This window comes from Podarcis erhardii (assembly GCF_964252035.2).
Source record: "Podarcis erhardii genome assembly, chromosome: 7".
In the NCBI taxonomy this organism is placed as follows: Eukaryota; Metazoa; Chordata; class Lepidosauria; order Squamata; family Lacertidae; genus Podarcis; species Podarcis erhardii.
The window spans coordinates 37,650,525-37,722,613 of NC_138511.1; the positions used below are offsets into that span (position 1 = coordinate 37,650,525).

The 72,089-nt window shown below is 43.9% G+C and overlaps 2 protein-coding genes and 1 long non-coding RNA gene across 4 annotated transcripts in view; 2 read left to right on the top strand and 1 right to left on the bottom strand.

The window, feature by feature from the left end:
* Nucleotides 1-23,083: 23,083 nt before the first annotated feature.
* Nucleotides 23,084-26,934, bottom strand: LOC309346513. The gene is made up of 2 exons (XR_014158654.1): nucleotides 26,794-26,934; nucleotides 23,084-23,216 (listed from the first exon to the last, which is right to left on the bottom strand). It is a non-coding gene; the product is annotated as an uncharacterized lncRNA (long non-coding RNA).
* KCNG4 (potassium voltage-gated channel modifier subfamily G member 4) lies at nucleotides 23,230-41,683 on the top strand. Of its 2 annotated transcripts, none has more exons than XM_081870253.1 (3): nucleotides 23,230-23,616; nucleotides 26,532-27,330; nucleotides 39,591-41,683. In XM_081870253.1, exons 2-3 carry the CDS (start codon nucleotides 26,587-26,589, stop codon nucleotides 40,371-40,373), a joined length of 1,527 nt encoding a protein of 508 aa, XP_081726379.1. In that variant the 5' UTR covers nucleotides 23,230-23,616; nucleotides 26,532-26,586; the 3' UTR covers nucleotides 40,374-41,683. The 2 variants fall into 2 exon arrangements, with proteins under 2 accessions (XP_081726379.1, XP_081726380.1); XM_081870254.1 differs by having other exon boundaries at nucleotides 26,536-27,330.
* A 28,373-nt stretch (nucleotides 41,684-70,056) lies between these two features.
* The window catches only part of HSBP1 (heat shock factor binding protein 1), a 4,983-nt gene continuing 2,950 nt past the window's right edge, over nucleotides 70,057-72,089 (top strand). Inside the window, exons 1-2 of the mRNA XM_081870337.1 lie at nucleotides 70,057-70,213; nucleotides 71,480-71,546. Coding sequence (XP_081726463.1) covers nucleotides 70,169-70,213; nucleotides 71,480-71,546 — 112 coding nt within the window. The 5' untranslated portion in view covers nucleotides 70,057-70,168. The remainder of the gene's footprint in view (nucleotides 70,214-71,479; nucleotides 71,547-72,089) is intronic.

A 72,089-nucleotide genomic window follows, 5' to 3' on the forward strand; every position in this document is an offset into this window, starting at 1 on the left:
ACCCCTGACCATTAGGTCCAGTCGTGGCCGACTCTGGGGTTGTGGTGCTCATCTCGCTTTATTGGCCAAGGGAGCCGGCGTACAGCTTCCAGGTTATGTGGCCAGCATGACTAAGCTGCTTCTGGTGAACCAGAGGAGCGCACAGAAACGCCGTTTACCTTCCTGCTGGAGGGGTACCTATTTATCTACTTGCACTTTGATGTGCTTTTGAACTGCTAGGTGGGGAGGAGCAGGGACCGAGCAACGGGAGCTCACCCCGTCACAGGGATTCGAACTGCTGACCTTCTGATTGGCAAGTCCTAGGCTCTGTGTGGGACACGGGTGGCGCTGTGGGTTAAACCACAGACTTTTAGACCACCCTTCAATTCCCAGAGTTCATTAAGAAGAGGCACTGGTTGTTGAGCCACACTGGGAATTGTAGCCTTATGACATGAACAGTGGTCTCCTAACAACTGATCATCCTTAAACTGCACTTCCCAGAATTCTACAAGGGAAGCCAAGGCAGTTCAAAGTGGTATGATCATGCTTTAGATGTATAGTGCAGATAGGATCTCTGAGGCATACTGCTCCAGGATGCCCTATCTTTGATCAAAGAGTTTCATATCAGGAATACAAATGTTATTAGAGCAATAGAGGAGAAAGCCCGAGGCCGCAAAGCAAAGCCTGGCTTACAAATCATGTTATGTAACAAAAGAAATTCCTCTAGACTGCAAGCTCCCTAAATGAAGATTGCCCCAGATTTACAGCAGTGACGTTGCTGCCTTCAGATCTATGACTGGTATCTTCTTATTGGCAGGAGAGGGGATTGCCAACTGACCAGAAAACGTTCGGCCAGGCCTGCTCTGCCTTTCACAGCAGTTGGCCCTGCAGAAATGAGCAAGCAAAGTTTTCCATGGCAAAGAGAAAGAAGCATTCACCACCTGTTAACTTCTACAGATCAAGGTGATTTCAGAGACGTAGGAGCGGGGAAAAGTAAAATAGTAAAAATGTTGGCAACTGTTAAGAGTAGTTCTCAGTGAGATTGTTTCTGAACAAGCAGGTGTGATGTAGCAGAACTGCCATCTCAAATGGCGACACCTAGTTAATTTGGGGGCATTCAGTGGACCAGAGTGTGGTCTAACCCCCCCTTTAAATCCATATCAATGAAAAGGAAAGAACTCACTTGGAAACTCACCTACAGGTAATACCTAACACGAAGGAAATTAGCGCTAATATGCCCGGAACCTCACCAAAATGCTGGAGAGGGTGCACCTCCACAGGCACATACCTCCACATGTGGTGGAAATGCCCCCAAATTCAACTGTTCTGGACAACTGCCATATGAGAAATATGTAAAATAACTAAGCAAATATTAGAAATAACCCAGTATTGGCCCTACTAAACATCTTCCAAGACAATAATGCCCACTCACATCACAAAGAACTCATAGCCCACCTACTCTCAGCAACCAGAAACATCATAACCAGACACTGAAGAGACCTGTCAGGAGTAAGCATGGACCAATGGTACCAAATAGTATGGGAAACAGCACTACTAGAAAAATTAACCAATAAACTGAAACTGTTGTTGTTGTTTAGTCGTTTAGTCATGTCTGACTCTTCCTGACCCCCATGGGCCAGAGCACGCCAAGCACTCCTGTCTTCCACTACCTCCTGCAGTTTGGTCAAACTCATGGGAACAAATAGAAGAAGATGCCTTCACCCTGGTATGGCTCCCCTTTATCACATACGCAGTCCAACAAGACAGTGACAAGGATCTACCAACAGCATACAAATCAATATGGCTAACCTGATCCAAAACCACCCACCCACCCCACTCACACACGAAAACAAAGTTCGCCACAGCCAATCACAAACAAGCAACCAAACCCTAGGCCAACCCCAACTTCTCTCACCACCAAAAGAACACAAGTGAATAGTAAAGAGAACCCACACAAGCGACACTAACACAAAACCCCACACCTACATTAAGTAAAATAGAAACATCGCCTCCCGACCCCACCTCCACCCACCATGGCTCCCTCCGCCTCCCCCCCCCTTTTTCCTCCTAATGTAATCCTAATGTCTCAAGAAATGAAACTGACCTCTGGAAAATGTAAGTTGAAAAAAGAGACATTGCGCATACCTTTGTAAACCAAGAAAACTTTAATAAGGAAGGAAGGAAGACAGATAGACAGACTAGCAATAATTAAGGGGTCAGCCAAGGCAGGATTGGCAGTCCTGTGGAAGGGAATATATGCCTAGCGCAAAACGACAGAGATTTTCTTCTTCGTCTGTGTGGGTGGGAACTTGTGACATCACTCCAGACAGATGGGTGTGTGGGCTGCTGCCCTCCATCCTGGTGGGTGTGTAGTAATTTGGAAAAGCCACCCCAGCTGGTGCTGCAACAGCTGTTTGCAACCTTTTCCCTAATCTCCCCTCTCTGAAAGAAAGAAAAAAAAGCAGATTACCTAGCAATGGAATGAACTGGTCCATTAGGGATGGATGCTCTTGCCAAGAATCTCATGTTCAGACCGCACCACCACAACAACAGGTGTTGTAGCGTCTGCTGTCCACACTTCCCAAGCCAGCTTCAGTAAGCCAGGGCTGTAATCTCTCACTGTGTTTCATAATTGTTTATTCTGACAGTTATTCACGTGGGATTAATACAATCCAGAACAGGCACCAACCCAACATGGGAAAGCATGGAGTTCTGTATCTTTGACAAAAAAATTCAATAAAAAGGTTTTAAAAAAAATAAAAATAAAAAAGTCATTCAGATTAATGAGTAGCTGGGGTGGGGTTTATTAGTTGTCCTTTTTGTGAACCTGCTGTGATTGTACTATTTATTATTATTATTTTAGACTGTCCTTTCAAATCAGGGGTGGGGAACATGTAGCCCTCCATGCTGCTAGACTCCAGCTCATGTTGGTCCCAATTTGCATGGCTAGTCATCTGAGAATAGGGGAGCTGTAGTCCAACAATTTCTGCCCAGAAAAATATGAATATACGGGAAGACACCCGAATATATGAATATACGGGATATATTCATATATGAAATATGAAATATGAATATACGGGAATATGAAATATGAAATATGAAATATGAATATACGGGAAGACACCCCAACTTTTACACGGGAAGACACCCGAGGACACCAAAACCTGCATTCCTGTACCCGTGAAAATCTACGAAAGCATATATATATATATATATATATATATATATATATATATATATTTGCTTTCGTAGATTTTCACGGGTACAGGAATGCAGGTTTTGGTGTCCTCGGGTGTCTTCCCGTGTAAAAGTTGGGGTGTCTAGGCGACGTTTCGACGAGGTCTCACTCGTCATCTTCAGGCTGGTGCTTTCGGCTTCTTGTTACTGGAACAGAGCAGGATCTCAGTGTTTGAGTTCCTATAAATACTGTAGAGGGGGTGTGGTGTATAGCCTCCAATGTTCTGGGCAGAGAGGAAGTTCCCAGGCTAGTGTGCCTTTTCTTCTTTTGTTCCTTAATTACTTGAGAGATATCTTAATTACTTGAGAGATATCTTGAGTGATTTCTTGAGTGATATCCACAATATCAAAACAGCCTTTTGCACCAACCAAAAAATAGCCAATATCCTCAGAAACCCCAAGGATAAAATCCAGTTGGAAAACCAAGGGATCTATGAAATACCCTGCAAAGTCTGCCCAGCCACGTACATTGGACAAACAAACAGACGAATAAATGCACGTATCGCAGAACACAAGAATGCCGTCAAAAAAGAAGAAAAAACTTCCTCTCTTTTCCAACACATGAAAGAAACAGGACACGAAATTAATTTTGCAGATTCCAAATTGCTCTTTAACACGGAACATCACCACAAGAGAATAATCATGGAAGCCATCGAGATAGAGAAACACCCTCACAACATGAACAAGCGTGACGACACATCCCGCTTGCCAGACATCTGGAAATTAGCCCTCCCCACAAAAACTGACACCAGATCCAGAGGCACACAGAACGCCAACACCAATCAACCACACCAGACCCAAACCCAGACCCTCTCCACAGATGAATTACAGACACCATCCAGTAGCCAATCCATGGTGGCACCTCCGGATGCTGCACCCCCCTGCAATCCCTACACAGATCTGGCTGACACAAGCCACAAAACCACAGCTCGCCCCTATACACGAAGCCAAGCCAGAGCACAACTAAGTACAGTACAGCCATCTTCTCAGGAAAACTCTTCACAAAGTTCAAGAGGTCAAGACACAAAGACTTTAACAACTAATCCACACCTAATGACCCACCTAAGTGGTACTCAGGATATCACTCAAGAAATCACTCAAGATATCTCTCAAGTAATTAAGGAACAAAAGAAGAAAAGGCACACTAGCCTGGGAACTTCCTCTCTGCCCAGAACATTGGAGGCTATACACCACACCCCCTCTACAGTATTTATAGGAACTCAAACACTGAGATCCTGCTCTGTTCCAGTAACAAGAAGCCGAAAGCACCAGCCTGAAGATGACGAGTGAGACCTCGTCGAAACGTCGCCTAGACACCCCAACTTTTACACGGGAAGACACCCGAGGACACCAAAACCTGCATATATATATATATATATATATAAAATCTCTCTTTCATACTAGTGGGTTCTAAGCAACCTTGGAGTACATTCCTGTGCATGTCTCCTCAGAAGTAAATCCCATTAAGTTGAATGTGGATTATTATTCCCAAAGAAGTATAGGATTCCAACCTTTACCTATAAATAGCAGAAATGGTGTGGTCTCAGTTGAAACAATAAATCTCACGGTTCAGTTCAAAGGTGTGGAAGAAAATCCCTCCCAATAAAATTTGAGAATATATCTCTCAGAGAATATATTTCCAAAACAGCTCAAAGCTGCCTTGATTTCAACAGTATATTTTCTGAGGTTAGGGATCATCTCACAACTGAGCTATTCATCTAATGTGAAATAAAGATGGGAATAACTCTGAGCATGCGGAGAGTGTGTTTGCTGCCACTGGGTAACCACAGCAGGATGCCAACACACTAAGCAGTTATGATGCAAGGCTCACAGCTCAAGATAGAGGTGCTTTTCGGACAAGATTCAGCCCCACAAATCTTTTAGAAAGTTTGAATAAATGTTGATGATTGGGAAAACAGCGGTTTTCTTTGCCGGATGTGGTGCAAAGTGGCCAAAGGAGGTTGCTCCGCTTTCATTTATGTAATAATGAGAGGGAACTATATCGTGCCTAGATCTGGATTATAAAACCTTCCTGGAAGTGCTGTATTAGCCAATAGCTTCACATCTGGAGTCAGAGATCAGGTGGCTAGGGCAGCTGGGAGGAGTGGGGGCTCATTTAAAATAGATCTGCTGAACAGCTAAGAAGATTATTGGGTTTGATTTGCAAGATTAGAGGCTAGAACATTTTGCTTACCCTGTTTTTCTTCCCCTGGAGACTTTTTAAGGTTGTCACCTTTCCCTCTCTTTCCCCCTCCCCTCCCCCAACCTGCTAGGCTTCATGCTTTTAATTACTGTGATGGAGATTTATTTACCTTGCACTGTCTGTGTGACCATACATACCTGTTGAATTTATGGGAGTTGTTGAGCAGGATTTTAATGATTTACGGACTCTCCAGGCTGCTGAGGTTTTTTGTGGGGAGGGGTGTATATTCTGCAACATGTCATTGATGCAATAATAAAGCATCAGTGGTAGAGCTATACTGGACAATCAATACATCATTCCACTTTATTAGTAGTTCTGCAATGCTTCCCCAACATTATAGCATTTTTGCTGCCTAGAAGGGCCCTTGTGCCACATGGCACAACCAAAACAGAACAAGCGCGCACAAACACATCAGAACATTTGGGGTATGAAAAGTGGCAAAACTTCTGCAGGAAGCTATGGCATGAGCACTGATCAGAAACGAAGGCACAAAACCTTTGCACGCACAAACAGTATTGAACGCAGGATCACAAATAAATGCCCTGATACCACCGCGAGCACAAATCCACAGGAACACGCAATTACAAGGACATCTGGAGAGGCTGTTTGCGAAGAGTGTTATAAGCCGCCAGCCATAAGGGCCCTGTTGGGTCTAAAAGGGAAGGGGTATGAACCGAGAAAACACACCAGCAAATAAATAATGTTTCACAGATGCATTTTGCAGTATTGCGTGGCTGAGTCTGTTCCAGAGGATGGGTTGAGATTTCTCAGCACTTCTTAGCCTCAAGAAGACCCAAGAGCCTTGAGGTGCTAAAGTTGTAAGGCTGAAAATCTTTTCCTTCACTGCAGAAGCATATTGGGTGTATGTGTACACACACACACACACACACACACACACGTGTGTGTGGAATTTCCCCATTGGGGTCTCTCTCTCTCTCTCTCTCTCTCTCTCACACACACACACACACACAAACGGAGTGTAAGAGGATTACAGCAAAGCATAGCAACAGCTTCACATTTCATCATGACAAATGAAAGCAGAGTTGGGGCGGTAGGGCGGGAGCAGAAAAATTAATGGCAATGTGGCGGCTCTGCTAAGAGCCATCTAAAAAAGCAAAGTGTTGACCATAAATGTTTTATGCTACTGCTAATATGTGGATGCAAAGCATTGCCAGGGGCAGCCATGTGTCCCCATAACATATGCTCTGCTCACCACTGAGAAAAAGTTGCATAAGAGAGAGAGAGAGAGAGAGAGAGAGAGAGAGAGAGAGAGAGACCTGAGCACAGGACAGCAGCAAAAACTTCTTGTGTGTATCAAACATACAGACATTGGAGCTTTGGCATGGATGGTGGTGCCTGTTAATTGCACTTTTGACCCGCACTAAAAGAACCACATGCCTTATACCAAGTTAGACCCCTTGATCCACCAGGCTCAGCACTGTGGATCTCCAGGGTTTCACAGGGGAGATTCCAAGCCCTACCTGGAGATGCCAAGAATTGAACCCAAGACCTTCTGCATGCCAAGCAGATGCTCTGCCACTGAGCACTTCCCTTCACTCTAGAAGCAGGCAGATGTATTTCTCAAGTAAGAGCCTTGGGAAATTCCATCAGAACACGTGTATCACTTTGGGTATGCTTTAAATGGCTCTTTGGATCTCAGAGTTAACTGGTTGGGATCCCACTCACGGTGACCCCACTCCAGGGAGCAAAGCCCACTGTGGCAGTTTTTAAGGGCTGGGAGCAGACTACAGCAAAGTGCCAGTCCACTCCCAGGCCCCGCCCCCTAGGACTGCCTGGGAGTGGCCAGAATTCAAATTGCTGACCAGCAGGAACTTCCAATGCGCCATGTGGCTGGCCCAGGGATTTCCCCAACCACCAGCTGCCTGAATAAACGTTGCTCCCAGGGTCTTGGAGCCTCATGTGATAGACCACAAGTGTTGCCCACCCCTGATTGGGTCAGTGGACATTGTCATGTCATGTGGGGAGCCAGTGGCCCTCCAAATGTTGTTGAACTCCAAATCCCATCATCCCCATCCAACTTAGCCAATGGTCAGGAATGATGGGAGTTGTAGTTCAAGCAATCTGGAAGGCACCAGGTTCCCCATTCCTGCTTTATAGCTAATAGCAGAAGGTGGCGAACCTGTGGTGCTCCAGACATTTTTGGACCTTCAGCTCCCATCAGCCCCAGCCAGCATGGCAATTGGTCAAGGGTGATGGAAGTTGTAGTCTTGTCTGCCAAATGCTTGACGGCTTCAGAACAGTGTTCCTGGCAACCCTGAGATCACGGGATGAGAGAATGTTTTTCACTGTTTTCAGAATGTTTTAACTAAAATTGCTTTTAGAATGCTTTGAAAAAGATTGTATTGTATTTCTTACCTTGGACTCATTTGGGAGGGCAGGGTATTCATTCAATACTACAACAACAACAACAACAACAACAACAACAACAACTCTGGTTTCTTTTCAAATCTAATAATAATAATGATGATGATGCTGATGCTAGTAGCAGCAGTAATAGCAACAAAGCAATCATATTAAGCAGCAGTAATCATCAACATTGTCAGAGAGCAATAAAAGAGAGCAACAATATGATACATCAGTGTATCACAAACCACCTGAGTGATTCAAGCATTCTACCTAGTCCCTTCTCTTTACTCAGCCCCATCTCTTATTGATGAGCTACTTGTTCCACGTCTTCCTTAAGCAAAGTTGGCTTAGGTTCCAAATCACCACTGCTGTGTACAGGGAACAGATGGCCATTCCTAATGCTCCTGCTATATATCTCCTTTAGGTCTACAATAGAAAGTGCCAGTGGTAGGACCCCTGGGGCCTATTAGCCTGATAGGGCAACTGGCATTTCATTGGAAAGGAGGTCAGGCTATTCCAGTGCTGCTGTTTGTCACCTCTATTGGAAGGGAGAAAATGGCCAAGAAATAAAAGTCACTGCCAGCCAGGACAGCAGGAAGGTCTCTGAACTGAAGTTTCAAGTGGAACTTGGGAAAGTTGGGGGAAATGATGCCACCCATGAAAAGGATCTGTGACTTTGATCAGAGGAGAGGAAGTGCTATTGCAAAGGCCATAGGTACGATTTGCTTTGCTCCTCTCTCCTATAAAACAGACAGGTAACACCAAGTATTTTGCAATGAACAACCATTAGCAGACCATACTCTAAGGAAGTGTATGAAAAATCAGGTTGGCAGATGAAATCAGGCACAATATGGGATTTACCTGTGATTCTTAGATACTGTCTGTCTGTCTGTCTATCTATCTGTATCTATCTCTATCTATCTATCTCTATCTATCTATCTATCCAGTGGCGTAGCGTGGGGGGCGCAGGGGGGACCGGCCGCACCGGGCACAACATCTGGGGGTTAGGGTTAGGGATAGGGTTAGGGGGCGCAAATCCAGGGTTAGGGGGCGCAAATTACTTGCCTTGCCCCGGGTGCTGACAACCCACGCTACGCCACTGTATCTATCTATCTATCTATCTATCTATCTATCTATCTATCTATCTTTCTATCTTTCTATCTATCTTTCTATCTTTCTATCTTTCTATCTTTCTATCTTTCTATCTTTCTATCTTTCTATCTATATCTATGCCACCCCATAACATAGTTTTCCAGGTGGCTTACAATAAGAAAAACAAAAACAAAATAAGTCATATAACCATGAGACCAAAAACTATGTAAAGTCAACAGCAACACAACAACACATAACACTCCACAAAGTATCCTTCCTTCCTTCCTTCCTTCCTTCCTTCCTTCCTTCCTTCCTTCCTTTTGATTATTGATTACCTTTTTAGTTACCTAACACAGATCAGTCTCCCAAGTCCTTGTCCTACACTCTAACCACTACAATACACCACACTGGCTTTCTTTAAAACCAGTGCTGTAAATTGGGCCCAGTAACAGCCAAGAAACCAATGCTGTCTACTCAAGACTTTGGACTGATTACATTACAGGCAAGTACAAAGGCATTCTGTGTCTCTTTCCTACCTATTAATGAAAGGAAGGCTAATGCATTTTAATTATGGATGGCAGAGAATCGTGAGATGCCTGTACTGGAAATGAAGATGAGTTAGGAAAGGTTAGTTTCCTTCATTTTATCAAATGGAACAGTGATCTGTCCAGCATAGTATGTCTAGAAAGCTAACTTCAATAAGTAATGGAGGTTATAATTCAGAGTACTAGAAGTCTGCAGGGGGAGGAAGTACTGTTTTATATTTGTATTTTCATATATTTATATCCTACCTTTCTTGTGTCGTGGAATCTGAGACATGGTTTATTTTATGATCATTTCTTAATTTACATACCACCTAATGCCAATATAGGCTTCTAAGTGGTTTACAAAGTATAGAAACCAATTATGAAGCATTACAAGATATAAACATACATGATTAAACTATACAGTAAAACAATCCCATTAGGGCAGCACAGCAGCTAAAACAGGAGACTCAGGTTGAGGAAGGGCCAATGAAAACAGTTGAATCATCGAAAGCCAACGGCATGCCAACATAGATGAAGCCTCTCATATTTCAGCACGGAGCGTATTCCATAACACTGGTGTCACCAGTGGAAAAAACCACTTCCACATCACCACAAGCTGATAATCATTGGGCTGTGGTAAGACTAACCAGATTCCATTTGTTGATTTCAGTGCCCTTACCAGGAAATGGAGGGGAAAATGGTCTTTCAGGTAACCTGGTTGAGAGTTCTTTCCATGCCATTTCCTGTCCAGGCTTGACCAGATGAACCAGTGATCCCTCTCAGTATAAGGCTACTTTCTATGGCAGTGTTGAGCAATCTGTCTTTCAGGGGAATTTGTTTGCCGTTCTGAATTCCTTATGCTGGAACTCCTGATGAAACTACAAGGAGTTTCAGTATCTAGACTTCTAAAACCACTGGTCTTAAGTGTCAACTGAAACATGTATGAAAAGCAAAGTTCTTTTAATTTCACTATTAAAAAAACATGCCCTCCATCAACACAAATGATTTTCTCAAGTAATCTGTTATCGTGGAATCCTAATGCCTCCACAGTTTAAGGGGTGGCAGCAAAAAAACAGATGACTTCTTTTTTTAGCCATCTTAAATTCAGGGGTAATCTTCCAAGTATTAAATATTCATGGTATAAAATATTTAGATGTCCTGCACCGCTCTGCTCTGGAGAGCTTTACTCTTGTTAGTGAAGAAAGAGATTTTCCTTACATGTGGGGCCAATTGCATTTTTTATAAACAACAACCCATAGCTGCAACCTCACTTCAGTCTTTGCCACGTACAAAGCTGCAATGGGCATCATTTCGAATCGGGCTCCTAGAATGAATGCAAAATCTGCATCGATGAGGGTTCTCCCTTCTGAAAGCTCATTTTCAGATTAACAAACTTTAGTTTGCTAAGGGTGCTGGGAGTTGTTAGGAGGCCCCTCTTCTCCTGCCAGAGCCATAAATCTCTGAGTTTCCTGTAAAAAGGGATTGGTTTTTAAACTACTCTGCAAATTGTAGGGAAATAGGCCTCCTAACAACTCTCAGCACAACACAAACTACAGCTCCCAGAATTCTTTGGGGGGAAGCCATGACTGTTTAAAGTGGTGTGATACTGTTTTAAATGTATGACGTGAATGTGGCCCTAGTGCTTCTATCCCATTTCCTTATGTTCCTTCCACACTGCACTACCTGCTGTGTTATGCAGCTGTGGGTTTTTGACCAATATACAGTGGTACCTCAGGTTAACTACTTAATTCATTCCGGAGGTCTGTTCTTAACCTGAAACTGTTCTTAACCTGAAGCACCACTTTAGCTAATGGGGCCTCCTGCTGCTGCTGCACGATTTCTGTTCTCATCCTGAAGCAAAGTTCTTAACCTGAAGCACTATTTCTGGGTTAGTGGAGTCTGTAACCTGAAGCATATGTAACCTGAAGCATATGTAACCTGAGGTACCACTGTACTGGCATGTCATGTGCAATTTCATTTACAACAGTGGGTGTGGTGTGACACAACAAATGTCATTGGACAATTCCCCCACCCTTTCTTTACATGTGTGCCTCTGTTTCCCCCTAACAACTACATGAAGAACTGTATGCTGGTATATCACCCCAATTTTCTTCACTTCAATCCTCCAATTTTCCAGGTTAAGAGGGCTGCGAAAAGATTTTTTTCTGGAATCAAATGACATGGAAATGAGCACTAAACATGAACTATGTTTCATTAGTTATCCAGAAGTGGCCTTTACATCATGTGAAAGCCCAGATATACTGTGGAAATTAACGGTTAGAGAAATGTCAGGGAAATTGAATAAATTGCCATGTTAATGCAGCCTAACTTGTGATTCGCTATAACTTTCTATCAATAGATATAATTATAGCAGAATTGGTTTTGATTTCCCACTCCTCTTAAGCGGATATTTCCCCCCTTGGTTCTCCTGGTTTTTTATTTTATTCTCCATATTTCTTTTGTTCTGTTTGTTTTGATCCTTTGGCATTTTAACCCCCGAGTTTCTGTATTGCTTTTCTTTCCTGCCCCTTCCCCAACTAGTCATCTGTTCTTCTTTTCCAGTTCATTTAATTTTCAATTATCGTTTTCATTTTTTTCCTCATTTGAGCTGATGTGCGTCTTTCCCCTTCTCATTTATCTTCAAAGTTTACAGAACTGTGAACTCGGTAGAATTACAGTGATCCGAAAAACATTTCAAGAGCATACACCATATCTGTTGTGGTGAAGTATTTGAGGCTTAGCCTTCTTCAGATCTCTAACACATGGATTTCTTGTTGGTTAATGGCAGTAGTGTAGTGGTAAATTCAGTAGTGCAGGGTGCCTTCATGGTAAGCACAGCTATGCCCCCTCACAGCCACACACCCTTCAAAGAGCATATAATAATCTTATAATTACACAATAATAATAATTAGGGATGCCTTGCAATGATCAGTGCCGATCTCCATGTTCTGCCTTCCAACCAGATCTTCTGTTTTCTGTTCACATACACGGGCAAATGATTTGGAGTGCTCCAATATATTCCTTTCGGAGTGACTTAATTTGTGTTTCCTTGAAGCTGCATTGTACATAACAAAACTTGTGCACCATTCTCTTGAAACTGAAGCACCAAGTGTTTCGGGTGCTCCTAAATGTTTAGCTTTGGAGAACAGAGAACAACTCCTTCTCATTGTTGCTCTCATGCACCTTCTCCAGAGTGACGCTAGGAGTCTATCCTCAGTGGTTGACTCACCTCCTTTCACCCTGACTAGTTCCATTCAGCACAAAGGGTGAGAATGGCTGAAAAGCTCCCCTTTCATGCTGATTGGAAAGCTCTGGGCCATGCTGTAGAAGGAGTAATGAGTCTTCAACTCCCTCACAAACCTGGCCCACTACACCTCTGATTTACAGTGCAATATTTTGGGTGACTGTGCTTTCTACTCCCTTGGGACTTCCTGCCAGATAAGTGTACTGTATATCCAAGCAGGAACCTGCTGTTGGACTTCAACTCCCATCATCCCTAACCAACATGGCCAGTAGTCAGGGGTGGTGGGAACTGGAGTCCAGCAACATTTGGAAGGCCACAGGTTCCTCATCCCTTGTATACAGGATTGCAGCCCATGTAACTCACACCTTGAAGTGCATGGTATTTGCAGGAAGTCTTAAGAACATGCAAGCACAAGGAGAACCTGCTATATCAGGCCAATGGCCCATCTAGTCTTGCAGCCTATTCCCACATCGGCCAACCAGATGCCCATGGGAACCCTGCAAGCAGGAACCTGAGTGCAACAGTAATCTCCCCTCCTGTGGTTTCCAGTAAATTTAGATATAATTGCTATAAATTTAAATGCAATACATCTCACTACATTAGGGAACCTCTAAGCAGGTGGCTTGTCTGCCTGCACAATCTGCTGTGCAGGTGCCAATTGTGGATGGGCAGCTTTGAGGTTCTCCTTAGGGTTCTTGGCCTTTAAACTGGATTTGAACCAGTCAACCCTTCAGACAGAGGATACCTTGAAACAGAGGACTGCACTGTGCAAAGCAGGAGATATGGCCACATTAATAATAATACCCTGCCCACCTGGCTGGGTTTCCCCAGCCACTCTGGGCGGCTTTCAACAGAACATTTAAAACAGAATAAAACTTCAAACATTAAAAACTTCCCTAAACAGGGCTGCCTTCACATGTCTTCTAAAAGTCCACATTCATTCAACAAGGCTCCCAATTCCGAATTTTGCCACTGCTGCTTTCTGATTTGCATTGCTGAGTGTCTCATGAGTCTGGGCACAAAGGCTGGGGGCAATGAGAGGCAAGCAGGAAAGCCAGATTTTGTCAAAGGGCAGATTTATGTTTGAAAAAGCTGACAAGGATTAGCTCAACTACCCATTCTTCAAACCTTGGCATGCCACCTTGTTTTCAACTCTCTGAACTTGATTAAAACATCAACAGCAGCGCTCCAGAGCAAGTGAGGTGAAGAACACATTTTTTTTTTTTGCTCCAAAGCCTCAGAGCTATTAGAAAGATCTTAATTATTAGCCCTGCAGATCTTGACTTTCTCCCTGAAGAAAAACAAATTGGACTTTTACATTCTTTGTGTGCTTTACCCATTTTGTTGCATATATACCTAATCTCTTAGCAAAAGTGCAGACAACAACAAATTCCTTGTACATCAACTTTCAGAGTCAGCTTATCAAAACTCACCACATTCCAGGTCCACGTATTAGGAGGTTGGGAATGAAAGACAAGCAACTGGGAAGATAAGATGGGGAAGCTGGCTTTTCCTTTCCTATGGATGGCTTTATAGCAGTGTGTACAATGGACTCAGGCACCATGAAGACTAGAACCAAGAAACCTTAAGAATGACAAAAGAGATGTTATGTACACCACTAGGACAGCTGTTCAGAAAGAAATACATTATCTTCTGGTCAAAAGTTATATTTGGCAAAATTGGGGACATTTTTAACATGAAAAAAAAAATAAAAATCATCAGCAACTGATGTGGGGATGTTACCTGAAGAGTTTAAAAAATGAGAAATTGAGAAAAAGTGAAATTGACAGATTTGCCTGTTCTGAAGTCTGTGGCAAAAAAGGAGTTAACTCTCCCCTTTGTACCTGCTGTAATCTTGATAATTCTCTCTCTCTCTTTCACACACATGCACACACACACACACACACACACACACACACACACACTGATGCTGTATACATTTTTGCAAAGCAACAATACCTCTGCACTAAATGCCAAGCCTGAGTCTCTTACTTCTCTTTCTGTAAAATGGGTCACATGTCTTGGCCTATTTTTTCCAACCTTGGGTATATATTTTATTTTGCTTTATTGTTGTCAAATCATGAAACTAGGGAGGTCCCCCCTCCCCCCTATGGATAACTCTCTGCAAGAGTCCAATATGTTTGCCTCACTGAGCACAACAAGCAACTGCATCTGTGCGTCCATATGATTGCTTAAGCTTCTAGTTTCGTAAGATAATTATGGGACAGAAAAATGAATATCCACATGTAAATTCAAACCCTAAGCATCTGGGGGTGAGTGCCCAGTAAGCTGGTGATTGAGGGAGAACTCTGCTCTTCTCAGCTGTGAGATGGCCTGAGATGTAACAATCCCATCAGGGCTATCTGTGTTAATCCATTGCACCAAAAACAACAGAGTCTTATTACTCTTTACAGATAAACACGTTTATTGTGACCATAGCTTTCATGGACTGCAGCGCACTTAATCAGATTCACAAAGTTTTATCCTGAGTTGCAGGTCTATGTACACATGGAGCAAGTAGGGGGGTTACAAATAGTGAGGCCCCATCTGTACTATACATTCAAAGCAGTAAAGCAGCTTTCAGCGGGAACTGCAGGCCATTGTGAACTCCTGAGGGTGGATAACAGAATAAGGTAGAGGAGATGAACCACTTAATGGGTGCTAGAACTACAGACAACTTGGCTGCAGGTATCATTAAGGTGGGTTCAGAGTAAGAGAAGTGAATTGGATGTAACTAGAGCCCCTACCAGGCAGATAGAGCCAAGCGGATCGATTTTCAAAACAAACATGATATCCTTGAGGAGAGGGGTTCTTTGAAGACAGGCTTCTAAGGCTCTGCTGTTGGTCTAGCTGCCTTCACAAGCTGCTTGCTACTCATAATGAACTCCTAAAAACAGGCCTCTCAGAAGGGGGTAAAGGGGGAATGCTTTTCAACTGAGCAGGAATGACTGAGCCAGATGAATCATGAAAGGAGAACTCTCTGAGGATGCTTTCAGATCAAGTCATTTTCTAGGTCAGTTGTGAACTGCATGGGTAACTCTGCCCCAGAGAATCAGATGGCTCTGGGGTTGAGGCTCAGCCCTGAAACTCACAGGGCAGCCTTGGGCATAACTTGGAGACTTAAGAAACTGATTCTCTTTCATAGCTAGGAGGAGAAGTTGAGGATCCAGAGTTTAGAGGCCTTAGCTGATGGTGCAAGAGGTTGCAAGAGACTTACCTAGGCTGCGACTTACTGATCTCAGAGACAAATCAGAGAACTTGTGGACTTTGAAATCAGTGGAGGGACCACAAAGGTCGATTTGGCTGGCTGCAGTCCATCCTTGCAGGTGCAATGTTTCCTAAATGTGGAATGAATTGTTTTGATTTCTCAGTTGGGAGGAAAGGGAATTAGCCACATCTGTCACCCCAAAGGAAGCAGCTGTAACAGGAGAGTTATTTTCTATGTTAATAGTGCTTCCCTGAGGATTCTTTGGCCAAGAAGAATCAATGGAGAGGTGCCTTTTACTTCCTGTACATTCAGGCTCTGAATGAAGTTTCTAAAACTTCTGCTGATCTCAGGGACCTTCAGCTCAGTGGCATGATACATCTTTGCTTGCAGAAGGTTCAAAGTTCAGTCCCTGGCACCTCTAGTTTCAAGGAGGAGATAGTAGATAATGAGATAATTCATTGGTCTTATGAAACCCCTCCCTTTAGAGGATAATGTGTATTGCATCACTCCACAATTGCATTTGGAGGCTGTCCTGCTCATTCTAATGAGTGGGCCCTAGGCATCGGCCCCAAATTCCTTCCCTAATAGCACCACAATGGCTGTTAAAATTGTCAAAATATGATGAGATGTACTGATGTGAAACACAAACCATGCACACTTTCTCAGCCTTGAAATTACAGAACCATAAACCCACATTCTCAGGAACGAGCTCAGGACAACTCAGCTGACCAAAACCAACAGAATCATTTATTATCATCAGCATCAGCATCAGCATCTCTGTTCTTAGGGCTTATCCAGACTTGTCATTGCCCTGCTACTTTCCCCCAGGAAAACCCAATCTTTAGCATGAAATATTGAAGCAAACATCAATCAGCTTTTCTCCAGACTGACATTTGCTCCAATTTATCACTAAAGAGTGGATTTTCCAGGGGAAAGCAAATACTGCATGGATACATGTCTAGATAGCAAGTGGAAGTGTGGAGAAGCCCTTATTCTTAAGACCTGGGAATCAGCATCATCACTTGATTTGTTCTGCAGTGGGGTGAAGCAAGGTGTTGAGAGGGTTGGTGCTGGTGCCCCTTGTGACTGATGGAGGCAAAAGGCAGAGAGGATCACAGAAGGAGGAGGCAGAGCCAACAAATTCTAGTTTTGTCCTTATCCTCTTCCCTTATGAGTTCTACAAGGGGCAACACTGAGACTAAGGAGACAAAAGCTTTCTTTATTAATTTTTTTTCAGTGCTCTTTTTTCTAGAAAAATAGGTGCCGGTACTCACCATGAAGTTGTTACAGAAAGTGCCACACTTTTTAACAAAACAACAACAGCACCAAAAACAAAAGAGGTGCCGGTACTGCGTAGCCTTGAGTACCCCCTAGAAAAAAGGCACTGATTATTTTTATTTATTAAATTTGTATACTGTCCTATATCTACAGGTCTCAGAGTGGTTAGTCACTGTCACCCCCTGGACTAGTTGTAAGAAAGAAGGAAGGAAGGAAGGAAGGAAGGAAGGAAGGAAGGAAGGAAGGAAGGAAGGAAGGAAGGAAGGGTGGGTAGAGGTTGACTGAAGGCAGACTGAGTTTGGTGGGGCAGTTCCCCATTCACTTAATGGACCACTAGGCTGAATCCACTTCCCTAAACAAAAACTTTTAAAGGAATACCTTTAGAATTCACACTTCCCTGAATTTTGTGATGCACTTCTTGTTAACCAGGCCTCTCTTTTATTCGTGCTCCTTTTAAACAGATCACCTCTGAATTCTCTAAGGATTAGAATAACTCTTTGCCTGACATTTAATGCATCATAAACACAGAGCTGAATTTGTATAGTAATTGAATTTTACAGTCTAGTATTAGGAGCAAGTAGACAAAAGCAATCAATTTTCCTCCAATAAAAACCTCTAGGAATGTATTCCCCAGGTAGTGTTTCAGAAGATTTCATGATATCAGAAATGTGGGAGGAAATAGATGTATAGATCACCCATGTGGGGTACTTAATAAAAGACTTGGCTGGATCCCTAAATCAGAAGTGCATGGCTAAAGCACACTCTGCGGCAGAGTTTTAAAGTCATAAAAGCAAGCAGCAGTATAGCATGGGAATATAGACTGTTCAACCTTTTAAATATTCCATGTAGTCTGCTAGCAGAGATCCCTCATTTAAAACAAATAAGAAATAAAGCCCCCATCAAAAAAGCAGAAATCCATAAAAGTGTTGACTGAGGTCTGAGCATCCTCAGTAGCTAGGGAATGCTGATGGAATGTTTGGGAAGGGTTAAGAATTGGGGAGAAGGGGAGTTTGAATGGAGTAGCTGGAATCCTGACCAGGCAAGGCTCCACACTGCAACATTTAGTTGCAAATTCCACAAGTTAATCCCTGCAATCACAGGCTGTGCACACACCGTAAATTTGAAGCACGTCAAAAGCATATTTTCCCTACAAAAGAGAATCCTGGAAACTATAGTTTAGCCCACATGAGTTACGATTCCCAGCACCCTTATAACAAGCAGGGGCGCCGACTTATAAAAAATATTGGGGGGGGCGGGGGCCCATACCGACTTATAAAAAATATTGGGGGGGCCCAAGACCTCCAAACCACTGCTGCTGGGGGAACGAAAGGGGCGAGCCCCGGGCTGCCCCGACCTTAAGTGAACCTGTGAGGGCCCGCCCTTTGCGGCAGCCGATTGGCTGCCGCCGTGGGCGGTGAATATTAATGAGCTAGGGGGAATCCCCGCTTCTCGCGGGGCTGACGCCAGCCCCGCGAGATTGTTGATGGGTCGAGAGCCCGCAACCCCACCCCCTCTCTAGATCGGGAGTGGCTTTGTTTTAACTCATTACTGAATGTATTTTAAAAGGTAACTATCGTCAAACAAGGAAAATAAAAAATACCAACATAATTTTGTGATTTTACAAAGCATAATATAACTAATAATTTTCTTAAATTATTGGGGGGCGGAGCCCCCCCAAACGAATTTTTGAGGGGGCTCGGGTCCCCTCAGGCCCCATGGAGTCGGCGCCTATGATAACAAGCTACAGTTCCCAGTATATTCATTCTCTCTCTCTCTCTCTCTCTCTCTCTCTCTCTCTCTCTCTCTGTGTGTGTGTGTGTGTGTAGAGGGAAAATGTGCTTTAAATGTATGGCATGTTGGCAGCCACAGTGTGCTTTACACTTGGTTTGAAAAGAAGGGGGGGGGACCTGTGTCCACGCTAAAGATTTATAGCTCGGAAACATCTCCTGCATCAACGAGCAGGTCAAAGCATATAGAGTGCAAAATCTATACTAATGCTATTAAGAGTAAATGAAAGTTTGGATGTGCATGCTGAGAAGAAGAAAAAGCAGGCAGGCAATGTATACTTGCTATCAACCCTCTTGATGTTTTTCTTATTGACTATGAACAAAACTACTTGGTATTCAAATAGGTGGAGAGGGGAATTTCAAGTGAATGACTTTGGTGATTGTGGTGGCAGTGGGAGGACTGTAGAAAATTAGACACCATCTGCACCATACATTTTTTAAAATGTATTTTTATTAAAGATTTTTACAAAAGTATGTGCGATGTCTCTCTCTCCCCCCACCCTGTAACATTTTTCACAGATCATTTTCATCTGTTGAGACATTAGGAAGAAGAGGGGGAAAGAGGTGGGGGGGAAGGTGAGTGGGGGTGGGGTCGGGTGGCGATGTTTCTATTATGCTTAATATATGTGGGGTTTTATGTCAGCATCACTTGTGCAGGTTCTCTGCTATTCACTTGTGTTCCTTTGGTGGTGAGAGAGGTTGGGGTTGGCCTAGGGTGTGGTTGTTTGTTTGTGATTGGCTGTGGTGATCTTTGTTTTCATGTGTGAGTGGGGTGGGTGGGTGTTTTGTATCAGGATAGCCATATTGATTTGTATGCTGTTGGTAGATTTTTGTCATTATCTTGTTGGGCTGTGTGTGTGATGAAGGGGAGCCATACCAGGGTAAAGGCGTCTTCTTCTGTTTGTCCCCATGTCAGTTTCAGTTTATTGGTTAATTTTTCTAGTAAAGCTGTTTCCCATACTATTTGGTACCAGTGGATTTAAAGCAGTATCATACCATTTTCAATAATCATCACTTTCCCCTGAGAATCCGGGGAACTGTAGCTTGTTAATGGTGCTGAGAGCTGTTAGGAGACCCCATTCTCCTCACAAAGCTACAATTCCCAGAGGTCCCTGGGAAGGGGGACTGTTAAACTGTTCTGGGAATTAAGAAGATAAGAAGAGCCAATGACCCATCTAGCCCAGCATCTGGTTCTCCCAGTGGCCAACCAGATGCCTGTGGGAAACCTGCAAGCAGAATTTGAGCACTTTCCTCTCCTGTGGTTCCTAGTAATGGTATTCAGAAACATTGCTCTTTCCAACTGTGGGGGCAGAATATAGCCATTGTCACTTGCAGCCATTGATAGACTTCTCCTTCGTGAATTTTTCTATTCTTCCATCTAGGTTGATCACCATCACTGCCTCCTATGGGAGCAAGTTTCATAGTTTAGCTATGTAGTGCATGAAGAATTGCTTTCTTTTATCTCCCAACATTTCATTGTTTCATTGGATTTCCATGAGTTCTTGTACTATGAGAGAGGGAGAAAAACTTTTTTCTATTCACTTTTTCCATGCTATGCATAATTTTATAAAGTTCTATCATGCCATCTCTGACTTACATTTTCTCTAAAGTAAAAAGTCCCAAACACTGTTCTGGTATGTGCTTGAAGAATCTCTTCTGCAAAACACTGATGGCCTGGAGGTGACCAAAGAGAAGATTGGATTTGTAACCAAGTCGGGTTTTCTGTCTTGCCTGAGACCATGCCTGCCCCTTAGCCTTCCCAAAATTAATTTCATTCACACTTAGCCTTCTCTGTGATGACACAAGCTTGAAAAATGTCTCTGCTTGCAACGGAGAGTGGGGAAACCAATTACACATGCATTATTGTTAAATCATTTACAAATGTAACTGGTGAGGATGTTGGTTAGGTGGTGGGCATGAGAGAGAGTGTTGTGTTTGATAAATAATGTCTCTTTATGAAATTATGCAACTGTTTTTGCCTAAGGGGTGCAAGCCCCAAAGAATGTTAAGTGTGCAGATTGCACAACATCCCTTTCAGGAGGATTCCTGTTTCAAAGGAAATCAAATTACTATTGAGCCATATCACATAATCAGACAGGCAAATGTAGATATGATACAGTCTATGTGCTGGCTATTTTGAAACATGGTATAATGTAGTGTCTAGAGTCTGGGGATTGCCAACAGGCTGAACTCAAACACACAAATATATATTTTGCTGGAAGCCATCCAGAGTGACTGGGGCAACCCAGTCAGATTGGCATCATCATCATCATCATCATCATCATCATTAATGTCTCCTTTTCTAATTACAATCAAATTGTATCTCTCCAGCCCTCGCCAAATTAGAGTCCTTGTGTGTGTGTTCAATAGTTTGTAGCCACCAGTCATCATTGCTCATAAACCTAACCATCTTCTAGGTATTACTGGCTATTATTGAAAAGAAGGGACAATCTTGCACAATTTAGTCATCTCGGCTGTACACTGATGACGTGAACAACTGCTTGTGTGAACAGTTTTTCCTCTCTAGTTGATTCTGACTAACCATTAGGAAAAAAACTTTCTGATGATAAGAGCTATTTGATAGTGGAATTGACTACCTCAGAAGCTGGTGGGTTCTCCATCACTGGAGGTTTTTAAACAGAAGTTGGATGTCAGGAATTATTTAGCTGTGATTCCTCAATTGTAGGGGTTTGGATCAGATGACCTTTGAGGGTCCCTTCCCATTCTATGATTCTATGTATGCCAGCTTGAATTCCATGGTGAAAGAAAGACAGGATATAAATGTAACTAAATAACTCAAAAGTTCCAGTATGCAAGGAACCTGGATCATACTAGACCAAGGATAGGGAACCATGATCAACCCAAGGGCCTCAAACTCTTCCAGGCAACCTTCCAGGGGCCACATGCCAGTGTTGGGAGAGGCCAGAGACAAAAGTAGGTGGCACAATGGATGAAAAAGTGACCTTTATACTGTAGGCTAGTTTCTGCTTGCGCACTCACACGGACCCCCTCTCTATCCTCCATTCATGCAAACAAGAAACACTATCACAGTTCAAGAACAGTCCAGTCAGGCAAAAACTCTTGAGGTTGAAAGCAGATGCAGTGAGGGAGTGTAGTCTGGGAAGAGTCCTGAGGGCCAGATGGAGCACCCTGGAGGGCCACATGTAATCCCTGAGCCTGAGATTCCCTACCCATGCACTGGAATGTGACAGAAAGCTGGGAGAGTGGGAAGGATTGTTGGCAGCTAGTGTGTGTGTATACACAAAATACACTGTAAGGATATGCCCGGTTGCCATAGGCGACAAGGAATTCCTTAAAGGCAATTGGGCCGACTGTTGCAGGAAGGATGGAGCATTCTGTCCCTCTTCTGCACCTGGCATGGAAACAAAGAAGGCAGCCAGATGGGGGAAGTCCTCTCCACCATATCCAGAACACCAAGCTGTTGCAGAAGCAGCAGATAACGCCATCATTCCTCTGCCAGACTCCAGCAGGCTAGTAATTTTTGTGGGAGATCAAATATATATACAGTATGATCATGTCTTCCACAGGGGTTCTGTTCTGGGGGTGGTGCGAATAGGCAAAAATGTGTTTCTGCACCAGGAAAACCCAACACATTAGAGCTATCCACCTTGCGTACAGTTAATTTGTGAGATTTCAACCAGCCAGCTTTCAACCAAACAAGTTTGAAATTACACAAGTTCATTGCATACATACTATGTGTGATTCATATTAATATTCTAAATCATCCATTGGCTCTGTGGGTATACAAGAGTCTTTATGTAAATGCAGAGTCAGGAACAGCTGTTGTGCAACCCCCTACAAGCTCCATCACTCATGGAGATGTCCCAAACCTTTTGTCAGCAGGTTATTACATAAGGGGAAGGAGCCTTCTTCCCCATAGTGAGATGACTGGCTGGATCCATCACCCTGGCACACACCCACACACCCCGAACCACTATCACAACAGCAAACTTACCCTGTGCACATGCCCTATTAAATTTTATGTGCAATAGTAAAGTGCTTTTTTAGAAGCCTGGAACTTTCAGAACTCAACACCTGAAAGGAAGCTGCTTCTGGGGTGTGTGGGGAAACACCCTGAAACAATTCAATTGCTGCCTCCAAAGTCAAAAAACAGGGAGAGAATAAAAACACTGGCAAGTGTTATGGAGAACTGTCTTTGTCAGCATCAATTTATTATTGAGCATTTGTTGGGTCTCTCTGCTTCCACTCCAGCCTGCTGCTGAATTGCTGGTATGCCCTGCAGTCTGCTCTAAGGATGAAGGGCTGGAGGATGCTGGAAAGAGAGAACAAGGGAGAGATTATGTCTAAGCCCTTCCCTCTTCCCTCCCTCCTCCTTCTGTCAGGAGGACCACACTGACAGCCCTCCAGGGAGGAAAAGCGGAGAGAGGGAGAATACAGACTTTGTCTCTCTTTTCAGTTGCCCAAGAAGATTCAGGGATGCCTTCCAAGTCTTTGAAAGGGTCTTTGAGTGAGGGAGTCAGTCTATAAAGGAGAGAGAGAATATCAAGAAGCAGATGCTGGCCAAGAGCAATTTTATTACATCCATGGAACCAGGGCAACAAATGTGCTTTGATGATTCTCCATCACCCAGGAATGGCAACAATTCCTCGCAATGTGTTCTGCTCTTGCTGCTGGGGAGACAGTTGACCCGGACACAGCCCGTGTTTAGCGCAGTAAGTAACTTTGCGAAACTTCGTTCTGGAATGCTGTCAGCCTGCGCCGGGATGGATGGCAAGCCGGAGGCAGAGAGGAATAAGACTGGAGGGGTTTTGTGCTTACTCCCCATCAGCTCCAAACCTCTACAAAGGGGTTTGCTTCTCAGCATTGTATGTGTAATTGGTTTCGCGTGATGTCTACTTGAAGGGGAGGGGGGGACATGTGTGTATTTAGCAATAATGAGACAGAATTCCAGCGGCAGGCGGTGTCTGTGAAAAGGAGAGGATGAACACCAACCTCAGCCCCACAGTCTGCAATATGGGGATATTGATATTTGGTCTACCTTACAGGGCTGTTGTACAGGTCATAAGATAATTTGTGTGAAGAAATCAAATGCATACATCGTTGCTGTTTCAGCTTATGGTGGGGGGACATATGCTAACTTTCAGCTTCCTCCTATGCTTTTCATGATTCACAGCAGCTCACCAACTGTAAAACTTCAGGCTTCTCTGATTTTCTATTTGCTTTTGTTGCATCCATGGTAAAATGTGGAAAGGGCATGTTGTAGCTCAGTGACAGAGCATCTGCTTTGCATGCAGAAGGTCCCATGTTCAATCTCTGGCATCTCCAAGTAGAGCTGCAGTGGGGACCTTCTGGACTGAAATCCTGGAAAGCAGCTGCCAGTCAGTGTCAACAGTACTGAGCTAGATGGACAAATAGTCTGACCCAGTATAGAGGAAGCTTCTGGACTCCCTGTGAATGTGAAATGGAACCAGTCTGTGGATGCTCAAGAGAATCCTGTTAGACACTTGTCAAACCCTTGAGAAGTTATTCACTTATATGTTATTGCCGTTTCTGCTTCTCTCTCTTTTGGGGGTGTGCAAATGTGTATAACTTTAAAACATCATCAACAGAAGAGCAACATTTAGAACTTCCAGCTAAGATGGACAGCCTTTGTAAGCACTGCTGCCTGTTCTCTTAGGACAGACAAACTGCCATCATGTTAATTAATCCCTGAGAGTATCCTAGGTACCGCTGTACTACCTAGAAGGATTTCTTGCTGAAATGTCATCATTCAATGAAGTTGATTTGCAGCAGATTCAGGGCAGGCAAAAATAAATCCTGCCCATATAAACATGATTAACTTATGGAATAGGGATCTAGTGAGGTGGGGGAGGGGAAGTGCTTAGATTTATTTTATTTTATTAGGATTAGACAAACTCAGGATGAGTTGGTCAGCCAAAAGCTTTTGGGCTTGATAGTTAAATAGAACTTTCACATCCAGAGGCACCGTGTCTCTGAATACGAAAGGATGAGGACAAGCCAAAGAAGAAGACATCACCTGCATGTCCTGCTGGAGGCATCTTACTGGTCTCTGCTGGAAAGTACAGGATTGTAAAGTTGGAAGAGACCTCAGGGGTCATTTATTCCAACCCCTTGCAATACAGGAATCACAACTAAAGAATTCCTGGCAGATGGCCTTCCAGGCAGATGGAAGGAGAGTCTACCACCTTCTAAGGTAGTCTATTCCATTGTCAAATAGCTCATACCATCAAAAAGGTCATCCTAATGTTTAATCAGACTCTCCTTTCTTGTAATTTGAACCCTTTGGTTCGGGTCCTTCCCTCTAGAGCAGCAGAAGACAAGCTTGCTCCATCTTCCATGGGACAGCCCTTCAGATGTTTGAAGATGGCTATCATATCACCTGTCAGCCTTCTCTCCTCCAGGTTAAACATCCCCAGCTTCCTCAGCCATTCCTCATAAGCCTCGGTTTCCAGACCCTTTGCCATCTTGGTTCTCCTCCACTGCACACATTCCAGCTTGTCTATATCCTGGACCCAGGCAAGACTTTGGGCTTGATCCCAGCAGGGCACTGCAAAACTTCTGTTCACACTACAGGAGTGGCTTCTCCACCAGGGTGTTATTGAGGAGGACTTCAATATATAAGCAGATTTGAAGGTTATACATCAAGTTTTCCCAGGAATGAGCTTTGATTGAATCCAGTGGCTACCCCTCTTTTTTTATAAAAAAATTAGAATGTGTCAGCAGAAACAGCTAAGGTGTGCCATAAACAAAGGGTGTGGGACCTTTTTCAACCTGAGGGATGCATTCCCTGCATTCTGAAGGTAGCTTCTGGGCAACTTCCCAAGGGCTACATGCCAGTGGTGGGTGGAGCCAAAGGCAAAAGTGGGTGGAGCAATGGATGTGAAATTTACCTCAGTGCAGAAGGCTAGTTTCTGGACACACCCACATATCCCTCTCTATCCTCCGTCCAGGCAAGTAAGAAGAATTGCCAGAGGACACACTCCAGCCAGACAAAAGCACTTAAGGCTGTAAAACCAGGCTAGTGAGAGGGTATGGCTCGTGTGTGGTCTGTGGAGAGTCCCGAGGGCCTGATAGAGAGGCCCAGCAGGGCCTGAGATCCCCAATCCCTCCTTGTAAATAAAGGGGTATTTTGTTGTTGGATTTTATTTGTTTGCAAACTGTCCTGGCATTTCTTGTTGAAAAGAAAGCTGGTATTAACATTTCAACAACAACAACAACTGGTTAGGAGAGACAGATGCTTTTGCTCATGAAGCACATAGCCAAACTGTGGAACTGACTTCAACAGGAGGAAAAGATGGCCACCAGCTAGGGTAGTTTTAACAGAAGATTGGAAAAATTGGGGCTGCTAGTACAATAGCTATGTTGTGCTTCTGTTGTCGGAGGCAGTATGCCTCTGAATATAAGTTGCTGGAAATCATAGGAGTGGATAGTGCTCTTGTGCTTGGGTCCTGCTTATAAGTTGTTCACAGAAACCTGGGTGAACAGGATGCTGGACTAGATGGGCTATTAGCCTGATCCAGCAGGGCTCTTCTTATGTTATTGTGTTCCTCATCTCACAATGGTCATGATCCTGTCTCTGTTTTCCCTCCCATTTCCACCTCCCTAGCCAGCTTGGCTCTGATGCTGCTTCTGTGCTGGAGCTCCAGTGACAACCCTCAGAGATGCCTATTCTCTCTGGAGGCAGTGACCACGACTACAGCTACAATTCCTGCACTTCCTTGAACCACCTGTTTCCCATCTCAGTGGTCGAGACTCCCCCCGCCAAAGGGGTCCACTACCAACGGGCCCAGAGGATTTACCACCCAGATCGGCTCGGGACAGTCGATCTGAAGAGGGAGATCATGGTCAACGTTGGCGGCATCAAGTACCTGTTGCCCTGGAGCACCTTGGACGAGTTCCCCGCATCCCGGCTGAGCAAGCTGAAGTTCTGCAGCAGCTACGAAGAGATAATCCAGCTGTGTGATGACTACGATGAAGACACGCAAGAGTTTTTCTTCGACCGGAACCCCAACGTTTTTGGGGTGATTGTCAGCTTCCTCGCGGCAGGGAAACTGATGCTCCTCCGCGACACCTGTGCCTTGTCCTTCCAGGAGGAGCTGAAGTACTGGGGGATCGAGGAGTCCAACTTGGAGAACTGCTGCTTCCGGAAGCTCTTCCAGAAAGCTGAGGAGCTGGCCGAGGTGCGCAGAGAGGAGGAGATGCAGATGAGCAAAGTGACGGCCTGCGTCCTGGAAGAGGAGACCAAATTTGGCCAGTTTATGACCAAGCTGAGGGACATGGTGGAAAACCCCCGGTCGGGCCTCCCGGGGAAAATCTTTGCTTGCCTCTCCATCCTCTTTGTGGCCACCACAGCGATAAGCCTTTGTGTCAGCACCATGCCGGACTTAAGGGAAGAAGAAGACAGGGTGAGTAAGCCCCTGTTTTGTATTTATGTTCTCCTTCCACTGTCACAGGCAGATGCTGGGAGTTCTTAGGTTTCCTAAGTGGGGAAAGTGTCGTTCCATGCAGAAGAATCATAGCTCAGTGGTAGAGTATCGGCTTTGCGCGCAGTTTCAATTCTTTCCATTTCCAGGTATGGCAGGGAGAGCTGCTTCTGGCTAGTGTAGGCGGTACTGAGCTATATGGACCAAAGACGGTTGCTGTGTTCCTACCACCCTGCTTGTGGGCAATGCATAGAACTCCCTCCCACAGAAGGGAGTGATGCCCACCAACTCAGATGGCTTTTAAAGAGGACTGGATAAATTAATGGAGGAATGAAGCTATCAATGGCCACTAGCCTCTATTATGTCTCCATGGTCAGAGGGAGTAATGCTTCTGCGTGCCGGTTGCTGGAAACCACAAGATGAGAGTATGCTCTTGTGTTCAGGTCCTGCTTGCGGGTTTCCTGCAGGCATCTGTCTGGCCACAGTGAGAGCAGGATGCTGGACTAGAAGGGCCTTTGGCCTGATCTAGCACGGCCCTTCTTCTGTTCCTATTACCATAAATATCACCAGTTATATTACATCTGCAGACCTATGTTACATCATGATATTCTGCAGCCAACACTGCATGCCTGCGTTTGGACTAATTCACTCATGCATTTTCCTCTCTTTTGCTTTTGAGTATTGTACCCTTATTGCCTATGCACACAGGTTCAACTGTCCCCATGTATGTATAATGCTATGTCTAATGAATATGCATATGGATGGGGATGGGCATTGTGATAGCATGCTCCACTTGCATATAGCTACATATAAGGGGGTAGGGGATTTCTCTAGGTGATTGGGTTCCCTGCTTCTTTTTTCACTGAGTCACCTTGGGCCACTCACCAACTCTCACTCTAACCTGCCTTAAAGGGTTGTGAGAAGGTGCGATATAAATACAAAACCAAGAAAACGAACAAACACAGATCTCTTGGTCCAGGGTCAACACTCTAGCCACTGCACCAGGCAGGTTCTCTGCTAATTTTATGGGTTTGTTGTGGTAAAGTACTTCTTGGGAAAGTGTCCTATCTGTCAAGAGTGGTTCCTAAGTGTGGAAGTGTGTGTGTGTAGGCAGAATTATGCCCAGCATGAAGACAAATCTTGTTTTTCTAGGGGGTGGGGGAATGAGGTGGTCCAGTGGGGAAATGATCAAATGGTTCATCAATGTATGTTAGAATGAGTGGTTCAACTTTCGCGGATTAGCAATAGGGTTTAATTTGAAATGAAGGTTGCTAGTAAGCTCAGTTCAGAGCAAGCTCAGAAACTGTGAAATGAGAGAGTAACACTTTTGCATATTCTAACTGGCTGGTTGGGAAGGAAATCATTCCTGCCTCTGCTAAACACCTTTTCACAAACACCATTTGAATTGTACAGGAACACAGAATAGAACTACCAAACCTATAAACCACTCCTTGGAGAACAAATCTATTTGCACACAGCAGTGCCTCTGAGTATGTATAGGGTGCCCTTTCATCACCAATGAATCCGTCAAGCCACTGAGATTGGGCAAGATTCCTTAGACAGGGCTTGTGGATGCCTTAAGCAATTATTGGTTTTGCATTTGATTGTTTGTTTGCAAATAAATGTTAAATGTAAAGGAAGCCAGTCCATTCACTACTGGCTATATTGCCAATTTTATTTTTTTTAGAAAACAATCTCGAAAAAATGTATGTTCTTTGTATTAAAAGGAATGAAAAAGGCTACAGTTGACCGTCGTTCCCTCCAACTGTATTTATTGTTACATTGATTCTTTTAAAGCCATTAGTATTCACTAATATTTTCTGCAAAAAAGTATTTTTAAAATAAAAAAAACCCTAAGAAAAGCCAATTAAAGTTTTGGCAAAATCTTTCTTTCTTTCTTTCTTTCTTTCTTTCTGAACAGCACATGTTTACTCAGACGTAAGTCCCTTTCTGTTCAGTTAGGGTTGCCAGGCCCAGACATAGCCAGCAATTGGCTGTTGGAAACAACTTTGGGCAAAACTAAAAAAAAAAGCTCAACAACAACTTTGCCCCTCTCCCCGAAAACAAAAGCTCAACAACTTTGCCCACAATATGGCAACCCTAGTTCAATGCACCTACTCCCAAGAAAGCATATTTAGGAATGCAACCTTTGCCTTTTAAAGTGCCAGAATATTCTTTGTAGTTCAATCAGTGTTGTTTTTCAGTTTGATCCAAAGCACATTTGCTGAGAAGTTAGTATTATGGAGGCTTTCTGGGAGGCTGAGCAAGGAATGCCCACAAGGTTCTCTAAACATACCTATGTGGTGCAGTGGTTTCGTTTTGGCACACAAACCTCCACCATGGAGAATCTGTGAAAATCCAGCAGTTGTTGGGCTCCAGCTCCCATCAGCCTGCAACCAGCATGTCCAAGGGGCAGGGATGATGAGAGTTGTAGTACAACAACAACTGGAAGGCCATTAGTTCGCGATCCTCACTGTTTCCTAACAGAGAATCTGGTCTCTCTCTTTATCACTTGAGTATTTTGAAATAGACTTTAGTGGTATTTTGAAATAGACTCCAGCAGCAGAGGAGTAGAAGTAATAATAATAAGAATTCTGACCCTCACCATCTGCCTTTAAGGTACCTGGAGAGAGCAATCTTATAAGATACACTGAAGTCATCATTGATGCATGAATACATTGGTGCGATGTGTATCAAAATAACCACATGGACACCACCACTACCACCAAAACAGTGTTTATAAAGATGTGCACATAAAGATATCTACACCTTCCTACAAGGCATGCAAAATAATATCTGTGTCAAATGCACAAAACTGGTGATAAAGAGAGAGGAGAAAATGAGCTGCCACCTATGCGCGATCACAGTATTGCTGCATCATGTGAATTAATGCAGAATAGTTAATATCCCACTCCCATTGCGCCAACCTGTACTTAAAACCACAGACAAGCAAATCAGAATCACCTTCCTAAGGTAGTCAGCTGATCACAAACACTCCCCAACCCCACAAAAGCACAAGGACAGGGCTGGTTAAGAGCAGCCTAAGATGCAACTTTTGGGAAATTTCATGATGCAGAGAAAAGCAACATCACTTCCTAATGCCCTCAGATCAAATAATGGTTGAAGGCAGTGCTGTAGCAGCTGGTTCATAGACACCTTGGAAGCTGCCTTACACCACTGTTCCCTCTAGCACAGAAGGCCCACACTGACTGGCAGTGACTCTCTAGGGTTTCAGATGGGGAACTCTCCCAGCTCTAGCAGGAGATGCTGCTGGGGATTGAACCCGGGACCTCCTGCATGCAAAGCAGATGCTCAACCACTGAGCTAAGGTTCAAAAGCTAGAAACTGTACTTCACAAAGAACTCTAGAATGCTGGTTTAAAAACATCCTTCTTCTTTTTGCCAGTCTTCTGTCGCTTTGTGTGTTTGAATCGGAGAATCATAAAAGAACCTCAAGGTCATCGTCTCTCCAGTGCTGATGCAGGGAATCCCTTGCTGCAACAATCCTGCTGGGTGGCCTTCCAGCCTCTGATTAAAAAACCTCAAATGCAGGAGAGTCCATCACCTTTTGAGACAGTTTATTCCACTGTCAAATAGCTCATACTGTCAGGAAGTCCTCCCCCTCTAAAGCTGGAGTGGGGAACCTTTTTCAGCACTGCAGTTGCATTCCTTTGTGGGCAACATTGGGGGGGGGCATCCTGCAGAGGAGAGCCAAGGCAAAAAGTGGGTAGCCCCGCTCCTGGCGTGTGGGCCCTGGAAGGCTGCTCAGAAGGAAATGTGGTCCTTAGGCTGTAAAATGCTGAGCTTCAGTGAACCGGAGGTCTGACTCAGTAAAGCAACTAATCGTGAACTCAATGAGGCTGAAATCTGTGCACTGCTTTAAAGATGAATTATAACACCAAAGAGGCACAGAAATCCTTTGCAAAGCTTTTTCCTAGCATATGATTCAGATCAGTTAGATGCCTAGCTAGCTTGTGACATCCTAAGGACAAATGAGGCATGTCAGTTTATGGCCAATGTATGCTGTTTTGTAGCCCATGTCGCATCAGCCCAAGAGGTGGAAAGCCTCGTGGAACTCAGGCAGACTACTCGTCTGGAGTAAACACGTGTAGGATTAATATCTGCCCATTGTGGTGGGGCTTAGGGATGACTGTGGTAAGCAAAAACAAAATAAAGGAGAACATAGCTTCACTGTGTATGTCATTAATTTACTTCTCCCCGCTTTTACTATGCATCATGCGGTACAACCAGTACAACTGTTTCCACATTTTAGCGCACTGTGGGAGGTGTGAAACAGAAAAAAGGCTGCTTGATTGCCTGACAAGTCATTCAAAGCCATGCTGGATGCAACTGCACCAATGGCCTGCAATGGAGTTTGGCATCTCTCAGTGAAAACTGTGGACCAGAGGCAGGGAAGGCTGGTTTTCAAAGAACTGGGTGACAATTATCTGTCTGTTTGTTACTTGCAATGGTATATCTCTGAATAGCAGAGGCTGGGAAACAGCCTGGGGAAGTGGTTTGAAACCAGTGTGTTGTGGCACCCTGGAGTGCTTTGAATGGTGGTCAGGGGTGCCATGGGCAACATTGTTCTCTGTCCCTCTTTCCTTTCCTCCATCCTCTGATGCCCTCTTGCATCTCTGCTTCCTAAAGGCTTGCATAGCTGTTGTTGCAGCAGCCCTGGCTACAAGCTCCCCGGGCATTGGGTGTCTCTGGGGCTAGCCAGGGGGTGCTTTCCAGGCCCTTGTGGGGCAGCGCTAGGTAGCACCTGTCTTTGGGTGCGGGGGGCAGCTCAGAGACCTGGGAGGCAGCAGCAGCTGTCCAGAGGACACCCAAGGAGAGGGAAGAGGAGAGGAGGCTGAGGAAATACTCCACAAGGGAGGATGTTCGAAAAGGGATGAGAAGCTGCCAGTTTTGCAGGCAAGGGGTGACATAACTGGGCTCCTGAGCCCCACAGGGGTGCTGCAGAACGACTGTAGCTGGTCAAGGGAGCCCGGGACCCAAAAGGTTGAAAACCTCTGACCTAGGGAGTGGCTTTTACCTTCATGTTCTGCTGATGGGCTTATGCAAATTATGTGGTTGCCAGCTGCAGGAAAGACAGTGCTGGACCAGATGGGCTTCTGCTCTGATCTAGCAGGGCTCTTCTTGTATTCTTACATGAATTAAGTTCAGTGTTAAGAGCTAAGAAAATGGCTTCACTTGTGCCAGACCTCCCTAGAGCATCAGGATGGAACTTATTTCAAATGTCAGGCCTTAACCCCAAAATGTGTCAAATGAGATGTTAATACGCTTCACTTTAGGGCTGTGAACTGATTGTTTGTGTGATTCTGTTTGGTTTTTTTTAAAAAGCTGGTTACTCATATGGTGACTAAGCAATCAAATTTCCATGCTACATAACAACTTGCACCATCAGATTAAGTTTCCACAGAAGCACAACTTTCATTTTTTTAAAATAATATTTATTAAAGATTTTCAAATATAGCAAAAAAAGAAAAACATCCAAATTAAAAACCTTATTTTCAATAGCATCTTTCCAGGACTTCCCCTCCCCTCCCCCTCTTGTATTCCAATTCTTTGAAATAAATTCAACAAATTCTTACCCCAAGTTTTAAAATTATTATCATTGTCCCAATTTAAAAATATTTTCCCATCCCCTAAAATCGACCTGTTCCCTTCCACGAGTTCCCCTCTTTAGTATACAATACAGATTAGAAAAAAAAAATAGAAAAAAGAATAAAATGTAATTTAACACCCTTTGGATTCCAAATTTCCCTCCCCCCTTTCCCGGTTGCGTTCCCAATGTCCATCAATGTCTACTGTCATCCTGGAGCTCCCACATCTAAGCCAGTCCACTTTGCCGTCTTTTGGTCATCTTTAGTTTCGAATGTCCAATCTTGGAAGGAGTCTGTCTCAAAAAGGTCCATTTTTTCCATCCAGATCTTTGTATTTAAGAGTAAAAACTCCAATTTTATTTCTTTAGACCTTTCAGATCTGGATGTCCCAAATGTTCCCACCTCCAACTTTGTCCAGTTCTTGTTATTCTTGTTGTTCTTGTTGGTCTCTCTCCTCCTTTTTTCCCCCCTGCTCTCCTGCACAAATGTTCTAATTCCAAAAGCTTCTAATTCCTCTGCAGAGGCTTTGTTATTCAGGAACGAAACATTACGTCAAGTCCCTTCCATTCTTCAATAGATAAATCTATTGTCTCCTTTAGTGTACAGACCTCTGTAGACAAAATAGTGTTCCATTTCTGCAGTTTCCCAGGAGATAAAAAGTCCTATCCAAATTCCATGCCAGCAATACTTGTAGTGTCCCTCAGCTCCTCTAGAAAGATTATAGTAACTCAGTTTCCTTCCCGATCACACCCAACAGTCAAAGTAACTTATTATTCCTTGTTTTAAACAATTTATATCCAATTTGTAACAAATGTAACCAGCAAAGTCCTCGTAACAAAGTTCTCTTTTTGTTCTTCCGCTTTGACAGCTCCTTTGACAGCTGTCAAAACCTCTATTTCTCCTCTCCCGGCTCGCTCCCGGGGTTTCGGGGGGGGGGGTTGCATTTTAATTCACATTCCACTTTTCTCCTCCAGCCCAGTCTTGTAATTTTCCATCGTGAAATTAATGACTTTATCAAAATAAGGTTGCACTCGATCTTAGTTGTCAAGTCCTTTGCTTTAACTCCTCTACAACAGGGGGGAGGCTGACTTCCTTTTTGCACCTCCCCCGCTCGCTCCGAATTTTTTTAAATTTTTTTTCCCCTTTTTAATCCAAGTTCCAATTACTCACGGGTTGTTCTTTTAAGTCCAAATTTTCAATGGAAGAAGCCAGCGCTCTCCGTCGAATGGCATGCGGCTTCACTCGGCAGGGAAAGCGGAGGACTCATAGCACCCCCCCGTCACCCGCTCCGTAGCCTTTAAAAAGCCTCCTTCGCTGGTCGGGGGAGCGCAAACGGTGCCTGCCGAGTCACCATGCCCATGGGTTTCAGCGCCCATGGTTTTTGAGGGTCCCCGCGTCGCCGGCGCGGTAGGACCCAGCCCCTGCCGAGCAGGCTCCCTCCGGAGCTCGGAGGGAGTCCGCCATTCGGCGATGGCGCCAACCCGGAAGTGCAGAAGCACAACTTTCATTGGGTGTGCAGCTTTTCTTTTTAGACTGAGGGAGGGAAGACCCAGAGCTCCTGAACCTAAATCCCCACCACCCACTATTCAGTCTTTTAATTCTCTCCTCACAAAAAAAGTAGGTTGTAATAAGGCTGTTTTTCAATGCAAACACATATGCCTTGGGTCTGATTTTTTTCAGGGGTGGTGGTGGGAGGGTTTAAAACTAAGCAAGCCGTCTGCAACATGTCTTCTGCTGTGGAAGCAGCAAATAACTATCTTTTACAAAAGGGAAAAGTGCAAACAAGCACCCAGGATATTTGTGCAGTGCCATGGGTCAATTTGTTGAGCAGGTCAGAATCCTTTTAATCCAGGGGCTTTAGCACTGTGCTTTGCCTCTCCCCCAGCATTCCCACCCACCATAATATTTCTGGGTTGTTATCCCAAATGCACAGGGTAATTTAAAAATGAGAGAGAAGAGGGATGATTCATCATCATCATCATCAACATCACCACCATAGGAAAATCATCAGAAACAACACATTACTTTTAAGATTGAAACACTTATCTTTGATTGTTTGCACTGAGACCATAGTTGGATTAACTGTAGTACACATAAGTTTCCCTTAATGGGGCAACTAACAAACAAGGGAGAGGGGAAAATAGCACTGAGAAAATGGTTTAGCACCATCCCTTGGTCCTCTGACTGGAATGCATCCCAAATGAAACAACCAAAGACCCCATTTCACTGCTTATTGGGAGTTGAAATTTGCCACAGCAAGGTTTTAAGAACATAAGAAGAGTCCCACAGGATCAGACCAAAGACACATCTAGTCCAGTACCGTGGTCTCACAGTGGCCAACCAGATGCCTTAATGGGACCTGTTCTTATGTTCCTAAACTGCTTTATCGCAAGTCAGACCAATTTGTCCATCTAGATCACTATTATTTACATTGACTGACAGTGACTCCCCAGCATGCCTTTACTTTGGTGCATTTAAATGTTCTTCTATCAGTAGTACTGGAGGGGAGGTTCCAAAAAATATCCTCTTGTCAATGTAAATGCTCCTGTGAATCTGGAGAGGTAGAACCAATATATCTGGTTCTTATGTACTGTTCCTTTTTTTACAAGGTATGTAAGATTTTTCTGAATCCCTTTTAGGGGAGTCCCAGGATGATTGGATGTATTTTATGCCTTTTTGCTCCTTTCAGATCAGAAAGCTTCCTCCTCTTCCAGGGTGGCTAAATATTGTGATGCTGCACTGGGGACTAATTTAAGAAAACTTATAATTGTGCTTTCTATGTCTGGAATTTTATACCATGACACAGTTACTAATCGTTTTATTGTTATGGTTTCTCTATTTTATTCTGTTTGAGGAATGTTTGAGGGAATTGGATCTTTAGGTGGGATTGGTGCAGGTTCCAGGCTCTGGAGCAGGAGAAAGACTCTCCTCCCTGAAAGAGAGGGGAGTGGTTGTGGGCGGGAGCCCGAACACCGCTCCTAGCAGGGGGCATTGCCCCCTGTCTCCAGCTCCCCTGGCTGGCACTCACGCCCCCCCCGGTGGCCGTCCAACCAGGTGCCATGGGGGGGCGTGTCCAGCAGCCTTTATGCTGCAGTGCCAGCCTCTCTCCCCAGCCTCATTTCTCTTCGTCGTCCTGTGCGAGTCACCCACCCTCCACTCCCTTTGAGTTAGGGCTTAGGTCATTGGCCTTGCTATGGACCTTAGGTTGGTCGCCCCAGTTGCCCGGGGGGCCTGGTAGGAGTTTTTCCATTTGGCATTAAGCTTTTTGGTTTTTTCGCCTACCTCGTAGCAATCGTCACAACTTTTTGTGGTATTGGTGGGTAGGTTAGGCATTGGAATAATGTGTTGTGGTGTGTCGAAGTGCTAGGTGTGGCCATCGCCTATGCCTTCAATTTCTAGGGGTATTCCGTTAAAGGAATCTGGCGGTCGTGTATTCCGTCCGAAGCCTGCTTGGCGGGAGGCCATGGCACGACCCTCGGTGACATCAGGGGTGAGCCTATAGTTGGATTAGCATCAACAGGTGATGAACCCCTGGTGAATAAACCCACTTGTTTCGCGATCCAATGCCTAAGCCAATACCTTTTCATTGCTGTAATCAATAAAGTTGTGGCCTTTTCTAGCCCATTAACCTTATATCACGTGTCCCTGTGTCTTCATTTCACTTCGCGGGGTTCGGGTCCTCGAACCACAAAATAAGTTTTCTCCATCCTCCATGTGGCAGCCCCTTAGATATTTGAAGATGGCCATCAAATCTCCTCTCAGTCTCCTCTTTAACAGGCTAAACATACTCAGTGCCTTCAACCATTCCTCATAAGGCTTGATTTCCAGACCCTTGATCATTTTGGTTGCCCTTCTCTGCACACATTCCAGCTTGTACATGAGGATGAGACCATAAAATGAATGGAAAGTCGATTTCGCCTCTCTACTATCTTTGGTCACAGATGGTTAAACCATCCAGTCTCATCCTGCTCCTGTAATCACCATTTAGTAACATATTGGCTGGTGCCATGCCAATTCTCCGTCAGCCATTATTTTTTTTTGGATCTTAGCATGTGCTGCTATTACAAAACCTGTGAAACTCTGGAATAGCCTTCCAAAACAGTCTTGGTGACCGGGGTTGGGGAGGAAGATACTTGTTAAGTTTCAAAACCAAAGCCTTTCTTCCCTGCTTACAAATGACATTTCTTTTATGTTCAGAGGGTAGTTATCAAGGTCAGGAATATATGTGTATTGAGACTGCTGAGCTGACTACTGTATTGCTCAGGGACTGCATTCCAGGTGAGCATCATTGGGTGCTTGCTATCAGTGATGTGTAGCACTGCTGACCATCTCATTGCAGAACCTTGAGCTGAAGTTTCATCCTACTGTTTCTCCAAGGATCTCAGGGCAGTGCACACAGACCTTTGGACAACAGTCCTGTAAGGTGGACTTGTTACTAGTCTTAGAGAGACATTGACTGGTCCATGATCATGTAGCAGGTGTCCTGGTAATGTGGGGATTTGAAGCCAAGTCTATCTGGTCATAGTCAAGCATGCTAGTTGCTACACAACAAGGTCTCTCATCTATCTTTCAAATATCTGCCCTTCTGGCCTTACCTACTTACTCATATCTCTATCACTGCCACCACCTAAAAATGCCCACTGAAGAGTGCTCAGAATATTGTTTTTGCTTAAGTGCATCATATATATATATAGAGAGAGAGAGAGAGAGAGGTTAGTACCACTTCAAATTCATAGCCACACGTTCTTTGGAGGAGGCAGTTGTATAATAGTGCTATGCTGAAATCTGTAACACCCATTTCTCAGAGGTTTTCATCTATAAAAGAGGCTTCCATTTGTCTGCCTCATTCTCTTAAGTTTCTTTAGAACCTCAAGATGGGCAAGGGTGGTATGTGTGAGTGTGTTTTCTTTCATCCCATTTCTACCCATTTCCCCAGTGCTCTGCACCCTCCCCAGCTTCCCACACTTCCTGATCTGAAAAAGCCCTGTGAAAGGAGCTCCTTTACGATGCCTTCTTGTGGGCTTTGATTGAAAGTGAAGGAACCAGGGAAGGCTGCAGAGCAAAGAACCCTGGTCCAATGATTTGCAGAACAAAAGAGAGAAGACACTCACAGGCACCACCTGGCCACCTCAAAAGTAAGGTCAGTGCACGTGCACACGAACATGAATGCACACACACACAAAGAGAAACACCCCCTACCCTTGAGAAGTTCACCAAAATATTTTCTCCCCATTGATAATTTCCGAATGCAATTTCTTTTCTCATTAACTTGATGGAGACCAGTGGGGGGGGGGGGCTGCAGGAGACATTTTTGGCACAGTGCTACTGAATAACCTTTGCTGTTAAATGGTATGACTGAACAATACCTTCTCAGTGATCCATAAGGGAATGTTAGAATTCTCTCTGAGCATATCCAGATTCATTATTCAATGAAGAGGAGGGATTCAGGGTTGCCCACAAAAGTCTTCGTGGTTAAATGATATTGGCTTACAACCACATATTCAAAGGCCAAAGTGACCTATTGGAGGTACTTAATTTTTTCCATTTCTGTTCTCAAGTTCTCACCTTGGACAGTTTGATTTAACTAGAGCCTGGGCTTAAGTATTCAAACAAAAGCAGCAATGCAGGAAAAGTGACTCAGCAATCCTCCTGGCAGCAATGCAGTCAGGGGATTTGAACAGCTCTCACTTGTAAGAGGGTTGAGGACAAGGCAGATACAAAATGCCTAAATGGTAGAAGGTTCCTCCCCTGCCTGCCTTTCTTCTAGGCAAGGAATTATCACAAGCCACCTCTTGTTAGAAACTGGATTCAATGGGTTTGCAACTTCACCCAATTAGCTGGTCAGTTACAAACATTGGTTAACCACAAAGTGCCTTCCATAAATCATTCAGCCACTTGCACCTTTTGAAAATTATTTCTGTATTATGTGCATGCACCACAACTTCATTGCCTTAAAGACAAGGGCCACATCAGCATCCACAACTAATAGAAATAAAACATCCAATATATACCAACAAAAAGCGCTGTCAGACTGTGGGTTGTATGAGCAATGGTGGCTACTGAGACTCATAGGAAGTGGCAGGGATCACAGCACATGGGAAGCTGCTGAACTGGTGGCCTAATAAATCTATAATAAATAATAACAAGGTAAAATGGGTTGTTCCTATATCCCTTTTATATGCAGGCATTTTTCCAGAAGGAGAGTCATGTAAAGATCCAAATGTAGCAGATGGCTGGTAGGAGGGTGAGTCATGAGATCAAGAGATGTTTATTATCTACTCTGAGTCTTGGGAGCCCTGGGAATTGGGGAGCCCTAGGAACTGACATTATACACATTCCCCTCTAATATAATGTATTTTTGCACACATTGTTGTGTTGAAGAACTGTGCCATAAAATTCAGAGAAGTGTGAATTTCAAAGGATATCTATGTTTTGTGGGTTGCGCATTGGTTCAAGAAATGTGAGTGAGATAGCTTCTCATTAAAATGCAAACAAAACTTCTCCCTCATCACTAGGACTGGGTAACACACACGGTGTACATTACAGCCTCTGTTGTATTTTTCTGATTTTTTTTTTTTAACTGAGAGAGATGTCCATTCATTCTGACCTCTTTCTTTTCCCCTTCCATACGCAGGGCGAATGTTCCCAAAAGTGCTATTACATCTTCATCATTGAGACCATCTGCGTGGCTTGGTTCTCCCTGGAGTTCTGCCTCCGATTCATCCAGGCCAAGAGCAAATGTCAGTTTTTCAAAGGTCCTCTGAACATCATCGACTTCTTGGCCATCTCCCCATATTATGCATCCCTCATTGTGCTGGATGACGAGCCCACTGGGAAAGACAGCAGGCCAAGCGGGAGCTCGTACCTCGAGAAGGTGGGCTTGGTGCTACGGGTCTTACGTGCCTTGAGGATACTGTATGTCATGCGCCTTGCTAGGCACTCTTTGGGATTGCAGACTTTGGGCCTCACCGTCCGGAGGAGTGCAAGAGAGTTTGGCCTGCTCTTGCTCTTCCTGTGTGTAGCCGTCACCCTCTTTTCCCCCCTGGTCTACCTTGCAGAGAACGAATCTGGGAAGATCCTGGAGTTTACCAGCATCCCTGCCTCTTACTGGTGGGCTATCATCTCTATGACTACAGTGGGCTACGGGGACATGGTACCCAGGAGTGTCCCGGGCCAGATGGTTGCCCTAAGCAGCATCCTGAGTGGGATACTCATTATGGCTTTCCCAGCCACCTCCATATTCCACACATTCTCCCACTCCTACTCCGAGCTGAGGAGGGAGCATGAGCGGCTACAGTCCCGAATCATGAGGCTAAAGAACGCCAACACTTCTGGTGAGAGTGACACACTGAACGAGAGTGAAAGCTTCACTACGGATGCAACTGGCTCACCCATCAAGTACATCTACAAAGGATAATGAACATCCTGCTGCAAACTAATAATAATCTGTGTACTGTAATGCACAAAGCAAAGCAGTTAGCCCAAGGCTTGCAATTCGCCATTTTCAAATGCAATTGCTTCTGCAAAAGTCTGCCCGGGTGAAGCTTAAAGCACATTGCTGAGAACAGTAACAAACAATGCTCAGGCAGTACCGTCAATGGCAGGGAGGGTCTGGGGTACTAAAGAGTGCTGATGATGTTAGGAGCCCCACGTAGGAGTCTGGCTTACAGGCTGAGCGAGACATACACCAAGCTGTGGCCCTATACTAGATCAGGGGTGGGAAACCCTTTTTCCAGCCCAAGGGCCATGTTCCTTCATAGGAGACCTCCTGGAGGCCACATGCCAGGGGTGGGTGGGGCCAGGGCAAAAAGTGGGTGGAAACAGAGACAAGGGTGAACAGGGCCGGGTGCAATAGTAGACGGAACAACAGTTGTGTGACTCTTTGCCTCTGTACAATAGGCTGTGTTCCAATCATGCAAAAGCCAAAGGTTTCTACATGTGCACATCTCTACCAGGAGAAACTAGAGGCTTTATCAAAGTTAAAGGGCATATTTTGGCCAGGTAAAAGCACTTCAGGGGTGTGTGGAGTGGGTTGGTGTGGAGTGTGTGAGGGACAGAGAGGGGAGCATTTTGAGAGCTAGATAGAGAGGTATCCCCTACCCCTAGGATAGGTGGTGATGCATCTTTTCACCAGGTATAAGCGTGAGACAACTAACCCATCATGAAGGCTAGCTGAGCAAGACGGCACTCTTCATGAAAGGCTTCCTTACATTAAGGGAGAATGATAATGAGCAAACCAAATGAACAAGACCCTAGAATGCCTTGAAAGACTTTTTGGATATTGACTTTTGACCTTTCCCTGCAAATCAGAGATTGTGTTTCATGTTTAAAATGAGTGCACAGCATCACACAGATCTTACCTTCCCAAAAATAAGTATGCACATTATCAGAGTTCCCAGTCTCAAGAGTTGCAAAGTCCAGTAATCAAGGCAAGTGGAAACATCATGCCAAACAAATAGACATGGAGAGAAAGACACTCCATTGTTAGGTTAGTACACGAGGTACCATTCATATCGTAGGATAGGCAGCCCACAGTGCAATAAAAGTAAGCTATCCTGACCCACTTTCCTGGGAGTAAGCCCCATTTAACTGAATGGGACTTACTCCTGAGTGGACACATGCATGATAGCACTGTAAAGAGACTGAACATGTGCAGTTAGAACTGGAGTGGTGAACATAGCCCAGAAGCCACATTTTCTGGTGGGCAACCATCTGGGGGCCACATGCCATAGGCATAAGCATAAATGGAAATTTTGACTTGGTATAGCAGGCTAGTTTTTACACACATGTGCACCCCTCCATCCAGGCAAGTGGGAAGCATGCTCAGAATTCAAGGATACATTCTGGCCAGGCAAACACACTCAAGGAGAGTGCAAAACAGGGGCTGTATGGAGTTGTTGTTAGGGAGGGGTGTTTGACCTGGGAAGAATACCAAGGGCTAGACAGAGAGGGGTGGTGCATTTGACTCCCAGGCCTGATATTTCCCATCCATGAGTCCAAGAGAGGTTACATAAGAATGCAAGACAGATCCTGTTGGATCATACCAAAAGTCTATCCAGTCTTGCATTCTGTTACTCAGTGTGGACCACCAGAGAAGCCCAGAAGCCATCTCCTTTTCCTGCTCTCACACCCCAGTTGTTATTTGGTGGCATACTAACTGCCGAGTCTATCACGGCTAACACCCTCTGATTGATAGCTTAGTCTCCAATCATTTGTCCAATTGCCCATAAATTAATGGCATGCCATGTGAATAAGTCCTTTCTTGATCCTGTCCTGAACCTGCTGCCAATCAACATCATTGGCTGAACCAAATTCCATTTTTTATGGAAGGCCAGTCCTTCCATTAGGCAGAATGAGGCGGCCACCTGAAGCAGCTGATTTTGGCTGTCAGGAAAGGGCATCAAATGATTAGTTGTTTCATTTGTTTTATTAGTGCCAGGAAAGGGAGAGGAGCTTGTAGGATTTCCTGCCTCAAATGCCAAAATAACTTGGCTAGCCTTTGGTACTATGCGCCTTGACTTAATGTCTTGATCCAGTCCTGGGGAGAGGGAGAAAAAATTACACTGCACCAGGCACCAATTTGTAAATTTTACCAGCAGTCACTCTGGTTAAGAGGGCTTTACACAGAACTTATATCCAAGAGCTAGATCAGGCACCAATCATACGATGACGCCTGCCTTATCGCAAGTCAAATTATTGTTCCATCTAGTCCAGTCATGTCTTCATTGATAGAGGCATCCCTACCATTAGGCTGAAGGGGGTAGCTGCTCAGGTGGCATAAATGTTGAAGGATAGAGTTGTGTGCTACATGTCTTGCACTGTAGTTCACAGCTAGCCTACTGCTGTGGTGGGTGCTGTCCGGTCATCAGTGCTGAAATAGGATTCAGCTACCAGTCTAGTTGGCTTTGTAACATGGACTTGAGCCTTGGAGGATTGCTTTCTTGCCATTCATCTCAGATGGCAGAATGTATTGGGTCAGCCCTGGCTCTGACTGGCAGAGGATTTCCAAGGTCAGCCCAGCTTCCTACAATCCTTTAACTCAGCGGTAGTCAACCTTTTTTATACCTACCACCCACTAATGCATTTTTCTTGATGGTAAAATTTCCTTACCGTCCACCAGTGCTTGATGGAAGGAGGATTCAGCTTGTGCTGTAGAACCCCCTACTGCCCACCTAGAATCCTGAAACGCCCACTAATGGGTGGTAGGGATCAGGTTGACAACCCCTGCTTTAACTAATGATACTAGAGACTGAAGCTGAATGCAAAGCTTGTGGTCTACAGCTCTTGTGTCATCTACAAAGCCCCAGAAAACCCAGGAGGAGAAGGCAGGAAATCTTTACAGCAGGTATAGGGATACCCGTGGCCCTGGGAAAGTGGTCAAAGTTCAAGGGCAAATATCTTGACTTATATACAGAAGGTCCCAGGTTTGGTCCGTGGCATCTTCAAGTAGGGCTAGGGGAGACCTCTAAGCCTGAAATCCTCTGCCACTCATTGTAGACAAAGCTGAGCTAAGATGGGCCATTGGACTGACTTGGGATATGGCAACTTCCTAGATATATCTTCCTAGGCAGATATTGTTGAATGCCAACTCTCACTAACCCCAGCCAGCATGGCCAATGGACATGCACGTTGTTGCCCAACAGCCCCTGGAGGAGCACAGGCTCTCCTTCCTGGCTTTATAGTTCCTCAGCTCTTGACTCTGATAGTTGGCAGTTGACATCTCAGTTGATTCCAGTTCCATTGTTGATGGTGCAAGAGTCCTGCCCAAGCCCAATGAAGGGCATGCATGCAGCAGGAGCATTTGGCGGATGGCACCCTAAGCCCTCTGCCAACTTTCACATCATGTTGATTAAATAAGTGACAAACTACAACAAGGCCCCCATTTTGGGAGAGACAGAAAGGGGCAGCAGTGGGACACTTTTGCTTATTTCAGCTGTACAGGCTCTTTGTAGTTGCCTCTGACTTTCCAATGCCCTTTACAGCCATCCGTGACATCAAAGCACTGGAACAGGTTCACATAGAACTTATATATCTTGGCCATTTATAAAATGCTGAGCACTGAGCATATCAAAGAGCTCTCGATGATGCATTTCTGCATCCTTGAAGCCAAAGGCACAAAACACCCATATGCGGAAGCTTTTAAACCTCCTGCAGTCAACTGATCTGTATCTGTATAAGGACTGCACAACAAATGACTTGCTTAGCACTCGGGTTTAAGGAAGAAAATAATAGAGAGCGCTTTGACATGCAGCCTGCCCTCCATAAACTTTTTACACTAGCAAACAATTTTTCTTACATATAATTTGTTGAGATAATGAAGAAAGAATTTTAAAAAGAAATGTCTTGTTTATCTGAACTGTGATAACATCTTGCATTGTAAAGGAAGTATTTTGTAAAGGAAATAAATGTCCCAGATGAAGGCTTTTCAATAATATTAACATTTAGTACCATGCTTTCAATTGTTTGAAGTCTTTCACCTGCATTTTCTTCTTAGAATCTTTGCAGCAACTCCATAACAGAGGTTTGGGGAAACTGCTGCCCTCCAGATGTTGCTGGACTCCAACTCCCATCAGCCTCTGCCAGTATGGCTAATGGCCAGAGATGATGGGAGCTCTAGTACAACAATTTCTGGGGAGGCACAGGTTTCCCAGCTCTGCTGTAAAGTAAGTGTCGCCATACTGCAGACGGGGGAAATAAGGCAGAGAGTGACTTATCTAAGACCTCTTCCCTGGGAAATGATGCATCTTGTCTCCAAAGCACACTCATGTACAGTGCGTGAACATCAAGGTGGTAGGCAGCACACAGCCTGCCATTTCACATGTTGTTTGAATCTCTTCTTTCTTTTCTTTTTTGATAACAGATTGTTGAGCCATTTTGTTTTTCTGGCATATCTTTAATCAAAAGAACAAACAGCCTCTTGGCTTTTAAGCTAGCAAAGAGAGCAGGCTACCGCAGAGGAAATGAACACAGCGACTTCAGCAATGAGTAAGGGTGTGGGGGTTTCAGCCAGTCTCCTTGGCATGGAAACAGGAGTGTTACACAAGTGGGTCTCTATTTTCATCTGTGATGTGTTGGAGGCTGTTGACTCGCTCATAGTAATGCAGTCCCATCTCATGATGAAGAAGATACTCACTGTCCAGATGAAGAAGATACTCACTCTCCAAATGCTTTTCCCCCTGCAATCCAGCCTTCTTCTTCTGTCACCTGAGAAGCACTGGGGGAAATAATGGTGAGTGGATCGTAGGAGGCTGTGAAGGCCACCAACTTGGATAGCTTTGAAAAAGGATTAGATGAATTAATGGAGAAGAAGGCTATCAATGGCTACTAGCCATAATGACTATGCTCTGCCTTTCACAGTTGGAGGCAGTAATGCTTCTGAATACTACTTGCTGGAAATCACAGGATGGGAGAGTGCTCTTGTGCTCAAGTCCTGCTTGTGAGTTTTCCACAGGCATCCAGTTGGCCACTTTAAGAACAGGATGCTGGAGGAGATGGGACACTGCTCTGATCCAGCTGGGCTCTTCTTAGGTTCTTATCACTTACTGAAAATGTGCAGCAGTTACGTAAATTAAATAAAATGTGCAAGTTAATTGCACACATCCAAACAATATGGCATGTAGTTTGCCCCTATTTATCATGACCAACAAGAAATAAGCATGAATGGTGTCAGAAGGAAAATATCTCAATGGGGCTAAAGCATTGAACTAGAGTTTCTGGCTTCTTTTCAATATGTTGATTCCATCAGCCTCCATTTGGTGAGTTCAGACTGTGCTCTGGTGCTTCTTTTCTTAGATTCCCTCTTTCATGCTGTTTCCCCTTTCTTCTTCCAGAAAGAAGCAATATGTTGAAAGGAACATTTAGTTCTTCTTGTGTAATTTAATTCTGCCTGGTACAGACAGTTATCGTTGGCAGATATTGGATCGGCCAAGTACCACTGCTCACATAATTTCATGACCATATTTAATTAAAAGAGCAGTTTAGGTGCCTGGCAAGCAGCCTCACTTAGCTTAAAGGCACTTTTTGTTGCATCAACTTCAGGGATGCTTTCCCCATATTTTTTTAAGCCAATGAAGTCCTCCCAAAAGTCTCTACAACATCTTAAACTGGAGAGTGGGAACAGAGTTGACTTAAACAACTTTGATCCTGCATGCCTCAAAGTCTACCTTATCTCCTGGGTTTGGCCTGAAAGCACTGACAAAATGCCAATGTAATGTAGTGGTTAGAAACCTCTGGCCTGAGAGTGTAATTAGACCTAATTTGGCCCATAATGTCATTTCCTCCAAACCACACCCACCTGCTGCATATTTGATGTAATATATGGTGCCAAGTGCAATGCAGGTAAAGATGCAACTCCCTGTCCAAAAGTAGGGTTTTCAGCTGCTGTTGATCAGTTGATTGGCAGTGTCTGGTTTTTGCCTGTGCAGTTTGATTTTAACTGTATGGGTAATGGAAGCAGAACTGATTGGTGGTGGCAGGGCTGATCAGTAGCAGGGCTGATCAGCTATTCAGTGGCACCTGCAAACCCTGCTTTTGGAAGGGAGCCATCATATGCTGATTGTGCCTGCACATTCCTTAGCCTTTGCCTGCCACTCCTGCACTATCTCAGTATGAGGGAGTGGCTCTTAGATCATCCTCAGTCTCTCTGGATGAGTCCCCTGCAGCTTCTCCTGCTCTACAACCACAGAGGAACACACATATGCAGAACTGGCTACAGGCTCTTTAAAGGCAGCAGTCCCAGGGTGTACAGCCAATAGGTATGGTCAATATCTCAGGCAGCAGGAAAAACTAGGAGCTGACCATGGTTTTGATTTGCCCATTCTTGCCTTAAGAGACTCTGGCAACTGCTACCACTTCCCCAGCAAAGTCCCAGCACAACATGATACTCAATTCAATAAAGCTTTGCTTTAGCCCTGTGCAGTTACTATAATCAATGTGTGTGGGGTAGGTCATCATCTGACTGTGCTCCCCACCCCTTTGGAATGTCCAGTATCTGCAAATTGGTTGTCCAGTAGCACCTTAAAGGTAAAGGGACACCTGACCATTAGGTCCAATTGCGGACAACTCTGGGGTTGCGGTGCTCATCTCACTTTATTGGCAAAGGGAGGCAGCGTACAGCTTCCGGGTCATGTGGCCAGCATGACTAAGCCGCTTCTGGTGAACCAGAGCAGCACACAGAAATGCCGTTTATCTTCCCACTGGAGTGGGACCTATTTATCTATCTATTTATCTTGCACTTTGACATGCTTTCGAACTGCTAGGTTGGCAGGAGCAGGGACCAAGCAACGGGAGCTCACCCCGTCGTGGGGATTCGAACCACTGACCTTCTGAACGGCAAGCCCTAGGCTCTGTGGTTTATTTTTTAATTTTTTTTAAAAAAATAATATTTATTACTTTTAAACCTTACAAAAAAGAAAAAGGAAAAGGAAAAGTTGTTTAACAGCAATGCCACTTCACTCCGTGAAAGAAGCAGTCAATTCGAAGCACCGCACCACTCACCCCACATCGCTCCGGATCCCCGAAACCGGGTCTCCCCGCGAGTAGGGGAGGCACAAAAGGTGCCAGCTGAATCCCACGTTCACAGGCTTCTCCCGCCTGTGATTTTTAGTGGGTTTCCGCCTTCGCCGTGGCAGCCAGACCCTGATTTCCACGGGGCTAATTCCTTCCGATCAGAGGAATTCCGCCATTGCCGGAGGCGCTCACCCGGAAGTCGGTTTAACCCACAGTGCCACCCGTGTCCCTTAGCACCTTAGAGACCAACTAAGTTTGTTCTGGGTATAAGCTTTTGTGTGCATGCACATTTCTTCAGATACACCCAGAACAAACTTAGTTGGTCTCTAAGGTGCTACTGGACAATTTTTTCATTTATTTCGACTGCGTCAGACTGTTGCAAATATTTGGCAACACGGCTACCTACCTGGATGCAAATTGATTATAATATCTATATAGGAGTGGAACCTGCAGGTGTCCATTCCAATAAATGAAGAGTGGAATTGCATAATCCATTTACCACAGATCTTGCGGTGCACAAATCTTACAATTTCCACCTACACATGTTAGGAGCAGTGTAGACATCTTTCGTGCTTGAACACTGAGGACACTGAAGAGCTCTCATTGATTATTTTATAACATCTGCTCAGACCTTGGAACTAATTATTTGACCCAACTCTCTACAAAGATTCTTTAATAGTAGGCAAATCTATGGCCAACTGAATACAATCGATGCAGAGACTCTAGTATGGATAAATTATGATACCTACTTCACAAGTATAAGTACTGAAATTAAAAGGATGACAGCTAATTTCAGAGCTAGATAAGGTGCTGTTGATAGGAAACTGCAGACTAGAGGAGATTGAGTGAAGAGGAGGGAGGTGCGAGACTGAATGAAACGTTCTTGATGACAGAGTAAAAAACTTTTGACTGCATTTCTGAACAGGATTGTTACCCCGTGACTAATGTAGCAAAATCCAGCCTCTTGAAAGGCGCAGCGAAGCATTGCCAAGTTGTAAAACTGGCCAATATATAGTGCTGGATTGAGCTACCTCATTTAAAGTTGGGGAAGAAAGAACAAAAGGTAAATCAGCTTTAAATTGTCTCCCAAAGGAACCAAAGCATCACCCGGGCTTGCTATTAAGCGTACCTGCCTTGAATCATGGAGGTTTCACAGCAATAGCATTTTTACCGTAGCAGCTATCAGGCTGGTAATGTGCTACTAGTGCTGTATACCCTATGGTATCTATTTTATTCTGTATCCCCCCCCCAAAAAAAAATTTCTAGAGCCCTGTGGTTGTATTTGCATGTAATTTGTTGCATTCTCCCCAACCTGCCTCTCCTCCTTATTATACTTTGCTCTTCCCTAGTGCAAACAGCATAGAGAAACCAGTATCTGGATCAGGAATTGTAGCTTGTTCCTCCCTAACAAGCCACAGTCAATGAGAAATTACTAGCCACAATGACTATGTTTTACCTCTTTTGTTGGAGGCAGAAAGCCAGCTGCTGGGAAAAACAAGCAACTTACACTCAGGTCCTTTGTTCCTACGTAACCCTCAAAATGCAAAGTCCATCTTCAGGTATTTAGTTTACTCTTTACTATGATATTTACTAGACCTGCCAAGATAGGTTGCTTAGCAGAATGTGGGGGAAGCCTGTGGCTCGGTGGCAGAGCATCTGCTTTGCATGCAGAAGGTCCCAGGTTTAATCCCCAGCATCTCCAGGTAGGGCTAGGAAAGACTCCATGTCTGAAACCATGGAGAACAGCTGCCAGTCAGTGTAGGCAACACTGAGCTAGATGGATCAGCAATCTGACTCAGTATAGGGCAGCTTCTTATGTTCATAAATGCAGTATTAAATTTATTTATTTATTTATTTTTATTCATATTGAATTTGCATATCACCCTTCATCTGAAGATAACAGAGCAGTTTGCAACATAAAAATACAAAATGAGAACACAAAATTCACAACTATGTCCTGTACTGTGAGATACTGTGATTGTACAGATGAGATACTGTGTTTTTTTCAGTAGGGAGAAAATATATCTTTGAAAGTAGGAAAATTAAACAAAACCATATCCTGCAAAACTCCTAGAGAAGTGGGTCAGGAGGAAATTCATGCACGCTGCTGTCAATCTAAGCCTCAGGAGAAGGAAAGGGGAAGGTCAGAATTTAATCCCCCAAATTCCTGAGTTTTAAAGTAGCCTGAAATCCTAGATAATGAAATCAATTGAGCTTTTGATTTTTATCTCGGTATTTTATATTTCCCTGATGGTAAACTGTTTGCCTTTGTTCTGACTCAAAAGTTCAGTTAGTGCAGCCTGGCAGAACCTGATTGGGATGAAATTATTGTGTAGGAATTCCCATGGCCTGATCCAGCTTTCCCCAACCTGGGGCCCTCCAGATACAAATCTCAAAAGAAAATCCCCCCTGCCTTAAAGGATAGGTGTAATATCTTACTGCCACAAAAGTGTTGTGTACACACAAGAATGCTTTGAATTAATACCATGAAAATATTGCTACATGTTGCCCCAAACACTGAGCAGCGAGGGACTCCAGAGGTTCCAGGTGCTTACTCAGAGTTTGATTTTCTTGGAATGGAGGTCAGTAGAGAGTGTGCTCTCTTTAGGATATGTGGTTTTTATTTACACCGATATATAATCTGAACATAGAATGGAGGGGTTCACAGCATTAACACGCTGAAAGATCATGCTTCTCCGTGAGTCACAACCTTGGACCCAGCACAGAGCAATGAATGTCTCTGTGTCCAGCTCCACATAAGAACATAATAGGAGCCTACTGGATCAGGCCAATGGCCCATCGACTCCAGCATTCTGTTCTTGAAGTAGCCAAGGAGATGCATGTGGGAACCTCATAAGCAGGACCTGAGCACAAGAGCCCTCTTCCCTCTTGTGGTTTCGACAACTGGCATTCAGAAGCATTTCTTCCTCCAACTGTGGAGGCAGAGCATGTCAGTCATTGTTGGTAGCCACTGATAGTCCTCTCCTCCATGAAGTTGTCCAATTCTCTTTTAAAGCCAACCCAGTTGGTGGCCATCATTGCCTCCTGTGGGAGAGAGTTCCATAGTTTTAACTATGCACTGCATGAAGAAGTATCTGTCCTGAATCTTCCAAAAATGGATGTCAATGAGTTCTCAGCCTGTTTTCTACTCAACTCACAACAACTAAGTTCCTATTGTTCTCACTACATGGCTGTTAGGTGAAGGGGGAAGGCCCACCCATTAGTCCGGAGGGCAACATCAGTTAGTTGTAGGCTCTTGCAGCCTGGCCCATTCTTTTAGGATACTGATGAAGGCACTTAAGAATTCTCCATCAGCTTTCAACCCCTTTTGTGTATAGGATCTCAAGAATTGGAAGAGACTCAGGGAATCATCCAGAGTGACTTCCCCTGCCCCCACCCAACCAAGGAGCTTGACACTGGCTGCACTAGTGAAAATTGACTTGCCTTCTGAATATATCTTACCCTATGCCTACCCTGCCCATTCAACATCTATAAAAACATGACTGAAATCTGCCCTTCCAAAGGTACATCTGCAATACGAAAATGATATTTACTTAGTGGGGGGCACCTGAGCAGGACAGTGAAATTGAGGATCTTTCCCATTTAGCTAGATTGCAAAACCAAGACTTTACTGATTTTTTTCCTTTTTCCTTTTACTATTTCTCTCTTAATGAGAAGCAAAGAACAGTGTCCTACTTTTTTGTGCAGATTATGCCGATTTTAATCTTCCAATCATCTGAAAAACTGAATCAGTGCATTCCTAATAACAGCACATAAGCTAATCTCTATGGAAAGCATAGTCATTCAGCCAGGAACAAAACAAACAAACAAACAAAAAACATTTTCCAGGTTGTATAGCAAGGGTTTAAAGCCAATATTAAATTCTTGCTGCTGTTCTCTCCTCCAATCTATTGGTGTGCAATCAACATTTTGATGCACATTTCTATATTGTGGCTGTACCATTGCAAGGGCCCCCATTCACCTAACCACAAGAAAGCTACTATTCTTATGCCACAATGACAAATTTAGATTTTTCAAGGTTTTCCATTGCTGAGTTTATGAAATCCTAGCAGAGTTTAGATAGTTTTATCCAAATACAAGCTGGGCCCATGGGTAAATCCCAAAAGGAGAAGCAGGAACTAATTTGTTTTTCTAGATAAAATGAGATACTCTGTACATTTCTGAGAAGTTTTTTCAGTCTTGATTTTTCAGAACATAGGTGGGAGATTTAATACTCTAAGACCGCTTGGTATACGGCATGCATTCCAGCTGCTTCCTGCAGCTGTTAACCTGACATTTACTAGCATTCTTCACTGGTAGTTATCCATGTAACAACACCCCTGGTGATTGTAAATAGTGATTTTTTTTAATGGAGGAAGGTGGAGAGGCAGACTACTTTTGTTGTTCTTTCAAAGAACAATAGTTTGCCTCCAACTGGCAATGTGAGCCAACAATCATGAGTCTTCAGTAAGGCTCTTAATGGCTATGGCTGCTTTGGGCCTGGGCCTTGCAGGCAGCCCTAGCTCAGGAGAGAGTGGCATCTGCATCTAAATCAGACATTGTATGTGAGTGACAGTACAAAAGCAGCGCCCTTGGAAATGAAGACTAGGAAGACTGGGCAGAGCCAGTTTCATGTAGCGGTTATAGAATATGGGACTCAGACCTGGGAGACAAGGATTGAAATCCACGCTCAGCCATGGAACTCACTGGGTGACCTTAGGCCAGTCATTGCCTCTCAGCCTAACCTACCCACAGGGTTGTTGGGAGGACAAATTGGGGAGGAGGAAAACTACCGGTATGTACACTGCCTTGAGTTCATTGGAGTTAAATGCAGTTAAATAAATGAGGGTAAGGCCAGCAAAGATCCCCCCCCCCAGTTGATGATGTTTTTGGTCTCAAAAGGTTCAGGACATGGGCCACCCCAGCAGTTCAAGCAACATGGCATAGCATCCTCACTTCCTTCTGTAGGCATGTTCAGCTGCCACCTATACTCAGTCCCAGAGGGCTCTACCCAACATCTGTGCAATATGTCGTTCCTAAGCACCATACTTTCTCATTGAGACCAAAAGGCCTTCACAGTGGTGTTTAGTGGGGATGCAATTCCCCAGGGGGGATAGGTTTGTGAGTTAATTTTTGACTTGCACACAATCTTGATCTTCCCTCCATAAATTGTTCCTGCAATGTCAGAACCCCTACAGTAGGGGTAGTCGCACTTCTGTAGAGCAGGGCAGGGTCTTCCAAATGTCTTTGCCCTCCCTCTTCCTGTGCAGCCGCCTCCTTGCTTTTCTGGGTTCTGGACAACTTGCCTGTCAGGGATGGGGCTGAATTTGCATTTTAACATGGATCTAAATTATGGTTCCTGTATCAATACACAAATGGAAGCACAGCTATCCTCAGAAATTTCTCACTTTTCCAAACTTAGCAATGCAGTTCTCCAACCAAAAAATGAAGAAGAAGAAGAAGAAGAAGAAGAAGAAGAAGAAGAAGAAGAAGAAGAGGAAGACGACGACTTTATCAGGGGAGACTGGGAACAAAAACACACATATTAGTGAAACTAATATACCAAAGATGAATTATGGGGGGAGGGGGATGCTTGCAAAAATGCACATATTAAGAGAAATGCAGAAATTTGCCTTTTCTCTAAACTAAATGTCCCAAATGCTGCAATCTTTCCTCATAGGGGAGTTGCTCCACCCCCTTGATAATTTTGGCCACTATTTTCTGAACCTAAGCTGATTATGGTTTGTTTGTTTGTTTGTTTGTTTGTTTGTTTGTTGCAGCACAGCTTTACCATTCGGCTTTTATTATTTTAAAATACAACAAATACATATTTTGAATGCTACAAATAAATACCTTTTTATTTGCAAGTTCTTTCAAGGAAACATTATTGAAGAGGGCCCACATTGACAAGAGTAGCAAAGGGAGGGGGCAGAATTAGCTATTCGCCTCCACACACAAAGACAAATTATTTCTTATAATTAAATGCATTCAGCTTTGTCTGTCAGGAGCAACGGAAATGCCAACGAATCCTTTCAGAGCTCTTCAAGGAAGGAGAAAAAACCCGCTGCTCCTGTGAATTTAAAGTACTGGAATGATTCATGTATTCTATTTTTATCACTCATATCAGATGAAATACTCAACCCAGATTCTTCCAGTGGGCACCTGCAATTAGCAAATGAGCAAGAAAAGTTTAGGACTTTTTCTGTTATTGAAAAGCAGGATTATTTCAAGCAAAATGACCGTGACATTCTGTATTCTCAAGGACTGGACGAGAATAGCATTTTTTAAAATAAAAAGATTAAGAGTTTATGTAAGGATAGGAAGATGGGTAACTGCATCATAACTCGGTGCACTAATTTATTTCTACTGGTAATGGTTGTGGGTGATGTATAAGAATATTTTCGTAGTAAAGAACCGTGTCTGCCATAAAAACACCTTCAGGAAATGGCCTACACTAGAGTACCACTCAGATCAGTGTTGGTACAAGTTTGGCAATTTCATGCTTGCCTTTCATTGATAATCAAAATAATGTTAGAATGATCCATAGAAACAGAATGAGTGAAATGACTGAGCTTCTAAAGAAATGGCTAGTTTACTACAGGATACCTTCACCTTGTCATTCTTTTTACTTTGACACATTATTTTCTCACTGTGTCCCCAGAACCTCCTGGAGCTGTTTCAATCACTATGGAACAGCATTTAGAATTTGCAACTTAGGTGCTTATTTAGTATGCAGCAGAGTATGGAACCCACAACCCCTAGCAACAGAAAGAAAAAATCCACAAAGGAGATCAAGATTATGTTATACAGAGCTATATATTCTTACTCATATCTTCATTTCAATAATATTTAAATGCAGGTATGGGTCTACTCCTGAACAAATCCTGGAAAACCTGAGCAATGTCGGTTCCTGGAAATCTGAAGCAACATGGAAATCAAGGGCATTCAGCATCTCTCAGGATTGAGGCCCTTACATGTGCCAAATGTTGAGGCTAAGGGCACTCAGCTAATTAATGAGATAAGGCTGAATCTTCTTAACTTTATCAGTCAGGGCTTAATAACATCATTGTACCCTCCACATTGTGGGGTATGGGCCTTTTCTCCTGGTGTGACTTATTAACCCCAAATGCAAGAACTGCAAAAAAAGGGTGGGAGGGAGAGCGGGGGTGATTAGTCCACATACTCATCAGTCACCACAGCTTATCATCTGTTTAATCATCTAATTAACACAGAACTGCAAGTTTCAATAGTATATAGTATATACTTCCCACAAACATTGATGGGAAGGTTAAAGCCAATTTTAAAAGACTTCAATGCACCTTAGAAAGAATATATATGTTCATCTGAAACAGGGATGGGGAACCTGTGGCCCTCCAGATGTTACAGAACTACAACCCATCATTTCCAATCATTGTCTGTGCTGGCTGGAGCTGATAAGTTTAGTAACACCTGGAAGGCACCTGTTTGGAGAAGGCTGCTTTGCGCCATTGTTTCCTACAATCCATTTCCTGACATAGAGGTAGCCAATGAAGTGCCCTCTAGACACTGGGCTCATCCAGACTGCCACTTGTCCTGCCACTTTCCACCAGGAAAACCCAATATTTACAGCTGAATTGGAGCAAATGTCAATTGGCTTTTGCACAGATGGACGTTTGAGTCAATTCAGCACTTTCCTGGGGAAAGCGGTCGGGCAAACAGAAAACCATGTGGACCTGTGCCAAGAAAGCACAGGATAAGTGCAAAACTGTTCAGACCCATGCATTCTAGGCCCAAGACAAGTGGAACTGTGGATGAGCCCATTGTTGGACTACAAATAGCATCAGCCCTGATTATTGGCTGGGGCTGATAGGAGCTGGAGTTTGATGACATCTGGAGAGATGAAGGTTCCCCATTGCTTACCTAAAATATAAAGCAAAACCATAGTAGGAGCTTCTTTCACCCACCCTCCATGTATTCACCCAATGTAGTCCTGTCTTTTCACTTGCAACACACCCACCCCAGATGTCCCCCCAACAGCCTTGTGATCTTGAACTGTGGATGATTCAGATTCAGAATTCTAGGCTTACACATTGCCCAGGAATCCTGATCATGGTCTGCTTTAAGCTTGCAGGATAAAATTTCCACTCATTACTCTAGTTGGGGAGGTGGAAAGAGGGAAAGAGAGGGGAGGGGGGAGAGGGAGAGCAGAAGCTTTTAATTAAACCTGCCAAATTGTGACTTTCTTGCAACTTCAATGAGATGCCCTCTGGAAAGGAAATAATTAATCAGGAAAGGCTCTCAGCTTTAAAAAGTTATGCCCTGCTATCACATTGGTCTGTATCATATAACAGATTTATGTGGTGACTTATTTGTATGGTGTTGTAGCAAGCTCTTTCCTCTCTCCCTGCCCCCTTTCTTAGATTTCCTAGCTGGGAGATGGGGGACCAAGGTACATTTCTGCCACATTATTGTTACTCATAACAACAGCAGGATATGGGGCAGCATATTGGCTGAGTTATGAATCATGAAGAACCAGAGACGGCTCAAATCTCATCTCTGCCATGCATTCCCTTCCACAAGCCCCTTGCTCTCAGCCTCAGTTGTGTCCCCCTCACATCTGAAATATGGGAGTAATAGCACACTTATAAAATTGTAAGGGTTGCAACCAGATAATGCAGAGGAAGTGCTTTGTATACTTGAAACAGCCATACAAATGCTAATAATTATTATGATGATTAAGAAAGAGGAAAAATATTAGATCAGAGAATGTAAGCTCCCTGGGGCCAGAAACAAAAGTGGCAAAGCAATGAATGCAAGTTTTATTTTTGTACAGAAGCCTAATTTCATCACACACTAATCTCTAGCCACCATCAGGGAAACAGGAGACTAGTAGTCAGGTTGATGGGAGTTGTAGCCCAACAATATCTAAAGGGGTTTCCAATCTGTGGTCTGTGTCTGTGGATTTGTCATTGAAGATGAGCAATGGCACATCCATCACATTGAAAATTCATATTGATTTTTAATTGTATTTATTTTGCTTTTATTTCTTGTTTTACATTTTATTGCATCACTACTATGGAATTAGAACTACTGCAACAGGTGGTAAAATCATTAAGTGTTCCACCAAGACCCTCAGAAATGTTCAAGTGGGAGATGAGGGGTGGGGGGAAGGTTTGGGAACCAATGGTCTCGAGGGCAGCAGGTTGGGGAAGGCTGCTTTGAGGGATCACCAATTGATAGCTCCATTAGTTCCTTCTTATTCTTTCTAACACCCACCCCAACACACCACCTAGCAGTAATCTGTCTTTGGCAATTTTGGATTGCCATTGAAGACTAAACCACAAGCCCAGAAAATTCTTTTCCTTGAGTTTGTAAGGAACTTTTTGGTAATTTGCCCTTTCCTGTTAATGAAGTTTGAAAAGCAATTATCGCATCGAACAGAATGCTAGCAAATGAGCTTTGTGCCTGATGCTCCTATAGCATTTGATCAATGCCTCCTGATCCTTTGCATAGCACGGCACAGATGGTACCTAGAAAATCTCCCTGCAGGCTGAATATCCAATGGAAATAACAGCAGAACTGTTTCAGCTGTCTCTAAGTTTCCCCTTTGGACCAAACTGAAGCTTTGTGACTTTAACAGTAATGATTCCATGGAGATTTATGCTTCGACAAATTCATAGTTCACAGCATACTCAGAAATTCTGGGGTTCAAAAACTTATCAGTACCTCCATACGGAGTTCAGTAAAGGTGAGATCATTTTCCTAATGTCAGATGAACACAAAGCTGCTCAGAATAGAATCATAGAGAAATGTAGAGTTGGGAGGACCAAGAGTCATCTAGTCCAACCCCTGCAATACAAGAATAGGCCCACTGAAATTAATTAGGCCCTGCTAGGTTGGCAGGAGCAGGGACCAAGCAACAGGAACTCACCCCGCTGCGGGGATTCGAATCGCCGACCTTCTGATTGGCAAGTCCAAGGCTCTGTGGTTTAACCCACAGTGCCACCCACGTCCTCACCTAAGCTTCTCTTAAAAACACCCCATATGACATATAATTCTTATTATTCAAAAAGTGAACTCCTATTCACATGGAGGAAGCCTAAAAGGCCATTCATTGTTAATAACTCGTTCTCGAATTGCCCACCTTAAAAATCAAATTGCCCCACTGTGGGGATGTGCCCCACACTGGGAATCATGGGTTTAAAGCAAGGAAGAGCAAGAGATGGACTGGGAATCTGGAGGTCCCAAACCCTATTGTTTTAACCCATGCAAACCCCTCTTCTAAAAGCAGAGTTGCATTCAAACTTCCAACACTGGTCCACCTGACCGCCAGGTGGTGGGAGGGGACAGACAGGTGACAGTGGCAGTGGCATTTGGGCTTTCAAATTTCAGCGGCACGCTGTGTGATGGCAACATTTGTCCCCCACCTCTCGTCTTCTGTTGTAAGTCATTGTTGCGGTACCTCCTGCAGCGCCTTTTCCATTCAGTGCCCAGTGCTGGCGAACTGGTCTCGCTCCCCTAAATCTGCCTCTATTCTAGTTTTGCCTCTGGTGTCCTCCTTGCTGAGCTCTACAAGGGCAAGACTGAGACTGAGGAGGAGGAGGTGAAAACTGATAGGCAGGGCTACCCTCTGGACAGGCTGTAAGCAAGAAGGCAAGGCAAATGAGTGTTGGCAAAATGCAGACTCAGGTTGGAGGGGCAGTGCCCCATTTGCCCTAATGATCCAGTCTCCATGTTTTATGCCTGTTCGCTCCCTCCCCCATCATTGCTGAAATCCAAACCTCCCCAATTTTTGCAGCCTCTGTCAACAGAGTAGAGTAGGACATTTTGCCTCAGCACAGCAATTCTAGGCTCGGCTGACCTTGAGAGTCTTCAGAGTGGCTGAGGGAAGAACTTGCAGTAGGTCTCACAGCAGGAACGCAAGAATTAAATCCCCTTACAAATTCTGAGCACATGTGAGAGATTTTACAAGAGCTAATTGCTGTCGGGAGAGAAAGGGGACAACATGTTCGGGCCTCAGAATTACTTCGACACATTCAGGAAGCCAAAGTTGCATTATTTTATACCCTGCGGGTTTCAGAGCAAGAAAAAACTGAGGTCCTATGTTTAAAAAAGAAAACAAAAAGTGTGATGCAATCTGTAGGATCCAGTCATTTGCACCTTTTTTGTTATCAGAAATCTAATTTTCAAAACAGCTGCTATTTTCAAAACCACCATCAGCACCATAAAATCTCTTAACCCCAGAGTGGGACGTTCATTTACACCAAGCTGACAAATATGTCAAAGACCAGGCTCCTGTGAGGAAGTTTAGCATTGTGAGTCCTATCTTTGCAGGCTGATTCCTCCTGTTACATAAGACAACCTTGGCCCATCTAGTCCAACCTCCTGTTTCCACAGGGTGGAATTTAACTAGATTTTACTCAAAGTAGGCCCACTTAAATTAATGAACACAACTAAGTTAGGCCCATTAGTTTCAGTAGCTCTACTCTGAGTAAAACGTAGTTGAATGCCACCCATGGTGGCCAACCAGATGCCTATGGGAAGCCCTAAAGCTGGAGCACAATAGCCCTCTCTCCACCTGCGATTCCCAGTAACTAGTATTCAGAAACATATTGCCTCTGACAGTGGAGGTAGAACCTAGTCACTGTGGCTAGTAGTCACTGATAGCCTCATCCTGTGTTGATTTGTCTAATCATCTTTTAAAGCCATCCAAGCTAGAGGCCATCAATACGCCTTGTGCAAGAGAATTCCATAGTTTAAATATGTTCCATGTGGAGGCGTCCTTCCTTTTGTCTGTCCTGAATCTCTTCAAATGCTTTGGATTATCCCATGGATTCTATATTATGAGAGCGGCAGGACACCTTCTGTCTATCCACTTTCTCCATATATTTCACCTGCTTCAAGAAGATTGACAAAAGATGTTGTGACACCTCCAGGACTAGATGATGACTGTCAGTTGAATGAAGGTCAATGTTATTAAACAATTTAAAAAGAAAAAAGAAAGAAATATCAAAGGGGGACTGCAGCGTGAAATTGCAGCACTAGAATTTATTGATAACTTTCTCCTGTTCATTTAGGAATAATTGGGACCAGGGTTTTATCATGTCCTCCTACCGTGTTAAATTATCAGAGCAAAGCCAGGAAGATTTTGTTATCCCTCATTGCCAATGTAGCAAACGGTCATTGTGCTCATCACTGCGCTCATACCAAGGATGGGAGGCTCCAAGTCCCATCAGCCCCAGATGGCATGGCAAATGGTCAGGAATGATGTGAGTTGTTAAAAAAAATAAGAATCTGAAGGGCCACAGGCCCCCTATCCCAGCTATATATGTTTAGGCTTTGCATCTCATGCCATTTCCCCCAATGGCTGCAATTTCCCCCATCTAGGATGCAACTACAGCACCCCTTAAAGATGGCTTCTAGTGAATGACAGAATAGCCTTCCAGAGGCAGCCTGTTCCACTGGTAAACCACTCTGGCTGTTGGAAAGTTCCCCAATGGTTTACTGAAATCAGGATCCCTATCATTTCCAGTCCTATTAGTTCCACTCCTCCTCTCCGGAGCAAGAGAGAACAAGCTTGCTCCATATTCTGAGTGGCAGACTTTCAGTGATCCCTTAATCTTCTATTTTCCATAATCTGCCCCTGTATGCTGCCATTTTGGACATCAGAGCCCTGACACTGGTAGGGCCAGGAGAACAGAGACTGTGGCAGCAACAGGGAAGGAGACGCTGTCATCACATCTCCCTTTCTAAGACCAGGAATCTCTCTTTGCCAGGGGCCACAGCAGGGATGATGAACTTATCCTTCTGTAGGTAACCTTGCAGGGACCAAAGGTCAGTGGTAGGTGGGGCCAGAAGCAAAAACTATTCGGAGCAATGGGTGTGACTCTTACCTTTGTATGGTACGCTACCTTCCAGCCATGTACAAGTCAATGGTCAAACACACACATTTATCTATCCAGGCAGTCAAGAAGCATTATCACAGCTCAAGGACACATTCTGGCCAGGTAAAAGCCCTTACGCAGGGATAGTAAGGTCTGAGGAGAGTCCTGAGAGCCACAAAGAAAAGTCTGGATGGCCACCTTTAGCCCCCAGGTATGAGGTTACCCATCCCTGAGCCTAGAATTGCTGGCCTGTGATTCACAGTCAAAGACCTTTCCTGCCTTTAATTAGTCTGCATTTATATCTGAAATCCCCCTTGATATTATTAAGCATGCTGAAAGCTTGCATCGCTCCCATCACTTTTAATGACACATTGTAAGTAACCTTTCCATGGATATCACAATGCATGGATGTAGAGAGGAGACGATAATAAATCGAGTATAATTTCATCGTTCATTAGCATTGTTATGCTAACAAGCCCTAGCAGAAAAATAGATCAGCTTCAGTTTCCAAGAACATAACTTGAAAATTAATGATGGGGAAGAAGTTCACGTTCATTTGCATCATCCTTGCTGTCATCCATCTGTCTCAAGAGACAATGGAGTGTGCCTCTGGAGGTGAGTTGAACTGTTGGAGAATTACAGTGCCTGCTGTGGCTGCAGAGACTCATAACTCATAACTGCTGCCTTCTGTGTTGTTTTTGCTGCATTTAGCAGCACCAAGGTGACCTCTCAGGGCACAAGCCAGGGCAATGTGTATGGAGGTCCTGGGCCTTGCTGAGAGGGACCCCCCAAAGGAAAGCCGAGCAATGCATTTGGCACCAGCTTAGCTGCAAAAGTTGCTGGAAGGAGGCGCACAATGAGCCATCCAACCATCTTAGGGACTGCACTCCAGATTTGTGGAGGCTTTACTCCTTAGCCTGTCCTTCTCCCAAAGTTGTCCTGCAAGGCAGTGGAAGTTTAGGATCAGAGATTTCCTCCTTCTAGATGTTCCCAGGTTGATGAGACCCATCTGCCCCTCATTTCCCTCTGCAGCATGTGCATTAACTGCCTTCTTGACCGTTTGACCTACTATTGATTACTGCTGGAGGCTGTCTTCGCATGTAGGGGACTTTAGAGAGTGCAGTTGACTGCTGAATGGGACACAGTTGTGGGCAGACTGAGAAACCACCACCCACTCTAGCAAACCTAGACTGGGAGACAAGGGTGACACCAGCAGTATCCAGGATCCTTCCTCTTTGCAAGACTTTTGTGAGTGAGCTAAGAGTTTGATTACTCCTTGGGTGAGAGCCAAGTTGTGTGGGTGGAGTCCTGAGTGAGAGCCAGGAGGCTGAGAGGGGAGGATGTGTCAGAATGTAAATGAATGTAAATGATATTGGCTTATATTTATTACTACCTTTGTATGAATATTACAGTTTTATATCTGTGTACATTGGTAGTTGTTTACGTTGTCGGTTGTTGCATTGGTTTTCTACATACTGCTTAGATATGTATTTTTTAAATATACTAAGTGGTATAGAAATTGTGTTCGTGAATAAATAAATAAGATGGGGAAAATGAGAGACATAGAGAAACTGAAATTGACAGATTCACCCATCCCTACTGAAAAGCAACTGGAAAGCTTGAAGTATTTGTAGGATTTGAAGAAAAAACAAGAGTAGTGTTCCCCCCCCCACATCACCATTATTTTGGCCTTAGTCTTGTATCTCATCTCCTACTCCTGAGCTTTTCATTTCAGTGCTATGTGATTCATGAAAAGGCTGAGTTCAGCTTGTTGTTTCCCCTTCTCCTCTGTGCCTGTTGATTTCTAATTATATTCTTTTCATTAATGTTATTCCGACAACTTCATTTATATTTGAAAGCCCTCAAGGAACATCCCTCCTCCCTTCTAGGCTTATGGATGGGTTCTACTTGCTTTCTCCTTAATACTTTCCACCCTTGACTACCCACATCGTAATTGATGTATTAAAAATTCATTTTCATGCTTCCAAGAAGTTTTGGATTCCTTTGATTTGAGTTGCCGAGACGAAACAAAGAAAATGGTGAGTGTCATCTTAAAATGCCTTCCCCTGGTTTGTTGGCACGTCCTGCAAATATTTCAGAACCTGAAATATTTGCAAGTGCCACTTCCAAATATCTCCACTGCCACAAGCTTTGTGCACCTTCAGACACCTTGACCTTTCTCAGCTTTTTCATGATAGAATAGGAGATCACTTCAGGTGGTGAGTATCAACAGAAATGGAGCTAAAATGTGGCCACTGGGATATGGAGAGGCACTAGGACAACCTGAAGTGGCAAAAACCTGAAGTGGCAAAAACCTAAACCAAAAGAAACCAACACCAAGACAGAGGAAGCTGGCTTACTCTGAGTCAAACCATTAGTTCATGTAGCTCAGTATTGTCCACATTGACTAGAAGCAGGTCTTCAGGGTTTCAGATGAGGGACATTCCCAGCCCTAACTAGAGATGTTGTGATTTGAACTGGGGAACTACTGCACACAAAACAGATGCCCCACAACAGCTTAATGAGGACTGAACAAACCATGGAATTCTGGGAGAGGAGAATAACCAGCCAGGATGGAAAATTTCAAGGACAAGTGCAAAAAACGTGGTCTCTCAACTGAGCCCCTCATCTTCTGCAGCTTGCATGTGACATGTAATAGGGGGAAGAACAAAATCATTCCATACATTTATGAACAAAATCTTCACTTCTTGGATGAAGAATCAGAGTAGGAAGTTGAGACAGAGCATGGAAGAGAAATCAACCAGCAGTCAAAGGGGTTACCAACCTTTTCAGCCCTGTAGGCAAATTTGGATTTCTGAGTGAGTATTGTGTGTGCCACCCGCTCTGGTCACTTATCTCCCACTACCTCAGATCAGCTGCCATGCCATGAGACACTAAGAGAGAAAGCATGTGCACGCACACACACAGCCCCAGCCCCATTCAGCTTTCCCAAGAGATCTGGGCAAAAGTCAGATCCAGCAGAATTTATCTGAGTCATGAAAAGCACATAGAGCTGAAAGTGGGAAAGAAAGAGCACCACTCTTCCAACTTTCTCCTTCAATTCTATGTATTATTCAAGGAAGAAAAACATAACCACATTCACCACCTCATTGACCAAGGGGGCAGGGAGTGGAAGAGGTTAGAGTCTTTTAAGGCTCCCAGGGATGACTTCTAAGGCACCACAATGTTGGGAATCAGGGCTTCTACGAAAGGAATGACCTTGCAGAACTTTTTCCTCCGGTTCCAATCTCCTTGCGCACCAATGCGCCTCCCTGGAGAGGTTCTTATGTAAAACACAGTTTCACAGCAGGATTCTTGTTTTAAAGAAACCTTCTGAATTGCTAGATCTTACTCTTATGTGGGAATCATAAACGGCAGCTTACAGACTCTGCAGTTTAGTTGCTACACAAGACACGCAGCACCAACTACACAAAGCACAGATAAATTATGTGCCAGTGGCATCTAGCAGATCTAAAAGTAATCACCAAAATGCTGCTTCTCTTGCACAAAATGCAGTAATGTAATTTCCCTTTTGAGATGCTAGTATTGAACAAACTGTCCGGCTTTAGAACTGTGCCACATGACACTTAATAGAAACATTTCTCTGGTAATAAGAGCATTCCAATTAGCATCCTTTAGACCAGGCTTCCTCAACCTCGGCCCTCCAGATGTTTTGAGACTACAATTCCCATCATCCCTGACCACTGTTCCTGCTAGCTAGGGATCATGGGAGTTGTAGGCCAAAAACCTCTGGAGGGCCAAGGTTGAGGAAGCCTGCCTTAGAACAAGAGAGCTGATGGGTGGTGACTTGCAACACTGCAGGTTGCAGGTTTTTATGGTTTGGGGGAAATGGATCTGTGGGCCAAACCTGGACCTGTGCTGGGCCCAATTTGGCTTGTGGGCCAAAGATTCCCCAACCTTGTGGTCCATGGGAAGCCCTGAACGGGGAAATTATACTGTGGTGGTAGTGGGGAAGAAAAAGTGTGGTAGGTAGGGAGAGAAATAGACACAGAGTGAACCATGCAATCCTGCAAACTCAACCCACTGATATCTCTGCCTGCCTCCCACATGCAGTGCTTGCCAGATTACCCTCAAGATAACTGCATTTTGAAAGAATGTGCACTTTGTGGTGGTGTGCAAATCCATTTTCTGTTTAGAGTGATTAAAGCAGTCCTCTAGACACAGAATGAATCCTGTTGGGTCATAATAACATAAGAAGAGCCCTGCTGGATCATGGTCAAGAGCCCATCTAGTCCACTGTTCTGTTTCTGTTCTCTTAGTGGCCAGTCAGATAGCCCAATAGGAAGCCTGAAAACAGATCCACAGATCAACAACGTTCTTCCCGCTTGTGATTCCCAGCAGCTGGTATTCAGACGCATATGACAGTGAAGGCAAAACATAGCCATTGAGGATAGTAGTCCTTGCCCCCACCCCTACCTCCCGCATATGATCACTGGTGGAAATGATATTGACAGTACAAAATAAATATATGCATATATGCTGCTGCTGCTGCTTTTTATCTCTCTCTGTTTTTCCTTCAGGGTGCCTTTGGGCATCAGGAGATGGCAAACTCCCAGGTGCCCATCTGAGTACAGCTGCTACTGCTGCAGCAGCAGCAGCAGCAGCAGCAACGTATAGGAAACTAACTGAAGTGATAAAGCAGAGAATGCGGCATTGCTCAAATGTCATGTCAACCCAGGTTAATTCCATCTGGGACAGGGTTTTAAGTGCTCAGAAACAGGGTAACATTCAGCTGATGATTCCCCCCCCCCCCCAAGCTCAACACTATCCTAAATTACATGCTCTGCTTTTCTCAGATACCTTCTTAGATGAATACAGAGCAAACCTGGACAGCATTTAGGTTTATGAATGTCAGTATTAGCCAAGGTTCTTGTATATCCTTTTGCCCACCTTCAGCATAATGGTGATAATGATGATGCTTACAATCTACATTGCATTTCAAGTGTTCTAAGCACACACCTCATCTGCTTATAAGCCTTACACATGGGAGTACAGTGGTACCTCAGGTTAAGAACTTAATTTGTTCCAGAGGTCCGTTCTTAACCTGAAACTTTGATTGCCTGGGCCAAAGATTTTGGATATAATATACAAATGGAGGATTGGGAGAAATTATGGAAAGAAGGTTTAAGATTCACTGCATGTACAACAATAAAAGAAAATGTGATGAAAATGATGTATCGATGGTATGTAACACCAGTGAAGTTAGCAAGGATGTATAAAGGATGTAACAAATGTTGGAAATGTAAAGAAAAAGAGGGTACATTCTATCATATGTGGTGGGAGTGTAAGAAAGTAAAAAGCTTTTGGGAAATGATATATAACGAATTGAAGAAAATGTTTAAGTACACTTTTGTTAAGAAACCAGAAGTGTTTTTACTTGGTATTACAGGGAATGAGATAAATAAGAAAGAAAGGAAGCTATTTTTATATGCAGTGACTGCAACAAGAATACTGATGGCTCAGAAATGGAAGCAAGAGGAGCTACCTACATTAGAAGAATGGAGATTGAAGATGACGGACTTTGCAGAACTTGATAGACTGACGGGAAGGATCCGAAATCGATGAGATCAGAGATTTATAGAAGACTGGGGAAAGTTTACAGAGTATATGCACAAATTAAGTGATAATCAAATAACGCTTCTAAGGTTCAATGAAGCTCTGTAAAAAGAAATGTTAGAATATGAGTAAAATAAGATTTAATTTATAAAAATAATAGAAGTAAGGTTTTAGGAATGTGTAAGAAATCAAGAAGGGAAGGAGTATCAGTCAAGTTGAGGGAAGTCAAAAAAAGAAAATGGATATAAAAAAGTTGTATGAACTGTATAAATTTTATATTGGAAAAAATTGATTTTTTTTTTTTTAAAGAAACTGTTCTAAACCTGAGGTACCACTTTAGCTAATGGGGCCTCCCGCTGCTGCCGCCGCCGCGCGATTTCTGTTCTCATCCTGAAGCAAAGTTCTTAACCCGAGGTACTATTTCCGGGTTAGTGGAGTCTGTAATGTGAAGCATCTGTAACCTGAAGCATCTGTAACCCAAGGTACCACTGTAATCAACATTGTGCCCTCCAGATGTTGTTGGACTCCTTGGAGTCCAACAACATCTGGAGGGCACCACATTGGCTACCCCTGCTAATATATATTAGCAGATGGGGGGCTGAGAGATTAGCTTGCTTACGCCTATTTACAGCGGATATGAGATCTGAACCAGGAGCTCCCTTATTTGCCACTCAGCCTTGTGGTTTGGACTGTGCTGCACCAGCAACCCTGTCCTCATTGGCGAGTACTTTGGTGAAGTATTATATATGCTGTAACTAGTCCCTTGGGGGCATCCCCTGGAGTATGACACCTCCTCAAAAATATTCACCTGGCTTCTGCACATTTCTTCTTATGCACACATCAATTTGCCTTATTTCTAGAGCATTCTAAGGATGTTATTTTTTTTCCTGTTTCCTTTTTGTGGATTTGCCAGCTCTCTGGGTTTCAGTCTGACTTTGGGGATTTGATGGTTAATGGTTTATAAGTGGGGCCTGCAACAAAAAGCTGTGCAGTGCTCCAGTTCAGTGTGCCAGCCTGTCTGTTAGCCAGCCAGCCCCCCTGCCAAGATACTCCATTCCATTTCCCCTCTCCTGTGATTTCCACTGCCAGTCAGCATTCTGTGCCTAATGAGCATGTTTTCAGACCCCCTCTGCAAAGTTTTTTCTCCAATTTCTTTTTTTAACTTGTGCTATACTAGGGGTTCCCACAAACCCACTGATATCTTTCTTTTGTGCAAGGAGTGGACTGTTTTGGCTACAAAAGGGTCCACACTCACAGAATGAGTTAGCCATATAGGATTCTGGATTTGTAGGCCACACTGAATTGTGTCCTGTGCACACTTAAGCAGATAAGGCACATTATAAGAAAGATGACAAAGATGGTGATGTTTCTAGAATAGATAGTAGCCAAATTGAGTTCTGACTACTATTTTACTGCTCCTCCACATGCAAGAAATATAACTCCATTGACAGACCCTCCAAGTGTCCCTATTTTCCAGGGTCGTCCCTGGTTTAGAAAAGCTGTCACAGTTTCTGATTTGATCCTGGAATGTCCCACTTTTCCTTAGGATGTCCCTATTTTCATTGGAGAAATGTTGGAGGGTATGGAGTTATCTGAGCCCCAAGCCATCTGAAGGCAATCCTGTATAGGGAAGGTTTTTTTTAATGTTTAATGTTTTATTATGTTTTTATATATGTTGGAAGCTGCCCAGAGTGGCTGGGGCAACCCAGTAAGATGTGTGGGGTTTAAATAGCAAAATTATCGTTATGGAATGGGACGTCCCTATTTTCACTGGAGAAATATTGGATGGTATGCATTGATTATAGTGGGTGTAAATCTAGACTACTCGCATCTCTGTAGTGAATGCTAACTTTGGACAGTTGTTTCTCCAGCCCGTTATTGCAGGGATGCAATTAAGTGAAGACAAAAGATTATAGGTTAATGTGAAGAATAGGTTTGTTGAGCACAACAGCATCCCCAAAGCAGCAAACTGTATTAAGAAATATCAATAGAATGCAAGTGGCAATTAAGTTTTAACTATAAAGTAGGAGAGACAAAGGGGCTTAGTAAGCAACCCAATGAAAGAGGCTGCTTTGATGAGCTATGGAAAAACGTGCACAGCCTCCAACAAATGTGTGGTAGCCTTAGCTGGCAATTGATTACATGATATCAGCAGATGAGTTCAAAGGAATCAATGGCCTCAGCAGATTGCCTTCCAAAGCATTTGCAACACAACTTTTTTTTTTAACGCAGGTAGCAGTTCTTCTATTAAAAACAGAAACTCTTTAATCAACTGGCGTCTTTGCATTAGAAATAATAAAACATAACACTGAAGGAAAGTCCCTACTGTACATTAATCACATATATTGTTTTCAGTGCCCAACCTCTGCATAACCTTACTCAGATAATCTTTCACCGCAGAATCTACTGTTTGTACAGATGGCTTCCCCTTTTGATTCCAGATTACCTGCACAGCATGAAAGTCTATGCACAAAGCATCAAAATAAGCAGCAGGATTACGTTTCCAAACTTTCATGTGCTGCAGTCAAATAAAAATGGACTGACAATGCTTCTTTGACTAACCAAGCGTGGAAAAGATTCCCCAAGGAAAATAAATCTAAAACAGATTCATTGTCAGAGATGTTTAAACAGAGGCTGGATGGTTACCATTGAGGGATGTCATAGCAGCTGATTAACGTTATCAGCATGGGATTGGACTAGATGATCTCAGATGTACCTCCCATCTCTATAATTCTAGTTTCAATCAAATTAATTGATTGCTCTGCATATCCGTCTAGGACAGTGCTTGCTTGCTTTTAGATGGTGCACATACTTCTGCCAGCTGGTGCCATCTGTGTAAGGATGAAGAGGGAGCACCCATTCTAAGCAGCGCCAGGATGGCATCAAGGCAATCTCCTGCAACAATGGCATACACCAAGGACAGGGATCCCATAGCCCTCCAAATGCTGTTGCACTACTCTCACCATCCTCTGACCTTTGGCCATGCTGGCCGGAGCTGATGGGAGTTGCAGTCCGACAACATCTGGAGGGTCACAGGTTCTGCATCTGTGACATACAATCTAATAGAGAAGGCAAAAATAAAACAATGGTGGAAACAATAAAGGAAAAACAATGTCAATGTTAAAAACATTGTGAAAATGTTTTTTTTTTAAAAAAATCGTTTTGAAAAATGCATCGGATTTGCTATAGCTCACATTCGCCATCTAGTGTCACAATTGTATATTGCACTTTACAACAGATTCAAAATGTTTTATTTGCAGCTGGGATGCTTCTAATTTAGCAACCCTGCTTTACAGACATTTCTCTGTGTGATGGTGTCCACTTTTTCAAGGGCTTTCTGGTCCAAGTCTAGCTTAAAGTTAAATGATTGCATTTCCATTTAAAATATATTTTATTACTCTAGCAATTGTAGAACTTATTTTAAAATCTGCATCTATGAATATAAATTAGTATGTGCAAATGTTATGCAAATCAATGTCCTTTGGGGGGGGGGGCGCGGGTGGTGTGCAAGTGGCTACCCTATCACTTCTGAGTTTACACCTGCCTGCTTCTGATACCTTCAGTACACCCATGACTCCATTTCCCAAAGTGCTCATCTCCTAGCCTTTGGCCCCACAGAGATAGCGAAAAGAGTAGAGTCACACATTGCTGGAGTCCCTTGATCCCTTCTGATCTCAAATCTAAAGACTTTCTAGATTCCTAATGCAAAGGATACAGAAGACAGGTCAACAAAAAAATGAAAGGTCTAGAGCGGCGCGACCTTTCGCGTGTTTCCTATTTTGAGTTTAGATTGCGAGTGCCCTAAATGTTCCTTCCTCTGTGAACCAGAGAGACTACATTCCCCACAATGCTATTCGCCCCTTATGAGGCCACTCCGCTAGATGGTTAAAAACACTCCATTTCCCATAAGGCTGTGCCTCTTTCCCAGCTCCTACGTATGAAAGGTTGTTTTTTAATCCTGCTTCTTGACCAGAACGGGTTCCAAAAACGCAATTTTTAAGTAATAATTAAGCACAACCACATACAAGAAAATAATTTATATTAACAAAACACACGCACACAAACCTATCAGGGCGTCCAACGGGGCGAACTACGAGTCCCACAATGCATTGCAATCTCGACCTCGTCCTGTTCGTTTTGTCTCGCGAGGCCTGGGGATTCGGAGCAGCGAGAGAGGGCGGAGAAATCTCGTAGGCGAAGCCGGAAGCGCCTTCTGGAGTCGGGCCTGGAGAGGGGAAAGAGGCTGGAGCCGGAGAGAACCGACATGGCCGAGACGGACCCCAAGACTGTGCAAGACCTCACCGCCGTGGTGAGGTGGCAAGAAAAGCAGCCGCGGGGAATGCCGGGGCGGGCGGGAAAGGATTTCGGTTGCTATGGAGACCGAATGGGGCCACTCAAGTGGGGGAGTGTGTTGCCATGGAGAAGAGAGAAGCGGGGCCTACCTAGCAGTGGGGGTTGCCATGGAGACGAGGGCAGGAGTGGTCAGGGCGGGTCTGATTGCCATGGAAACCGAGGGGGCTCTGCTTGTCACAGAGATTGGGGGTCGGGTGGGGCCTCTATGGATATTTGGGGCGGGGGCTACTCTGTGCGGTTTATTTTAATGACTACTCCAGAGAGAGAAATGTATATGTGATGGATATTATATAATGTATATATTGTGTATTTTTGTAATCTGCCCCAAGACACACACACATTCTGCCCCCCCCCCTTCTTATATGTACACTATGTACATAACAAATTTATTTACATCCTGCCTTTCAGAACACAGATCCTCCCCAGGCAGTTTGGAAGTAACAAAGATTCACTAATACTAATATTTAGAATACAACAATCCATTAGGGTACTTCCCACAGTGTAGTTGGTAGGGGCAGATGCTGAGGGACAGGGAGCCAATGTAGGATTCTGGAGGGCAGGGCTGTGTGTGTGCTGCATGCCCTACCCCTTGGCTTGCTAAGTTGGTGCTCTGCCCTCATACCAGTGTTGGCAATTCTATCCTGTCACCAGTGTTAAAGTTGGATTCAGCTGCAGTCCAGTCACCTTTTGTATGTGGTGTGGCGGGGAGTCACTGTCTTGGCCACCTCGGGCTACAAAATGTTGAATTGGGCCCAGAGCAGTATGGAAACATATTTCAGGATGCATTTTGTATCCTTATTCATTGGGATCCCACCCTAGCAAGAGAAATTGAAACATCCATATATCATATTTTATCAGTGGTGATGCTCCTATGCAATTTTATATTTGTTGGATTGACAAGCCCCCCCCCCCCCCCCGCCGCCGCCACGCTTAATAATTTGCTATTTGCCAGCCTAGCAGTTTCCACGAGAAGAGATATTTTCACATAACTAGCCCTTCAGAACTTCATTTAATGCTTCATAGCTCAAGTATGCTTGGGACCTTTGTCAGAACCCAGTGTTCACTTTCAGAAGTTGTGATGAAAACATTTCACATGCAGAGCTTAGTATTGGCCAAAATGCCTCCTTTGGGTTAAATACTGCACCTGGGGCCCAAGAAATTAAAATCCTGTGGCCCCAGATAATTCCTGTTTAAAGCAAAACTACTTTTTTTTTCTCCTCAGGTGCAGACACTGCTTCAGCAAATGCAGGACAAGTTTCAAACCATGTCTGACCAGATTATTGGCCGGAATATCCTTTGGGTTTTCCATCTTTTAAACAGAGCTCTTTGTGTGATGTAATAATAATAAAATAATTTATTATTTATACCCCACCCATCTGGCTGAGTTTCCCCAGCCACTCTGTGATGTACAGAATGGATGAATTCTATAAATCCCCCAAATGACTTGGTTCCTCCAAAGGCTGTATATTTAAAGCGGTATCATACCACTTTCAACAGTCATGGCTTCTCCCAAATAATCCTAGGAACTGTAGCTTGTTAAAAGTGCTGAGAAATATTCGGAGACGCCATCTCTCCTCAACAGAGCTATATTTTCCCGAGTTCCCTGGGAAGAGTGAGTGATGGTTAAAACATTATGTGATGGAGCCTAACTTTTGAGGACAAAGGAAGGGAAGGTAGAGGGCTGTTATATACCAGATAATATATTATTTCTCCCCCAGCCCAGGATTGTCTTTTCTGGCAGGATTGCAGGAAGTGAATGATGATTTCTTGGCATATAGCTACTAGCCATAACAACTTGATGAGTACTGGTCATCTGGGAGCAACTGTAGAAG

What these genes read in the sequence shown, in the direction of transcription:
- KCNG4 (XM_081870253.1), top strand. Translation starts at nt 26,587, where the DNA reads ATGCCTATTCTCTCTGGAGGCAGTGACCACGACTACAGCTACAATTCC. An exon ending in TAAGGGAAGAAGAAGACAGG is followed by an intron (nt 27,331 to 39,590) that starts GTGAGTAAGCCC and finishes TTCCATACGCAG; the next exon opens with GGCGAATGTTCCCAAAAGTG.